Raw genomic sequence first — 60948 nt, 5'->3', positions numbered from 1 at the left:
CAGGTCTCAGACGTTTATTACTTATGGTGCCTTAGATGACTGGGCCACCTGTGTCCCCACTGTACATTAGAGGGGAAGGCTGCACACTGCTGTATCATGGTGGCTTGAAGATTCGGTCAGCCATGACCATGATCTCTGTGTGGAACATTTTTCTTCTTTTACCAGTCACTTTATAGTTGCAAATTCCTATTATTGAAACGCCTACTTTACTTCTGATGATTGTTTATTGCAGCAAATCAAACACTCGTTAGCTGTTGTGGTTAGTTTTATATTCAGTGGTATTACCCACAGCAGTTCATAAAGAAGAGTGACCTCCCTTAGTTGTTTCTAGTCCAAACTTTGTCCCAGCACCTGACACCTTCGTTACCCTCCTGCTCTGCTGTTTGCTAGAGTTCTGCTGTTTGTTTACAGTTACAGACACTGGGTTTCAACTACACAGTCTGATACATTTCTTTAAGGTTGGCTGTTCCTTTAGGAGAGTGAGACGAGGGCGATTTGAGGCCTCTTTCTTTGAGCCCACTTGCATCTCATCTACATACCGAGTGTGGACTGGACCTATGGGAAAACATCAACTTACTGCCTGCTTCCTGGGTTCAAGAATGGAGCATGCACCTCATTCAAGACATTCGTCTGTGACTTGTGACATATTCTGGACATTTGAGTGCACTGACTTGTGTAATAGGGTCTGTCATTTATTGCTGGTGCTACCGGTACTTATTTTGACTCATTCTATTGCCTGTCATGACTGCTGTGTTAACCATGGCCTCTCAACATGGGAATAAACACGTAACACTGAAGTACCAGTATTGCAAACACAGGAGACAACTTAGCCTGCGCAGAGATGGTATTTTAATAAATGAAATAAATACATTCAGAAAAAGTTGGCAATCCTCTTCTGTGGCCATCAGTGTTGATCAGGCAGGGTGTATTTCTACTGCGTCATGTCTTCCCAAGTTTGCTGTAGTGTAGACCAGTGTGCCCTTTTGCCCAAGGCTCAGCAGAGTGTAACAGCAGGATCACTACATGATGGGAACATGCCCAGACATGTCACTATACAAGGCTTACATGATATTTACAGTATATTACATCAGAGCACTACTAAACGACCAAACAGTGACGTTTTTAGATTTGTCTCTTAAAAATCACTGTTGCCATGACGAGTAAGAAGCTGTTTTATTCCACAGATAGTGTGTAGAGGTGAAAAAAGAGTCCAAGTATGATATTCAGTGACAACTAAATATCTTTTCCGTTTCCTCTTGTGTTTTCTGCTGGAGTACCCTTGTATCTGCAACCACCTCTTGTAGTCTCTCCTGAAGTGAAAAGTGAGGGAGTTAGAGTTCCACCAGTATTTTAGTTATATCACGGCATGTCAGCTTAAGTGGGAGGAAAGTGATGCAGGTCTTAGATTTTTACCAGTTTGGTGAAACCACCAAGTTTGACAAACCAGGTAAAACCAGGATTCAAACCCACTGCTATGGGACAACATTTCAGTGATGACTATTAAATAGTCATCACTGAAATGTTGTCCCATAGCAGTGGGTAGTATTAATTGCAGGAGCTGGGCTAGAGGTGACAGAGTAAATATATGTATGAAACCAAAATATATGGTGGCAATTTAGAAATTTGGTAGTAATGGATATGAACTAGATAACACAGAAGAAATGTGTTTGCTTCCTATAGCTGTTCAGTTTTCCATTGACTGGGGTATGTTGGGTTCAATGCCCCTTTAACAGTATTTCACTGTTGTGTCACTATCAGGGTTATGTGTTCAAGGTTCAAAGTGATGCAGACTGTGGACATTATTAGTGACAAAACCACTATCATAGATATGGTGCTTACAGCTAAGAAATGAAGGTTGAAGTGGAACAAGCAAAGTCTTACTGAAATAGCTGTTTTGTGGGCCACGACTTCCCGGATGACTGTGTCCAGGAACTCCACCGACCTCTGATCCTCATCCAACAAGTCAATCTTCCTCTGTTCAGCTCTGAGGAAAAGGAACAACGCATAAATGATAGTTTCATTCAGTTATAACAGGTTTTTCGTCAGACAAGGGTAATTTTTTACATGTTTAACAAGGATGTCTGACAACAGCACTGATCCACTGTTCTGTATATTCACTACAGACATGCCCAGACACTGATCCACTGATCAGTACATTCACTACAGACATGCCCTGACACTGGCCCACTGATCTGTACATTCACTACTGACATGCCCTGACACTGGCCCACTGATCAGTACATTCACTACAGACATGCCCAGACACTGATCCACTGATCAGTACATTCACTACAGACATGCCCTGACACTGGCCCACTGATCAGTACATTCACTACTGACATGCCCTGACACTGATCCACTGTTCTGTATATTCACTACAGACATGCCCTGACACTGGCCCACTGATCAGTACATTCACTACAGACATGCCCTGACACTGATCCACTGATCTGTACATTCAATACAGACATGCCCCGACACTGATCCACTGATCTGTACATTCACTACAGACATGCCCTGACACTGATCCACTGATCTGTACATTCACTACAGACATGCCCTGACACTGGCCCACTGATCTGTACATTCACTACTGACATGCCCCGACACTGGTCCACTGATCTGTACATTCACTACAGACATGCCCAGACACTGATCCACTGATCAGTACATTCACTACAGACATGCCCTGACACTGGCCCACTGATCTGTACATTCACTACTGACATGCCCTGACACTGGCCCACTGATCAGTACATTCACTACAGACATGCCCTGACACTGGCCCACTGATCAGTACATTCACTACTGACATGCCCCGACACTGGTCCACTGATCAGTACATTCACTACAGACATGCCCTGACACTGGCCCACTGATCTGTACATTCACTACTGACATGCCCTGACACTGGCCCACTGATCTGTACATTCACTACAGACATGCCCCGACACTGTTCCACTGATCAGTACATTCACTACTGACATGCCCTGACACTGGCCCACTGATCTGTACATTCACTACTGACATGCCCCGACACTGGCCCACTGATCTGTACATTCACTACTGACATGCCCTGACACTGGCCCACTGATCTGTACATTCACTACTGACATGCCCAGACACTGTTCCACTGATCTGTACATTCACTACTGACATGCCCAGACACTGGTCCACTGATCTGTACATTCACTACTGACATGCCCAGACACTGGCCCACTGATCTGTACATTCACTACTGACATGCCCAGACACTGGCCCACTGATCTGTACATTCACTACTGACATGCCCTGACACTGGCCCACTGATCTGTACATTCACTACTGACATGCCCAGACACTGGTCCACTGATCTGTACATTCACTACTGACATGCCCAGACACTGGTCCACTGATCTGTACATTCACTACAGACATGCCCTGACACTGGCCCACTGATCTGTACATTCACTACTGATATGCCCAGACACTGGCCCACTGATCTGTACATTCACTACTGACATGCCCTGACACTGGCCCACTGATCTGTACATTCACTACTGACATGCCCTGACACTGGCCCACTGATCTGTACATTCACTACAGACATGCCCCGACACTGATCCACTGATCTGTACATTCACTACTGACATGCCCTGACACTGGCCCACTGATCTGTACATTCACTACTGACATGCCCTGACACTGGTCCACTGATCTGTACATTCACTACAGACATGCCCAGACACTGGCCCACTGATCTGTACATTCACTACTGACATGCCCTGACACTGGCCCACTGATCTGTACATTCACTACTGACATGCCCTGACACTGGCCCACTGATCAGTACATTCACTACAGACATGCCCCGACACTGATCCACTGATCTGTACATTCACTACTGACATGCCCCGACACTGGCCCACTGATCAGTACATTCACTACTGACATGCCCTGACACTGATCCACTGATCTGTACATTCACTAATGACATGCCCCGACACTGGCCCACTGATCAGTACATTCACTACTGACATGCCCCGACACTGGCCCACTGATCTGTACATTCACTACTGACATGCCCTGACACTGGCCCACTGATCTGTACATTCACTACTGACATGCCCTGACACTGGCCCACTGATCTGTACATTCACTACTGACATGCCCAGACACTGGTCCACTGATCTGTACATTCACTACTGACATGCCCAGACACTGGCCCACTGATCTGTACATTCACTACTGACATGCCCTGACACTGGCCCACTGATCTGTACATTCACTACTGACATGCCCTGACACTGGCCCACTGATCTGTACATTCACAAATGACATGCCCTGACACTGGCCCACTGATCTGTACATTCACAACTGACATGCCCAGACACTGGCCCACTGTTCTGTACATTCACTACTGACATGCCCTGCCACTGGCCCACTGATCTGTACATTCACTACTGACATGCCCTGACACTGGCCCACTGATCTGTACATTCACTACAGACATGCCCCGACACTGGTCCACTGATCTGTACATTCACTACTGACATGCCCTGACACTGGCCCACTGATCTGTACATTCACTACTGACATGCCCCGACACTGGCCCACTGATCTGTACATTCACTACAGACATGCCCCGACACTGATCCACTGATCTGTACATTCACTACTGACATGCCCTGACACTGGCCCACTGATCTGTACATTCACTACTGACATGCCCCGACACTGGCCCACTGATCTGTACATTCACTACAGACATGCCCTGACACTGTTCCACTGATCTGTACATTCACTACTGACATGCCCTGACACTGGGTCACTGATCTGTACATTCACTACTGACATGCCCAGACACTGGCCCACTGATCTGTACATTCACTACTGACATGCCCTGACACTGGCCCACTGATCAGTACATTCACTACTGACATGCCCTGACACTGGCCCACTGATCTGTACATTCACTACTGACATGCCCTGACACTGGCCCACTGATCTGTACATTCACTACTGACATGCCCCGACACTGGCCCACTGATCTATATATTCACTACTGACATGCCCTGACACTGGCCCACTGATCTGTACATTCACTACAGACATGCCCTGACACTGGCCCACTGATCTGTACATTCACTACTGACATGCCCTGACACTGGCCCACTGATCTGTACATTCACTACTGACATGCCTGACACTGGCCCACTGATCTGTACATTCACTACTGACATGCCCTGACACTGGTTCACTGATCTGTACATTCACTACTGACATGCCCTGACACTGATCCACTGATCTGTATCCCCTTTTCAAATAAACATTTTGAATACCCTGACTTGAGACTTACAGTTTGACTGCATCCTTGAACTCCTTCTGTGTCTCCTGCCGACAGAGTTGCGAGGACTTCTTGCCATTGTCCCACATCTTCTGTTTGAGCTCGATATCCTCCAAGATGTTCTGAACCTCTTGCTGAAAGCTCTGTGAAACAGGAGGGTTAGTTAGTTCTGGACTAGGGACTTGATACCACCCAAAACATACAGCAGTTGACAAAAGGGTAATACTTCTCCTTTAGAAAAAATATGTCGCTGTAACAACAAAAATGTATGTTTACATACTACAAAAATTATATCTGGCCAAAATTAGAAAAGTATTGTCTATGAGAGAGTGAATGGTGATTTTTGCACTCACTGATCCCACCATCACCCATCTCACTCCATCTCAACCCCACTCACTGATCCCACCATCATGCATCTCATTCCATCTCAACCCTACTCACTGATCCCACCATCACGCATCTCATTCCATCTCAACCCTACTCACTGATCCCACCATCACGCATCTCATTCCATCTCAACCCCACTCACTGATCCCACCATCATCCATCTCACCCCTACTCACTGATCCCACCATCACGCATCTCATTCCATCTCAACCCTACTCACTGATCCCACCATCATCCATCTCACCCCTACTCACTGATCCCACCATCACGCATCTCATTCCATCTCAACCCCACTCACTGATCCCACCATCATCCATCTCACCCCTACTCACTGATCCCACCATCACGCATCTCATTCCATCTCACCCCTACTCACTGATCCCACCATCACGCATCTCATTCCATCTCAACCCCACTCACTGATCCCACCATCATCCATCTCACCCCTACTCACTGATCCCACCATCACGCATCTCATTCCATCTCAACCCTACTCACTGATCCCACCATCATCCATCTCACCCCTACTCACTGATCCCACCATCACGCATCTCATTCCATCTCAACCCCACTCACTGATCCCACCATCATCCATCTCACCCCTACTCACTGATCCCACCATCACGCATCTCATTCCATCTCACCCCTACTCACTGATCCCACCATCACGCATCTCATTCCATCTCAACCCCACTCACTGATCCCACCATCATCCATCTCACCCCTACTCACTGATCCCACCATCACGCATCTCATTCCATCTCAACCCTACTCACTGATCCCACCATCACGCATCTCATTCCATCTCAACCCCACTCACTGATCCCACCATCATCCATCTCACCCCTACTCACTGATCCCACCATCACGCATCTCATTCCATCTCAACCCCACTCACTGATCCCACCATCATCCATCTCAACCCTACTCACTGATCCCACCATCACGCATCTCATTCCATCTCCACCCCACTCACTGATCCCACCATCATCCATCTCACCCCTACTCACTGATCCCACCATCACGCATCTCATTCCATCTCAACCCTACTCACTGATCCCACCATCATCCATCTCACCCCTACTCACTGATCCCACCATCACGCATCTCATTCCATCTCAACCCTACTCACTGATCCCACCATCATCCATCTCACCCCTACTCACTGATCCCACCATCACGCATCTCATTCCATCTCAACCCCACTCACTGATCCCACCATCATCCATCTCACTGATCCCACCATCACGCATCTCATTCCATCTCAACCGCACTCACTGATCCCACCATCATCCATCTCACTCCATCTCAACCTCACTCACTGATCCCACCATCACCCATCTCAACCTCACTCACTGATCCCACCATCACCCATCTCACCCTCACTCACTGATCCCACCATCATCCATCTCTAGCTCCATCTCAACCTCACTCACTGATCCCACCATCTCCCATCTCATTCCATCTCAACCCCACTAACTGATCCCATCACCAGCCATCTCTATCTCCATCTCAACCTCACACAGTGATCCCATCACCACCCATCTCACTCCATCTCACCCCCACTCACTGATCCCACAACACCCATCTCACTGATCCCACAACACCCATCTCACTGATCCCACCACCACCCACCTCCATCTCACTGATCCCACAACCACCCACACCCATCTCACTGATCCCACCATCACCCACCTCCATCTCACTGATATCACCACCACCCACCTCCATCTCACTGATCCCACCACCACCCACCTCCATCTCACTGATCCCACCAACACCCACTTCCATCTCACTGATATCACCACCACCCACCTCCATCTCACTGATCCCACCACCACCCACACCCATCTCACTGATCCCACCACCACCCACCTCCATCTCACTGATCCCACCACCACCCACCTCACTGATCCCACCACCACCCACCTCCATCTCACTGATCCCACCACCACCCACCTCCATCTCACTGATCCCACCACCACCCACCTCCATCTCACTGATCCCGCCACCACCCACACCCATCTCACTGATCCCACAACACCCATCTCACTGATCCCACCACCATCTCACTGATCCCACAACACCCACCTCCATCTCACTGATCCCGCCACCACCCACACCCATCTCACTGATCCCACCACCACCCACCACCATCTCACTGATCCCACCACCACCCACACCCATCTCACTGATCCCACCACCACCCACCTCCATCTCACTGATCCCACCACCACCCACCTCCATCTCACTGATCCCACCACCACCCACACCCATCTCACTGTTCCCACCACCACCCACCTCCATCTCACTGATCCCACCACCACCCACCTCCATCTCACTGATCCCACCACCACCCACACCCATCTCACTGTTCCCACCACCACCCACACCCATCTCACTGATCCCACCAACACCCACCTCCATCTCACTGATATCACCACCACCCACCTCCATCTCACTGATCCCACCACCACCCACACCCATCTCACTGATCCCACAACACCCATCTCACTGATCCCACAACACCCATCTCACTGATCCCACCACCACCCACTTCCATCTCACTGATCCCACCACCACCCACCTCCATCTCACTGATCCCACCACCACCCACACCCATCTCACTGATCCCACCACCACCCACCTCCATCTCACTGATCCCACCACCACCCACCTCCATCTCACTGATCCCACCACCACCCACCTCCATCTCACTGATCCCACAACACCCATCTCACTGATCCCACCACACCCATCTCACCCTCACTCACTGATCCCACAACACCCATCTTACCCACACTCACTGATCCCACCATCAACCACTTTTATCTCACTGATCCCACCAACACCCACCTCCATCTCACTGATCCCACCACCACCCACACCCATCTCACTGATCCCACCACCATCTCACTGATCCCACCACCATCTCACTGATCCCACCACCATCTCACTGATCCCACCACCATCTCACTGATCCCACCACCATCTCACTGATCCCACCACCATCTCACTGATCCCACCTCCATCTCACTGATCCCACCACCATCTCACTGATCCCACCACCATCTCACTGATCCCACCACCATCTCACTGATCCCACCACCACCCACCTCCATCTCACTGATCCCACCACCACCCACACCCATCTCACTGATCCCACCACCATCTCACTGATCCCACCAACACCCATCTCACTGATCCCACCACCACCCACACCCATCTCACTGATCCCACCACCACCCACCTCCATCTCACTGATCCCACCACCATCTCACTGATCCCACCACCACCCACCTCCATCTCACTGATCCCACCACCACCCACCTCCATCTCACTGATCCCACCACCACCCACCTCCATCTCACTGATCCCACAACACCCATCTCACTGATCCCACAACACCCATCTCACTGATCCCACCACCACCCACTTCCATCTCACTGATCCCACCACCATCCACCTCCATCTCACTGATCCCACCACCACCCACCTCCATCTCACTGATCCCACCACCACCCACACCCATCTCACTGATCCCACAACACCCATCTCACTGATCCCACAACACCCATCTCACCCTCACTCACTGATACCACCACCATCTCACTGATCCCACCAACACCCACCTCCATCTCACTGATCCCACCACCACCCACCTCCATCTCACTGATCCCACCACCACCCACCTCCATCTCACTGATCCCACCAACACCCATCTCACTGATCCCACCACCATCTCACTGATCCCACCACCACCCACCTCCATCTCAGTGATCCCACCACCACCCACCTCCATCTCACTGATCCCACCACCACCCACCTCCATCTCACTGATCCCACCAACACCCACCTCCATCTCAGTGATCCCACCACCACCCACCTCCATCTCACTGATCCCACCACAACCCACCTCCATCTCACTGATCCCATCACCACCCACCTCCATCTCACTGATCCCACCACCATCTCACTGATCCCACCAACACCCACCTCCATCTCACTGATCCCACCAACACCCACCTCCATCTCACTGATCCCACCAACACCCACCTCCATCTCACTGATCCCACCAACACCCACCTCCATCTCACTGATCCCACCACCACCCACCTCCATCTCACTGATCCCACAACACCCATCTCACTGATCCCACAACACCCATCTCACTGATCCCACCACCACCCACTTCCATCTCACTGATCCCACCACCATCCACCTCCATCTCACTGATCCCACCACCACCCACCTCCATCTCACTGATCCCACCACCACCCACACCCATCTCACTGATCCCACAACACCCATCTCACTGATCCCACAACACCCATCTCACCCTCACTCACTGATACCACCACCATCTCACTGATCCCACCAACACCCACCTCCATCTCACTGATCCCACCACCACCCACCTCCATCTCACTGATCCCACCACCACCCACCTCCATCTCACTGATCCCACCAACACCCATCTCACTGATCCCACCACCATCTCACTGATCCCACCACCACCCACCTCCATCTCAGTGATCCCACCACCACCCACCTCCATCTCACTGATCCCACCACCACCCACCTCCATCTCACTGATCCCACCAACACCCACCTCCATCTCAGTGATCCCACCACCACCCACCTCCATCTCACTGATCCCACCACAACCCACCTCCATCTCACTGATCCCATCACCACCCACCTCCATCTCACTGATCCCACCACCATCTCACTGATCCCACCAACACCCACCTCCATCTCACTGATCCCACCAACACCCACCTCCATCTCACTGATCCCACCAACACCCACCTCCATCTCACTGATCCCACCAACACCCACCTCCATCTCACTGATCCCACCACCACCCACCTCCATCTCACTGATCCCACCACCATCTCACTGATCCCACCACCACCCACCTCCATCTCACTGATCCCACCACCATCTCACTGATCCCACCTCCATCTCACTGATCCCACCAACACCCACCTCCATCTCACTGATCCCACCAACACCCACCTCCATCTCACTGATCCCACCACCACCCACCTCCATCTCACTGTTCCCGCCACCACCCACACCCATCTCACTGATCCCACCAACACCCACCTCCATCTCACTGATATCACCACCACCCACCTCCATCTCACTGATCCCACCACCACTCACCTCCATCTCACTGATCCCACCACCACCCACCTCCATCTCACTGATCCCACCACCACCCACCTCCATCTCACTGATCCCACCACCACTCACCTCCATCTCACTGATCCCACCACCACTCACCTCCATCTCACTGATCCCACCACCACCCACCTCCATCTCACTGATCCCACCACCACCCACCTCCATCTCACTGATCCCACCAACACCCACCTCCATCTCAGTGATCCCACCACCACCCACCTCCATCTCACTGATCCCACCACAACCCACCTCCATCTCACTGATCCCATCACCACCCACCTCCATCTCACTGATCCCACCACCATCTCACTGATCCCACCAACACCCACCTCCATCTCACTGATCCCACCAACACCCACCTCCATCTCACTGATCCCACCAACACCCACCTCCATCTCACTGATCCCACCAACACCCACCTCCATCTCACTGATCCCACCACCACCCACCTCCATCTCACTGATCCCACCACCATCTCACTGATCCCACCACCACCCACCTCCATCTCACTGATCCCACCACCATCTCACTGATCCCACCTCCATCTCACTGATCCCACCAACACCCACCTCCATCTCACTGATCCCACCAACACCCACCTCCATCTCACTGATCCCACCACCACCCACCTCCATCTCACTGTTCCCGCCACCACCCACACCCATCTCACTGATCCCACCAACACCCACCTCCATCTCACTGATATCACCACCACCCACCTCCATCTCACTGATCCCACCACCACTCACCTCCATCTCACTGATCCCACCACCACCCACCTCCATCTCACTGATCCCACCACCACTCACCTCCATCTCACTGATCCCACCAACACCCACCTCCATCTCACTGATCCCACAACACCCATCTCACCCTCACTCACTGATCCCACCAACACCCACCTCCATCTCACTGATCCCACCAACACCCACCTCCATCTCACTGATCCCACAACACCCATCTCACTGATCCCACAACACCCATCTCACCCTCACTCACTGATCCCACAACACCCATCTTACCCACACTCACTGATCCCACCATCACCCACTTTTATCTCACTGATCCCACCAACACCCACTTCCATTTCACTGATCACACCACCATCACCCATCTCAATCTCAACCCTACTCACTGATCCCACACCCATACACTCCCCCACTCAACCCCACTCTGATCCTACCTCCACCCACCTCTTTTTCAGTCTTGTACTCCTCATCGGCTATGTTCAAATTCTTTTCCATCACCCTGACAGCATCCTGCTGCTCTGTTACGAGCTCAGATAGCTGCTCCAAGGAATCCTGCTGGATCAATAACTGTCGCGACTTCTCATTTAAGCTGACATTGCACTGTTTCTTCAGCTGCATCAGTGCAGGTTTGATCGTGCTGTCAAAGTCAACAGTCATTGTGTTCTGGTATGAAGTCTTCAGTTCATAGTCAATGCCACATGCATTCTCTGCTGACACTGGGACAAGCTTCAAACCGTGAGCCATTTTATTGTATTCACTGCTCTTCGTTTCCATCTGAAAACAGATACTACATATTTTCAACACAATAAAGATGTATCATATCAATCAAGTGATCAAAACCTGTCCAACGTTGTCCATAGACAACTCCACATGAAAAACTGTCTTGCATGACAAAGCCATGACAAACTCATGAAAACTGAAGGGCATACTAATTTTAAACGTAATATGTAAGTGAGTGAGTTTATAGCTGCTGTGAACAATATTTCTGTTATATCATGGTGTGTCCGCTTGATGTGGGAGTAAACCTCATGTGATGTAAGTCTGACGTTTAACACTTTGGTGAAACCCAGGAGGATGGGTATGGTGCTGACAAACATTATCAGGGCTAAACTTCACTTTAAACATGTTCAACATGCTTTTTAGAATGAACACTTTATTTATTAAAGTCCTTTCATCATCATGTCACATCATATTACTCTGATGATGTTGAACACAAGCCAAACAAAAAGTCCATCTCACCCGTTCTCTGGACTTAGCCATGTTCATCTCTTCCTTCCAGTTGTCAAGGTCGTCCTGCTCAATCTCCTTGTCCAGGGCGTCAATCTGCCGCTGTAGTTCCTGCCTGTTCAGCTTCAGGCGCTCCACATCTGCGGGGGTCAGGTTCTGTGTCTCGTAGATTGCCTGCATGTGCTTGTTCTTTTGTTCCACTGACCTGTATTCAGCCTCTGCAGCAGGAGGGAGAAGGTCAAACATGAACATCTTACTTATCACAAGCTTCATATTCTTAGTAAGATATTAAGACCTCCATTATCATCATCTTACCCAACCCCACGTCACTGACCTAGACATCCATTGTCATCCTCTCACCCAACCCCACATCACTGACCTAGACATCCATTGTCATCCTCTCACCCAACCCCACATCACTGACCTGTACCTCCTCCCTCACCCAACTTCACGTCACTGACCTAGACATCCATTGTCATCCTCTCACCCAACCCCACATCACTGACCTAGACATCCATTGTCATCCTCTCACCCAACCCCACATCACTGACCTAGACATCCATTGTCATCCTCTCACCCAACCCCACGTCTGACCTAGACATCCATTGTCATCCTCTCACCCAACCCCACATCACTGACCTAGACATCCATTGTCATCCTCTCACCCAACCCCACGTCACTGACCTGTACCTCCTCCCTCACCCAACTTCACGTCACTGACCTAGACATCCATTGTCATCCTCTCACCCAACCCCAAGTCACTGACCTAGACATCCATTGTCATCCTCTCACCCAACCCCAAGTCACTGACCTGTACCTCCTCCCTCACCCAACCCCATGTCACTGACCTAGGCATCCATTGTCATCCTCTCACCCAACCCCACATCACTGACCTAGACATCCATTGTCATCCTCTCACCCAACCCCACGTCACTGACCTGTACCTCCTCCCTCACCCAACTTCACGTCACTGACCTAGACATCCATTGTCATCCTCTCACCCAACCCCAAGTCACTGACCAAGACATCCATTGTCATCCTCTCACCCAACCCCACGTCACTGACCTGTACCTCCTCCCTCACCCAACCCCACATCACTGACCTAGGCATCCATTGTCATCCTCTCACCCAACCCCAAGTCACTGACCTAGACATCCATTGTCATCCTCTCACCCAACCCCACGTCACTGACCTAGACATCCATTGTCATCCTCTCACCCAACACGTCACTGACCTGTACCTCCTCCCTCACCCAACCCCATGTCACTGACCTAGGCATCCATTGTCATCCTCTCACCCAACCCCACGTCACTGACCTGTACCTCCTCCCTCACCCAACTTCACGTCACTGACCTAGACATCCATTGTCATCCTCTCACCCAACCCCAAGTCACTGACCTAGACATCCATTGTCATCCTCTCACCCAACCCCAAGTCACTGACCTGTACCTCCTCCCTCACCCAACTTCATGTCACTGACCAAGACATCCATTGTCATCCTCTCACCCAACCCCAAGTCACTGACCTAGACATCCATTGTCATCCTCTCACCCAACCCCACGTCACTGACCTGTACCTACTCCCTCACCCAACTTCACGTCACTGACGTAGACATCCATTGTCATCCTCTCACCCAACCCCACATCACTGACCTAGACATCCATTGTCATTCTCTTACCCAACCCCAAGTCACTGACCTGTACCTCCTCCCTCACCCAACCCCACATCACTGACCTCGGCATCCATTGTCATCCTCTCACCCAACCCCAAGTCACTGACCTGTACCTCCTCCCTCACCCAACCCCATGTCACTGACCTAGACCTCCATTGTCCTCCTCCCTCACCCAATCACAGGTCACTGACCTAGACTGCCATTGTCCTCCTCCCTCACCCAATCACAGGTCACTGACCTAGACCTCCTCCCTCACCCAATCACAGGTCACTGACCTAGACCTCCATTGTCCTCCTCCAGCTCCCTCTGCTGGACTTCCAGCTTGTGCCGGTAGGATGACATCTCCTCCAGGTACTGGTCAAACCTTGTCATGTCACTCCGCACAACCTCACGCTGCTCTTGTAGACCAACCAGTCGATCCTGATAAACATGGAGTCAGGAAGTAAGTCAATATTGCACTACCCGCTTATGCCTGTAAAGGACAAGTCCTGACCCAGTGGTTGATAGTATGAGCAACAATATACACCACTGTGCCAGGATGACACCAAATCGGCAATTACACATTCTCAAGTTTTATCTCATAATCAAGATATAAAATGTGTCTAGCTAAAATCTGTTGTGTATCAGATGATGGTTAGGTCCCAAACTGTCATAGTAAGCTCATGATGGTACGTTTGCTTCAACCAAGTTTACTGAATCCCTAAAATTGGGGAATAAGAAAATGATAAGAAAACCCAACAATTTCCCCTAAAACAGTACCTCAGTTCCCCCATAATATGCCATGTGTCTTACCCCATCCTGTTCAAGTAGTTCCAGCTCCTGCTTGAGACGTGCATTTTCTGCGATGAGGGCATCAATACCACCTCCTGTGCCCTGGTACTTGTCCTCTGGAATGGACAAGACATGAGCATTTAAAATCATTATTACATTGTTTTTTCCAAAACCTGTATTTACATAAGAATGTACCAACTATTCATTTAAGACGAGACAGCAGGACAATCCCCCCTTGTTTAAGCTCTACTGGCCTTGGATCCAGCTGAGCCCATAAGAGGCAAGTTACTTACTTAGCATCCTCGACAATTCCTCATCATAGGCATCATATTCATCCTCCTCAGACAAGAAGGCAGCATAGGTGTTTTCACAGTACTCAAACAGAAGCTGGAGGAGAGAAAGATACTCACAATTGTACCACAGTTAGAGATGACTTATCCACAAAGGACTGTATATTGTTGGATATGAAGGAAAAGTAAAAGAGAAAGAATTGTTCCTAAAGTATTGTTTTCCAGGAATGTGGAATTAGTCAGCAAAATCGTGAAGAACATCACATTGTGTTGTTTATAAGCTTAAGAACATGATGAATGTAAGTTTTAAGTTTTCTGATGTCCGGCCTTTGCCCTATGGCAAGGCTGCATAAACTTCACAATCAAAATCACAAATATGGAACTTTTCTATAAGTTATAACACAAATTAAATTTAAGGTAGTGAGTAGAAATATTCCAGCCATATCCCAGCTGGGGACATTGGAAATGGGCTTCACACATGGGAAATCGAACCCGGGCCTTTGACATGATGAGTCAACGCTTCAACCACAAGGCTACCACACTGCCCCTATTGAATGTTAATGTGAACAAGCGTATAGTTGACAAAGTCATCTATATCCCCCGCCCATTTTAACACGTTATGGTCCCAAACCAGGTAAATGACCAACATTTCTCTTAGCCCATGTCAAAATAGCTGCAATGGAAATTCTAAAATAAACATTTCTAAAACTCCTGAATATCAAATGGCACTAGTTCAGTATGCGCTTTATATACAGACATGCAATGTTTGGCAAGGAAATATTTAACAGTTTATTTGTTATACTCCTTAAAGGGCAAGTTCACACGGAAATGAACCTTTTTTTCTTGTACTTTTTCCACATTAAAAGTGTTAACATAGAAGTGTCATAGACAAAAATATAAAAACATCATATTTAATTAACATCTTTTTTGCACTAAAACGATTTATATTTTTCACATTTACCAAGTGTTCTATTTCCATAACAAAAACACCATGGCTTATGTCCCTTGCAATATGACGTCATTGGTGCCAATTGATAAACATTATGACGTCATCATGCTTTGTTAGAGCCGCTTCACGTGGTGTAGGTACAGTTTTGTGATTCTAGCATCTCAGATGCAAGCCAGAATTGTGTTATGCTGAGTCACCACTGCGCCGCAGTGTGTCGTAAACCATGTTGTTTTACCGCAAACTGGTCCTTGATATCTTTTGCGTTGAGAATAGACAGGCACCCAGTTGAATTGGCACCAATTACGTCATAATCTAAGGGGGATAACTCAGGCCTATTTCGCTCGTAAAACGAAGGCCTCATAACGGCATATCACTTTCACACTATTGTGAGCTTCCTACTTTCACTGTGAAAAAAAATGAGTGTATATTTTCAAACACAGATACTAACTAATTCTAAAATTGCGTTTTGTTTAGAAAAAGAAAGAAAGTGATTTTTGCGTGTACACTTCCCCTTTAAGTAAACCAATCCTATATTAAAACTTAAATCCAACTTGTTGTCATGGAAACATAAACAATAAAAATTTCTAAAATTCCTAAATAGCAAAAGGCAGCAGTTCAGTATGTGCCTAGTAGACATGCAAAGTTACGTAAGAAATTATTTAACGGTTTTTGAGTTACGCTCCGGAAATGAACAGCACCCTTATAGAACCTAAGTTCAACTTGTTGCCATGGAAAAGTAAAAAATAAAAATTCCTAAAATTCCTAAATAGCAAAAGGCACCAGTTGAGCATGAGTCTGATGACACGCAAATTTTCGTAGAGAAATATTTAACGGTTTCTGGGTCATGCTCCGGAAACGATTTCGTGACGCACGCACGCACGCACGCACGCACGCACGCACGCACTCACACACACACACACACACACACACACACACACACACACACACACACACACACACACACACACACACACACACACACACACACACACACACACACACACACACACACACACACACACACACACACACACACACACACACACACACACACACACACACAGAGACGGAACCCATTTCTATATCCCACGCAAACTTCGTTGGGGCGGGGGATAAAAATGTTACCTTATTCTCTGGACTGGAGTCAAAATCATCCTCCTCAAGTGGGAAGAGAATAGCTTCAATGCCTGCTTTATCGCTCATGAAGTGGCCCATCTGGAAGTAAACACAAGCAGACAATGAAGGACAGCCCTGAGCTTCCACGGCCATAAACTCATTTCCACGACATGTGAAAAAAGAAATAAGAGGATGTCAGCATGACGTAGGAATGCATCCCCTTCGCCTGACATATTTGCTCTAAATCCTTTTAGAGTTATCCCCCTTACAATGCCCATACATGTATGGGAACACAAGTTGCCACCCCTTGTACTACAATGCAAACGATTGAGGTGCATATTTTTTGGGTTCCACAGACCCAACCATATTTATGAGGTGAGGGTGAGGTGATACGGCCGGGTATTGAACCTCCTAGCGGACGCTCTACCACTAAACCACTGAGGCATCTGCATATTCATGATATCATGTTTATTAGTGAGCATGGTTAGTAAAGATTCCTAAAAGGAGTATGGTGGTGATGACAGTGGTAAGGAATGAGCATGACCTTGATGAGTTCCACCAGCCAGATGAGGGCTGCCAGGAGGTAGGGCCAGGTGTGGGGGCTGCCGATGGCAAACATGGAGCTCTTGGAGATGGAGAACGGGTAACCCAGCACTTTGAAAATCTTGGGAATCTCCTCCTCTGGCTTAGGACCAATCTTGTATTTGGGTTCAAGGTGACCATTTAAGAACTGGAATGCAAGACATGAGACCAAGACTCAGAAAAGGATTTATTTCAAATAACCTTACCATCGTCCTGATAATATTGCAGTCTGTGCCAAAACCTTTTGACATGTTTGAGGCTCCAAGCTCGAGTGAGTGAGTGAGTGAGTGAGAGAGAGAGAGAGTTTGGTTTAACGCTGCTTTTAACAGTATTCCAGTTATATCGCGGCGTGTCAAGTATGGTGCTGACAAACCTAGAAACATAATCGGGCGAACCGGGAATCGAACCCACAATCATAGGTTTGTGGTGAGCCTAAGGGATGCAACTCTGCACAATCTTTACAATACTATGGACTATATAAAGCTGATGTTACTAGACTTTTGCTGGACTCATGCTCTGGACTAGTGGCTCAAGACGCAGACTGATAATTATACATTATGTCAAGAATGTGAGTAATGCACAATAACAGGTGCAAACAGTTTCCCTTGAATATAACACATGACAAGCAGATATAAACTACTGGAAAAATGCTCTTACCTCAAATATTCTAAAGAATTCTTTACTTGGTGGTGAAACAAGGATCTTTTGTGAGATGGGATGTGAATAGCCCTTATCTGTCAGCCACTGAAATCAATATTTATTATCATTATAATCACAATCACAATCACAGAGGTCAATATTACCCCCTGATCAATGTTTACATGATTGCTGGCATTAGTCTCACTGATTAGTGTACCGGTATGTCAACTGTTTACTAACGTGTTATTATGGGTGACTATTGGCATGATTGCTTGTATTAGTCTCACTGATTAGTGTACCGGTATGTCAACTGTTTAATAACATGTTATTATGGGTGACTATTGGCATGATTGCTGGCATTAGTCTCACTGATTAGTGTACCGGTATGTCAACTGTTTTATTACATGTTACTATGGGTGACTATTGGCATGAGTGGGGGTATTTCAACCACTGAAATTTGCAATAGTATTGTTGCTAAAACCACTATTGCAATAGCTAAAAATGCTATTGCAATTATTGTAACTGCAATAGTATTGCACAGCATTCTCAGTATCTATATACCTTCTAACGATGTAATCATTTGATTTGAGATGATGTAATGCCTAACATGCTCACTATTTCGTAGATTCAAAATATAGCTCAGGAACTCAGGATTTTAGGTATCTTATCCATGCTAATGATAGTCTGTTATCATGCTTATGAACATCATAAATATATTTTCTCATATAAAGCACATGGAAAAGTATTAACCAGGTGGATATACACTTATGCTTTATTGTTTTACCATGTTTAGAACAATCAAAACCATGAACATGATCAATAGTAAAGCTTAGTATCAATGCAAACTAAAAATATTTAAACTTGTAACATTATGTAGTATGTAGTCAATAACGGCCCTTTGACAATTGCAGTGCATTATTAGTTTGCTTAATTGTCACACCACTACCTGTGTGGTCCTAATGATAACCAGTATAGACAGGACAAATACCTCCAGGAGCTGTCTTATCAGCTTGTGCTGGAAACTCTTGTCAGATATCGGTCTTGGATCTTTTGGTACATCAGTGCGGCCACGGATTCCTATGCCACTGGAATGTCTGAAAAAATATGGATTATTGGATGAACTGATATGATCATGAATAATATATGAACACATCTGATCAATCTGCTGCAAAACAAAGATCTGAGGACATCTCATTACGGGTCATGTACGAACGACCTTTCGCGAACTTTGACCAACCACTGAAATGACTAACATGAAGTCGACATCAGCTAATTAGAAAGCAGCTTTCTTGATCTTTACGGCACTTGTTTCAACCTGGCGACTTCCATCTCAGACTATGCTTGAAAAGTATGTTGACACAGTTCTCAATTAAAATTTGATAAACTGAGCAAACAAACATTCCGGAATGTCTAATATATGGTTGAGATTTACAGCAGTGCTTCCCACCTCCTAGTCCTACGTTCAAATGTTTATCTTACGGAAGTGAGATAGATGATAATTTTGATGGAACCAGTCGTACCGGCCGTAACTGTCATTCAGAATACCCTGTGTTAACGTTTTCGAGGTTGCATGATTAGAAAACAAATTCCAACTGTCACTTTCATGATCTGGTAAGCAACGCTTTGATTGGTCTGATGAAAGGTCGTTCTGATGTGACCCGTAATGGGATGTCAGATCTTTGTTTAGTGATAGCGAGAACTAAGATCTGATTTTAAAGAGAATGACATCTGATAACATTCAGAATCATCTATAAAGATTTTTCTCATTTCGTAAATCATGCACATCCCATGAGCCAAAAGAGCCCTTACCATACCTGTGGAATTGAGACAATGACCAGAGACAATGACCAGAGACAACTGGCAGTTGACAGACACAACAGAACATAACAGTTATCATGGTTATAGCATCAACCACTGGGCCACCAGTGAACAAGGTGAATATTTCAACAGACAGTGCTTACCTTCTCTTTTGACCTGCAGTGGTGGGATATGCACTGTATCGTGACACTGGCTTCTGAGCCCGTCCTATTGATGGTCTTCCCCCCAGTGATGGTCTGCTTCCTATTGACAGCCTGTTTCCCGACGACAGTCCACACCCTACTGACTGTCTGCTGCTTGACGGCTTTACGTTATCATCAGTCCTCACTCTTAATGGCCCTGCTAGAGATGGCCGGCCTCCCAAACTGGACTTCCGCATCATGTTTACATCCAAACTGTAGTAACCTGAAACCACCAAAGAGTTTTCAAATGACAATGTTTCTGGGTTTTTTTAAAATGAAATAATCATCAGCATAATCAAAGCAAAACAAAATAATTGCATTTTTTGGCAAATATCTTTTTTTTATTGATACATTTAGTAAATTTCCGAGAGTGAAAAGTTCATAATTTTAGTAGAAAGTATTTCAATGTCCAAGTGAAAGTGATGAAATCACATGCTCCGTAATCAGCTTCCAAAACAAACATATTTGGGGGCGTGATTCTCACCCGTTACACACATACTGTTTCTACTAATCCTACAAAAATATCAACATTGCATACATTGTTGAATGTGTGAAACGACCCTTGATCTTGACATTGTGAACAATTAAGATAACAATTATCAATCGGTAACTAGCATTTTATCAAGATGTTTTTAAAAAGATATTTATAACTGACATCCTGTGTGGGTAACATAACTGCAGCTGCCTTCGGTCAAAATTCAACACAATAAATGACTGTCAGGGATTAATACCCAGATTAAGTATGCCCTAAAGTATTAAAATCTGCAAAGTTGCTATGTTCAGTGATGTTGAGTTTACTTGTCCTTTCAACAAAGTTAAATATGCCTGTAAACATAATGTTTCATTTTGAAGATATACAACTCTGTTGTACAGTTTGTAAACAAGACCTGAACAATGTAGAAAATTAAAAATTAAAATCGATGCAAAATCAAGAATAATTTTGACCTTTAAACCAAAATAGTTGAAAAAATATCAAATAGTGATCATGTACTCAACAGGCTTAACTGAGCCCAATATTAGACAGCCATCTTGAGTTTGGTTTTGTGGTAAGACAGTCCAATCATCAGTACATTGGTGTAGGACAAGGAAACCATATCACACACACTAATGCAACAGAAGCTGCAACTTTAGTCACTAGTCCTAAGCTTAGGTCCAGTAAACCGTATTTCTGTCCAGTATAGCACAGCTTATAATCCTGATAATAATCATTGTCACCCATGGGGTACTATGTAACCACTAAACAGGTAACGTAACAAACTGTTATGAAACATTCATCATAACACTTGCATGTGATTTGATGTTGTTTACAAACAATCAAAGATGGACACCTTATAAATGTAGCCTTTTGATATTGCAGATTTCTTCAATACATAGCACAGTATGACAAATGTACAACATGCAGCGGTAGAAACTTAAAGTTTTAGTCCACTAGTCCTTATAATGATAACATATAGCAAAACCCTTAAAAATGGCAAATTTCTACTAGTCCTTATGATACCTATCATGGCTATTGGCCAGTTTGGCAAGGACTACTGGACTAGTGTCAATTTCTAACGCTGAGATGGTTACTTAATTGTTGATCCATCGTTCTACACTCTCTTATTCTCAGACTTAACTCACACTATGGGTTGTGTATACATAATGAATGTATCTGCAATTTACCCGGCAAAACAATTGATCAGCGATGACGTTCAACATGTTCAATATGGTTCAGGAAAAACCAATTCATTGAAACTAGATTCTATTTCGGTGCATCTCATGAAGTGAGCATTATAATTCTTTCACAGCGGTTGTATAATTGTCATGTCTTATGATGTTACAGACACTAAAATCTTGTATTCTACTGATTGTCCCTGGGATGTCCTTAGCCTGTCAACGTAATGAAAATAGGACTTTTTGTTTGTAAACATCAAGACATATGCGATTGCATATTCGTGTATAACTTATACTATAATCATTTTATTTAACAATATACTTGATATGGGGCACCAGATAAGTAAATCACAATTTTAATAAATACAACACGCAGAGTATTAAAATATTGAAAAGAAATAACCTTACAGAAAATCCACGAAAATTGAACCAGCCGCCTTTTCAAATACGCGCATGCGTAAAGAAACCGAAAGCGCTTCCGGTTTGTGTAAAAAATTCAAACTAACAAACGGAACGAAATATATTACAAGTCGACGGTAATCAATGACATATCTTTTCCTCGGTTGCGCAAAACATATCTCAATCGCAATAAAGCTTAACAAAATGATTTGAAGTATAGATATATAAAGAAAAGAATATTGTATCTTTGAATATTTAGAAGAATTAAGAAAATCTTACGCTAGATGACAAGCGCTTGATGGTCCTGAAAAAGGCTTTTCGGAAGTTATTTTTTGTAATCTGAACAAATTAATATATACTTTAAATAAAACCGTGATAAGAATTCAACTTATTGGGTTGCACGCGTGATTTCCCAGGCTAAAAAAGCTGAGGGATGTTTCATTCTAAGCACCATTTCCCGACATCGTTTATAACGAACAAGCTTATAACGAACTGACGGATATGACGAACTTATTTCTTTGTCCTGGCCACTGCTGTATTTATGCTGAACATATTCTTATGACGAACTACGGCTATAACGAACTAACATTAGTGGCCCTTTGAGTTCGCTATAACCGTAGTTTACTGTACCTGTTTCTGATGTCGCTAATAGATGTAGCGCAAATGTTCTTTAAATACGAACATTCTCTAAACGCGGTAATTAAGATTCTATGGTAAATTTTCAGCTGTAATCTGGTATCCACGACAATAAAAGTAGCCCTTTTATAGAAGCCAGTGTAAGGAATTGCAAGTATGCCTAAAGGCGGATTTAGAAATAATTCAAAAGCCCAAGAGAGAGCTGAAAATTTCTTTTGGAAGAAAATTTGCGTAATTAATGACTTATAACATTCCTCCCATGCGGAAATCGAAGAAAACTATGTCAACATTTTTATCGACCGACCTCTCCTGGAGATCAGATGACCAGAAATGATTTCAGGGTTTATTTTATTAAAAAAAACAACCCGGCAAATATAGTATATAGAATAATTTCATTGTAAAGTTACGGACAATTGGGGAATCGGTGTTGACGCGCATGTTTTCCAATTCAGCACGTCAAAATCTTGGTAATTTAACAGAAAAAAACTGTTTTTTTAATAACCTATGGCATCTACAATTTTGTGTTCCAAATGTAAAAAGTATTGAAGAAAAAAAAACCCGGCTCATTTTTTTTATGCCTGAGAGGAGGTCAGATTTATGGGTGCAATGACGGAATACCAAATCATTTGACATATGTATTTCTTTGAGCAGATACTTTGCGACCTTTGCTGCAGTCCAATTTATGTAACGAGTTTAGTAACAGGAATTGAAAGCGCAACTACTATATCGCCTACATGGCCAAAATGTAATAAAAGTTGGTTCTGAAATGAAACGGTGAACCGCAATATTATGTTTCTCTTCACTGATAGAACCCAGTATAGAGAATGATGTTTTCTGATTTTGTTTTATCAACAGTGGCGTTGGCTAAATTAATCTTGACATTGCACTGTCCTCCCAACTCTCTGCCAATACCCACTTCCCCCGAATTTCCTAGTAATTGTTCAATCTATTTGTCCGTACACCGTTATTATTTTTAAATGTTGAATCTGTTGTACCACATACGATTTTGCTTAATTTATGAAAACCTTCCAAAATAGACCCCGAATCACGCGTACCAATTGTGGGTTGGCAGCCTCATATCAGATCGATGGACAACGAGGCGAATAGTTGCTGATGCGGCGTACAACTTTCACGCACTCACTCTATGTTTATTTATTAGATTACATCATCGATTTAGCGTCACACATTAGCATAGTTTCACGAGAGATATATGCGATTTAGAAATTCGGCGTTTATCGCGACTACTTATATTCCCATATTGACATTTCTATTTAAAATATGTGCAAGATTAGAATTTAGCCACGGGTAAACTGATTTTACGTGTGTTTCATTCCGATATGGTTACCTCCCTTGTAATATGGCAGCCCCCACAAGCACGTTGAATTGTTCACCAGTCAGTTAAAAGTACAATGAATGTGAGGAATAAACAGTTGTTGACTTGGTGTGTACTGACAAGGATCAGACATACGCACCGGTATGTATATTCTGTTTTGTGACACGCAACAAGTCAACAGTACGGTCGGCATTCATAAGGCTAATTAATCATCAGCTGATGGTTAGATGAACGTCTGAGTGAGTGTGGTTTTACGCCGCGTTTGGCAATATTCCAGCCATATCACGACGGTAGACACCAGAAATGGGCTTCACACATTGTACCTATGTGGGGAATCGAACCCGGGGCTAACGGGATCGGGCGGTCGCGGATCGCTGACTTGGTTGATGCATGTCATCGATAACAATTGCGTGGATCGATGCTCATGATGTCAATCACTGGATTGTCTGGTCCAGACTCGATTACTTACAGACCGCCGTCATATAGCTGGAATACTGCTGAGTGAGGGGTTAAACAACAAACCAACCAACAACCGCCCCGCTCGTTAGATGAAACGATCGCCATGGCTCGAGAGAGTGGATCCATGTGTTACTGGGTTTGTATGTGCGGTTATTGTTGTAGAAGGGAATTATTGTATGTGAACACGTTTATGAAAGTAGAAAGGCACATGCAAAGATTGTATAAAGGTATTTCAAAGAGTAGGCCTGCTCAGGTCTCTGGCCTGCTCTATTAATAATGAGTTCACAAAACAAATATTCAACATGGCAGCTTTGGCAGACATCTTTGATATCATGTGCATATTACTCATGCATTAATGTTTTACCAACTATATCTATGTTTTGTGGTAGGGGATGCAGAAATGATTGTCTGAATTGAATCTTGAAACGTATAAAAAGTATATATACAATCGGGGTAGCCCATTAAGCGGCCTTAACATTATGCCCTCGTTAACATCACATGTGGTATTGCAGGAATATTAACCATATAAAACCATACTTACATAGTTATATACTCTTCTCTGACATTGCGATATTGCAGGAAAGTTTATAGAAGTTGGATTATAGGAAAGGAATGGTTTTCACATCGTGATATGGTTGGTTCATTCTATAGGAAATGTCATGGATGTATTTCTTGCAGTTTTCGACATGGTTATAGCAACCGCAAGGCTCTTGTGAACACCACCACAGAAGAAAATCAATATGAACGGTAGGTGTTTTTTCTAGACTTAAATAATTAACTCATATGCTAATATGCTCTAGATTTATGATGTAAACTATCTGCTTACAAGTTTTGTTTGTTTGTTTGTGGTTTAATGTCTCACTCAGCAATATTCCAGCTATATGACAGTGGTCTGTAAATAATCGAGTCTGGACCAGACAATCCAGTGATCTATGTAATTGGGATACGATGACATGCATGAACCAAGTCAGTGAGCCTGACCACCCGATCCCGTTTGTCTAGTCGCCTCTTACGACAAGCGTAGTTGCCTTTTACGGCAAGAATGGGTTGCTGAAGACCTATTCTAACCCGGAGCTTCACGGGTCCTACTTACAAGTATGTGTTCATTTAAGAATTGACATCATCTTTCATAAGCTGCCTGAAAAAAATAACTAATTTTAAAAGTAATCAGAAAGATTTGATTATAACTATGAATCTGCCAGGATGTACTTTTACATCGTTGACGGTAATAGCTGAACACAGTATTATTGAAGAATGATACTATTTTCCTTTTCAACAACAGTTTTACATTTCAAGAATCACAAATATTTTAATATTTTAATTTGTAGCACATATACGCTTATGTTTTTTAAAGGGTAAAAAATATTCATTTAGTCTACATATATGTAAATAATAACAACATCTTGTAAAAATGCTTTTTAATTTTTCAGGTTGGCATTTTGTGTTACACCATACTACAGGAAACCCTATGACACTCAAGTCAAGGTAATATATTTATTCTTTTGTTCTTTTTGTTCTTTTAAGTTAAAAAGATAAGACTTAGGTGTTTAGGAAGGAGTGTTTACAAAGTAGGATTCAGTAGGCGTGGGTGGCCCAGTCGCTAAGGTGCTCAATTTCCTGTGCAGAGTTGAGTCCCTTGGGGAGGCCAGAAACCTCTATTAGATGGTTCGAACCCCAATTCACCCCGATTAAGTTTCTAGGTTTGTCAGCACCATGCCAATGTTCATGTGTTTCACCGAAGTTCTAAATGTCTGAGACCTGCATTACTTGGGCTTTACTCCCACATCAAGTGACACGTTCTAATATAACTGAAATATTGCTTTTGACGAAAAGACAAACAATCTGTGATGGAGTGTCCTATATGATTAAAGCAAAATTGTTTGTTTCAGATAAAGGAATCAAATTTGAAAAAATCTCTACAGAAAGTTATCAATATTGTTCGTCATACTCGAAAAGGACAGTACTCCCCAGCAGTTAAAAAACTGGATGAAGAAAATGATGGACAAATGTGTGCTCTAGTTGGAGTTAAACCAGCGGTAGGTCACCCACTATTCTACTGACACTAGTGTAGGTCACCCACTATTCTACTGACACTAGCGTAGGTCACCCACTATTCTACTGACACTAGGGGTAGGTCACCCACTATTCTACTGACACCAGGGGTAGGTCACCCACTATTCTACTGACACTAGGGGTAGGTCACCCACTATTCGACTGACACTAGGGGTAGGTCACCCACTATTATACTGACACTAGGGGTAGGTCACCCACTATTCTACTGACCCTAGCGGTAGTTCACCCACTATTGTACTGACACCAGGGGTAGGTCACCCACTATTTTACTGACACTAGGGGTAGGTCACCCACTATTCTACTGACACTTTCGGTAGGTCACCCACTATTCTACTGACACTAGCGGTAGGTCACCCACTATTGTACTGACACCAGGGGTAGGTCACCCACTATTCTACTGACACTAGGGGTAGGTCACCCACTGTTCTACTTACTCTAGGGGTAGTTCACCCACTATTATACTGACACTAGGGGTAGTTCACCCACTATTATACTGACACTAGGGGTAGTTCACCCACTGTTTTACTGACACTAGGGGTAGTTCACCCACTATTATGGTGACACTAGGGGTAGGTCACCCACTATTTTACTGACACTAGGGGTAGGTCACCCACTATTATGCTGACACTAGGGGTAGGTCACCCACTATTTTACTGACACTAGGGGTAGGTCACCCACTATTTTACAGACACTAAGGGTAGGTCACCCACTGTTCTACTGACACTAGGGGTAGGTCACCCACTATTCTCCTGACACTAGGGGTAGTTCACCCACTATTCTACTGACACTAGGGGTAGGTCACCCACTATTCTACTGACACTAGGGGTAGGTCACCCACTATTCTACTGACACTTGGGGTAGGTCACCCACTATTATACTGACACTAGGGGTAGATCACCTACTATTCTACTGACACTTTCGGGTAGGTCACCCACTATTGTACTGACACTAGGGGTAGGTCACCCACTATTCTACTGACACTAGGGGTAGGTCAACCATTTATTCCCCTATTGTTGTACATATACATATTAAATATTCACATATAATTAGAGACCTCTTTTTGTCAGCCAGAAATCTATGGCTACCGAAACAAGGATGAGATGAGTATTGGGCCAGATGTGACCGGTGACAGGAGAGTTGTGGGCCTTTATGTAGGCAAGGGAAGCAGTGAGTGTACCATCCTCAGTTACCTAGGCTATAATACCTCCTCTCTTACTACGCTCATCTTTCCCGAGGCAAGGGAGGTGACTGACTGTATTAAAACTTATCAAAATCAGATGCCTGTTTTATGTAATTTGTGTAATAATACGTACTTTGCCCCAAGTATGAGGTGTCCCATGTTGTGTGTTTCAGGTGGGAAGGTGGTGTGTGTCAGTCCCCAGCATCTCGTCATCATGAAGAAAACACACGTTGATATCATCAATGTAAGTGGGATGAGTTGTAGTGTGGACTACCATAGCCAGATCCAGGGGGGTCCAGGGGTTGCGAAGACCCCCCTCCCCCACCTTTGAAAACCAAACGTAATATTGTGTAGGCAGTAAAAGTATCTGAGAAAGGATTTTGATATTTTGGACCCCTCCCTTTTTTAAAATGCTTAATCGCCCTTGTACAGTAATGGGGGTGATCGGGTAGCCTTGTGATTAAAGCTTTCGCTTGTCATGCCGAAGACCCGTGTTCGATTCCTGACATGGATACAATGTGTGAAGCCCATTTCTGGTGCCCCCCGCCGTGATATTGCTGGAATATTGCTAAAAGTGGCGTAAAACCATACTCAGTCAGTCAGTGGTACGGTAATGGCACCTCATTTGGACATAAGGCTATAGCAGATGTTGGGTAAAATATAAAAATTGGAATAAAAAGTTTCCAATTATGACGAGTTGTATTTTTGCAAAAGGGGCTTATTATAGTGATACATTATTATAGTGACACATAACATCATGCCTTTTGGTGAATAACGTTTCTATAGTAAGAAATAAATACACAAGCATTTGTAATGTCAACATTTATGCACCTATTTTGCATTTGCCTCAGTGCCCAGTGATTATGTGATTTACAGACTGTAGTACAGCCTGAATATGGTCGACTGTGGTCCATGACAACACTCACTGTGGTGTAAATGGGGATTGTTTTGTGTCCCAGGCGTACCAGGACTTCCTTGACCAGTCGGCCTATGTGAAGTACGGGAGGTCAGGCATGATAGGGTACTGGGACAGTGTGGTCATCCGGTCAAGTCAGCAGCAGGACACCATGGTGACCGTCATGTTCAGGGCAAGACAGAAGTCAGCGGTATGGCAATCTCATTAAAATCAGATCTTAGTGCTTGCTACTACTAAACAAAGATCTGAAGACATTCCATTACAGGTCATGTCAGAACGACCTTTCATGAACTTTGACCGACCAATGGAATGTCTGACAAGAAGTCGACATTAGCCATTCAGAAGGTAGCTTTCTCGTGTTTTGCGGAACTATTTTCAAACTCAAGTGTTTGAAAGGCATTTAGAAGTGATACACATTAGGAAGAGAATTTATGGATGTCAACTTTTTTATTATGAGGAACACAAGGTTTCGGAGTATGTGCTTACTCCTTCATCAGGTGAATGATCATATACTCCAAAATGTTGTGTTCCTCATAATAACAAAGTTTACATCCATAAATTCTCTTCCTTATTTTCAAACTGGCGACGACACACTAAACATTATTTGACAAATTCTCAATTCAAAATTTGAAAACTGAACAAAAGAACATTCAGGATTAGCTAACAGATGGCCTAGATTGTATGGATTCAGTCGTTAAGCCAGTAACCGTCCTTCAGAATGTTAAATTGTTCGAAGTTGCATGATTAGAAAACACATTCCGACTGTCACGTTCCTGATTTGGTAAGCGAAGCTCTGATTGGTCGGATGAATAGTGGTTCTGACCGTCACCCGTAATGGGATGTCCTCAGATTTTTTAAAATGATTTTAAAATGAGATAGGAGGTGTGGCAGATTAACCAATGAACTAGAATATGTTAGGGGGACCAGGTCATTACCTTCTTGAACACTCTTGCTGCTTGTTATGTGTATGTACTTGAAATACTATACAGAGCGGCATGATTCTCTGTTTCAGGATGAGTATCTGGAGGCAAGAGAGGAACTCCGCCACTTCTTCCAACAAGGTCAAGGTCGTCAGCTGGGGGTCACATCACTCTACTTCAGACCAAGGTATGTTTTATCCTGTTTAGATGGGCATCAATGTCAAGGATAAGGCAACCATTGTTCTATATTTATTTTATAAACTTGACAGGCCAGAGCCACAAAAATCCTGGATGGGATCGTAAGAACCACGGGAATGGCTACAGGGGTTAGTGTAGGTTTACTGAAATGCGATCCCTCGGGATATAGAGGATGTCTTCTAAATTCATGAGACGTTTTTAGTTATCTAAAAAAATGAATGTTTATAGAAAGTTAACATTAATTTTGATTGGCTCAATACCCAGTGCCTCTTAGCTCTGACTGGCAGGAAAAAATTCATTCAGGGTGTTAGATTTTGATTGAAAAATGTATCGACACAATCACAGCAAACAATGTGAGGATCAGGGGTGGAAAACGTAGTTCAATTTAGGCAGGCTGGCCGTAGAGGAGCTTCCTTCCCATTCCCCATGACATGGAGGGAATAGCTATGCTAAGTAGGTTGGGAACCGTGGCAAAAAAACAAACCCCAAATACATTCTCTAAGCTGACAACATGTCTCCACTGTGTGGCCTTGAGGAAGAGAATTATATTGCATCGATAGACACAGGATCAGGTTGTGTAGGTCGCTATGCACAAGGATTTATGTGTGTGACCCATTTGTATTGGGTAGTGACTGTGTTGATGCTTGGTGTGTTTGGATGAATTGTTTTTAGAACCTGGAAACTTTGTTCAAGCATGTTTCACAAAGGAAGAAGAAATGCATGTGTGAGGTGGAATAGTGTATAAATATACAATTTATTGGAATGTTTCCAATTTTAATCATATTGTCTCACTCATGAGCTTTAACTCTACATCCAATCGAAATGTCTCTCCTGAATGAGAATTTATCATAGGTCTCCATTGAAGTGGTGGTCTTGTACGAGTGAACCCTCGATAGATTAAAAGTAAAGAAGTTTAACAGCAATAGGAGACAGGTATGAGTACTCTTGTGCTGGACAAGATGATGTCCAGAGTATTAAGACAGATTGAGGTATGTCCTTATGCTTCCAGGCGTTCCCAGTTGTATTTGAAATGACATACAACAAATATCGTACGACTATTGAACGACTATTTCTAGTTTTGTGTCGGTCAAACCAGGCCATAAAAAGAGCTATGGTGGCGAATTGGTCTGGTGTATTCATCATAATAGATGCTGACTTTCCCTTGCTTTAGTTTCCATAGTTACTGGAGCTACAGCACAGCACATCACGTGATGGGGTCACCGCACATCTTTGAGGAGGTTCTTTCTCACAAGTTCCGCATCTCCCCCGACTCCTTCTTCCAGACGAATACGCCGGCCGCGGTGGTGCTGTACTCCACCGTAAGGGACTACGTGAAGCAATCAGGCGCTGCCACTGTCATCGATGTCTGCTGTGGGACAGGTGGGTCTTTTGTATGAAGTATCATCAATTCAATGGATTGTTTGTTTGTTTGTTTGTTTGTTGTCTATTATCTCCGCATTCAGCAATATTCCATCTAAATGACAACGGCCTGCAAATAATCGAGTCTGGACCATACAGTCCAGTGATTAATATTTTGAGCAAAGCCAATAGGGTATGATGACATGCCATCAACAAGGGTTACTGAGTTGACCATCTGATCCATGTAGTCATCTCTCACAACCAGCTTGGGCCCAATTTGAACCTGGAATCCCTACAGGGTCAGTTCAATTGGAATGGAGTCACATGTTCTTAACTTTGATAATTTTTATCTTGCGTTGGATTTTGTTGATGAATATGATTATGAAACTTTAGACTGATTTTAATGTTCATATGTTGGGGGTGCTGACGGCCCAGTTGTCTAATGTGCCGCAAATCAACATGCAGAGTTGCATCCCTTGGGCATGACAGGAACCTATGATCATTGGTTCGAATCCTAGATTCGTCCTGATTATGTTTCATGGTCAGCACCAATATTGTGCTGTGGGTTTCACCAAAGTGGTAAATGTGTGCAAGAAATACAATTTATGTACATGTATCTTTATTATAATAAGATAGAAAGTGTTGCATGTGTTTCCCCTGCTTAAGTTGATATTGTGTGTTACAGGAACTATTGGTATCCTCATGGCAGACCTTGTACAGGACATTGTGGGCGTTGAGATGGTGAAACAGGCCATTGAAGACGCAGTGTTTAATGCGGAAAATAATGGTACAAGAAGTTTAAAAATGATTTGTTTGTAAATTTTCTGCTGGTATAAAAAATTGTTGTAGGTAGGAGCAACAAAAACAGCAACAACAGCACAAACAGAAACACAAACAGCAACAGCGACAGCAGTAGCATTTGTAGTACAGTAGCAGTAGTGACACAAGCAGCATTCTGCATAAGTAGCCCAGTGGTTAGGGTGTTTGCTTGTGATGACCAACATAAGGCTTTGATGCCCCTTCTTGGTGTCCCTGTATCATACTGGGATATTTAGTTAAGCAGCTTAATGCCATATTAACTCACTGTCCATAAGTAGCCTAAGAGAGTTTTGGATACCATACACCTGGGTTTGATGCCCAATGTGAGTACATGTATACTTCCCAGGGAGCTGAGAAAGAAATTTAAATCCGCACTGATCCATTGACAATATTTTTATTACAATTTAAGTTTATCATTTTCAAAATGCTTGTTCATAATAAGAATATTTCTTTTAGTTTTCTTGAAACAATATTTTTAACAAGATTTAGTTTTGACCAAACATAAAATCAGAGAGCAAGTGGACTTTTACAAAGAGCAACATGGGCTCATCTTTAAAGTAAATGCAAAAATTGGTCTGTCCTAATTAGATATTTAAGGGTACTACTAGATGGCTTCATTGATTGTAGGCGTGATGAATGCTGAGTTTGTGTGCGGCAAGGCCCATCGCTTCCTCCGGGATGAGCTGCCACAGAGGAAGATGAACGGATCAGCAGTGGCTGTTGTCAACCCGGGGAGAAACGGCATCAGTGAGTTGACGATGTGAGAGGCAAAGTGTAACACTAACAACATAGTACAACCTTTATTATGCTCCATTCAGAACTGCCTGTTTATGTTTTTTTGGTAGCACAAATCAGTTTACTGGGATTAGGACACAGAAATCAGGTTATCGTGATTTGAAACCACTGATTGACCAATCAGAGTTGAAGATTGCTTTGTGAATGGTGTCCGTAGAGGATACTGACTCTGTGAACACCTGGGCCCACTTGCACAAAGCAATCTTAGCGCTACGACTATTGTAAGCCAGTGTTAAAGTATGGGAGTTACGATCATCTTAGCGCTAAGATCACTTTGAGCAAGTGGGCCCTGGTGTCCTTGTTATCAGTCCAGAAATTATTTTACATAGGATGTTGATTGACTCAGTAACACTGAATATGTTTGTTTTCAGACAAGAAAGTAGTGAATGCGATAAGACAGTGTAAGGAGATCCGCCACCTCATCTACGTCTCCTGTAAACCATCTGGGAATGTTCTGGTCAACTTTGCAGAGTGAGTGTCTTCACAGGTATAGTGTGTTAAGGTGTATCCATCACCAGTGGACATATCTAGAGTGTAATTTGCGTTTTTATCTGCTTTTAGCAATATTCAAATTCTTTCACAAAGGGGACTTTACAAACACTTTAGTCACTGGGGTACTACACTTGTGTGTCTTTAGGTATAGTATCCTCTAGTACAGGAGGGTGTGTCTCCGGTGTCTGGTACAGGACTGTGTGTCTCCGGTGTCTGGTACAGGATGGTGTGTCTCCGGTGTCTGGTACAGGAGGGTGTGTCTCCGGTGTCTGGTACAGGAGGGTGTGTCTCCGGTGTCTGGTACAGGACTGTGTGTCTCCAGTGTCTGGTACAGGAGGGTGTGTCTCCAGTGTCTGGTACAGGACTGTGTGTCTCCAGTGTCTGGTACAGGACTGTGTGTCTCTCCGGTGTCTGGTACAGGACTGTGTGTCTCCAGTGTCTGGTACAGGAGGGTGTGTCTCCAGTGTCTGGTACAGGACTGTGTGTCTCCAGTGTCTGGTACAGGACTGTGTGTCTCCAGTGTCTGGTACAGGATGGTGTGTCTCTCCGGTGTCTGGTACAGGACTGTGTGTCTCCAGTGTCTGGTACAGGAGGGTGTGTCTCCAGTGTCTGGTACAGGACTGTGTGTCTCCAGTGTTTTGTACAGGACTGTGTCTCTCCGGTGTCTGGTACAGGACTGTGTGTCTCCAGTGTCTGGTACAGGAGGGTGTGTCTCCAGTGTCTGGTACAGGACTGTGTCTCTCCGGTGTCTGGTACAGGACTGTGTGTCTCCAGTGTCTGGTACAGGACTGTGTGTCTCCAGTGTCTGGTACAGGATGGTGTGTCTCCAGTGTCTGGTACAGGACTGTGTGTCTCCAGTGTCTGGTACAGGACTGTGTGTCTCCAGTGTCTGGTACAGGACTGTGTGTCTCCAGTGTCTGGTACAGGACTGTGTGTCTCCAGTGTCTGGTACGGGACTGTGTGTCCAGTGTCTGGTACAGGACTGTGTGTCTCCGGTGTCTAGTACAGGACTGTGTGTCTCCAGTGTCTGGTACAGGATGGTGTGTCTCCGGTGTCTAGTACAGGATGGTGTGTCTCCAGTGTCTGGTACAGGACTGTGTGTCTCCAGTGTCTGGTACAGGACTGTGTGTCTCCAGTGTCTGGTACAGAACTGTGTGTCTCCAGTGTCCAGTACAGGACTGTGTGTTTACAGTGTCTGGTACAGGATGGTGTGTCTCCGGTGTCTAGTACAGATGGTGTGTCTCCGGTGTCTGGTACAGGACTGTGTGTCTCCAGTGTCTGGTACAGGATGGTGTGTCTCTCCGGTGTCTGGTACAGGATGGTGTGTCTCCGGTATCTGGTACAGGACTGTGTGTCTCCAGTGTCTGGTACAGGACTGTGTGTCTCCAGTGTCTGGTACAGGATGGTGTGTCTCTCCGGTGTCTGGTACAGGATGGTGTGTCTCCGGTATCTGGTACAGGACTGTGTGTCTCCAGTGTCTGGTACAGGACTGTGTGTCTCCAGTGTCTGGTACAGGACTGTGTGTCTCTGGCCTCAGTGTCTGGTACAATCCAGTGATTGAAATCATAAGAATCGATCTACGCAATTGAGATACGATGACATGCATCAACCAAGTCAGCAAGCCTATCCACCTGATCCTGTAAGTTGCCTCTTATGACAAGCATGGGTTGCTGAAGACCTATTCTCACCTGGATCTTCATGGGTATTTGACAGTGAAGATTATAATGGAGATTTACAAATCAAGGAATAATCAGTTAATACAATTGTGTCTTTTCAGCCTGATTGTGCCTAAGAGTGACAAGCTGGAAGGGGAGCCATTTGTTCCAGTAGAGGCGGTTGGTGTTGATATGTTCCCGCACACGACACACTGTGAACTGGTTGTCATGTTCAGCAGGTGACCTACCAAAGGGTTGTCAAATATTCAGCACATGTCTTGATGGGTGCCGGACCAGGGGCGTATGTCCCTCGAACAGCAGATATCCCCACAGGTACCCAGCAAAGGGTTATGTCCCTTTATCAGCTGATATATGGACTGGCACCCTGCAAGGATGTTCGTCCCCTATTCAGCAGTTCACCGAGGTCTTAATCCTTTAAACTGTGATATCTTTTTTTGCGTTTTTACATGTATGTTTTTTTAATATTTGGTGTAGAAAAAATAATTACGCTTACTGTATGAAAATCTTTTGAAATGTCCTACTTCACTCATGGTAACAAGGCAGAATATGCATGTACAGGGCCCAGTTACACAGAACAACCAAAGCAGATATGCAATGGGGGGTAGGTGGGACTAGTGATCAAACAACCCTGTGGAAACACAACTTGAAAGCTGTGAAACATCAAAGACTGAAAACCATTCATTGGTCTGAGTAAAAGTGTAGATGTGGCAAATGCTTCTGTTGTTATTTATTATATAAATACTATGTAAATGCCCATGAAGATCGGGGTTAGATGTGGTCTTCAGCAACCCATGCTTGTCATAAGAGGTGACTGTGCTTGTCATAAGAGGTTACTATGCTTGTCATAAGAGGCGACTATGCTTGTCACAAGAGGCAACTATGCTTGTCATAAGAGGCGACTATGCTTGTCATAAGAGGCGACTGTGCTTGTCTTAAGAAGCGACTCACGGATTAGGTAGTCAGGCTTGATGACTTGGTTGATTGATGTCATTGTATCCCAGCTACATAGATTGATGCTCATGATGTTGATCATTGGATTGTCTGGTCCAGACTTGATTATTTACAGACCGCTGTCCATTGAATGCACAACCATGTGACAAGATTTGGTTATTATCGAATAATAATCATTGACCTAACTACAAATACCAGTGTTATGTTTCCTATGTGAGTATTATGTGTAATATTTCGTGTTCGAATTAAACATTTCTTATTGTTCTCATTTAATTTTGTGACCGTTCAATGACCCTGTAGTGGGGGTAAGAACACGATTTATGTGTGTCAAGGGTGCTTGCTTGCATGCATGATATAATAAGTGAGTTGGGTTTAATGCAGCTTTTTCCAGTTATATCACAGCGTGTCAGCTTAATGTGGGAGAAAAGCCCAAATTAAAGATATGAGACGTTTACCACTTCGGTGAAACCCACCAGCACGCATGGTGCTGACAAACCTAGAAACATAATCGGGGCGAACTGGGATTCGAACCACAATCATAGGTTTCTGGCGTGCCCAAGGGACGCAACTCTGCACAGCGAATCGCGTGCCCCCTATGAAGTAAAGTATGAAGTAAAGTATGATTTTAACTGCCCTAGTACATGGAAATTAAATCTTATACCAGAATAGTAGATTGAAACACCTTCGGGACATTACATCAGAATCGCAGTTGTCGGAAAAAAATATCTGCGTCCAATGTTGGTGTCATCGTAGCATCTAAATAAAAAAAACGACATCGTGGAATGAAATCTCAATACCCGCTTGTCAAAACCGTCCAGATTTTCCTTCTTCTTTCCTCTGCGGTGATCTTTACAGGGGAGATAATTCGGAATAAAGTCCTTCCAGATATACTACTCAAAAGAAGTTAAGGATCACCTGATTCTTTCATATTACTATAGTTAATCCCTCGTCATGACAGATTAACTTTACCATTATGAAAGAATCGGGTGATCCTTAACTTCTTTTGAGTAGTATATATGCATGCATTGTTCTCTATATGAAACATTGATGAGATATAACAGAGGCGTAGGCTGGCCCAGGGTTATGCATGCAGCGTGCGTGCTTGGCACTCATAAGGCCATTGTTGTGAGACTTTAAATCCCCTACCCCCCTAAAAGAGATGCATCTCTGCACCCTACAGTAAACGTGTTATTCAAGTATACAATGATCACACTCAAATTGCATTTAACAAATCTTTATTTAAAGGCTGTTGTCATAGGCAGGTACATGAGGTTCTCATGAGGTAGGTGTGTTGAGGTTTGTAGATGTACCGGCGGCTAGGCGGGCACACAGCTCCAGCTTGCCCTGTCCACTTGGAAGGCATCAGATGGCATTCCGCCTCTGAAACATGGGAAGGGAGTGAGAGAAGGATGGTAAGAGGAGTGCGGAGTAATGTTTGCCGACAGCGATAAGGCAGCTCAAGAAAGTATTACCTAAAAAATGGATTTGACAACAATTACAAACGTTTTCAAAACGTTACTAGGCTGAAAACGGTCCTTGAAACAATGCACACTTAGGTCCAAAAAACACAACTATGATACCCGTGTCATATACATCACTATCACCATCGATTATCCATTTCTTGCTTGTTTCATTTTTATCCATCATCAAACATGGTTGTAGACATTCGTTTGCCCAGCAGTTAATCACGGCGGCCAATAGGATCGGGTAGGATGTGGGGCCCTTTTAGGTCCACATGGAATCACATCTTGTCTACATCTAAGAAAATCAGCTTCTGTCCAAATATTACAAAAACGCTTCTGGAGAACCTCCAGAATCGACAAATTGGAAACTGATAGGAAACAACTGTTCGACTGAGCTGAGGTTAACTTTTGTTGTGTCACGTGTTTTCGTTTAAATCGAAACAGCGTGCAGCTTTTTGTTTCGAGGTATCAAGGTGCAAGCGATTTATATGAGGTTTTATCCGCTCAGAAATATACCCCTACCACCCCCCACCCATCCACCCCGGCTGGAAGTTGTATTTCATCAACCAATCAGATGTCAACATTCTGACTTTGAGGTAAGATTAATCTCTTTTAAAACATCTGTAATATACCAGTAGCCCATGCTGGTATAAGAAGGTTAATGCGGATAAGGTGGCTACTATGTAATACTTGCCTATTTGTGTGCGCGTATCTTGACGGTGTGTATCGTGGTTCATGCAGTCAACCACCGGTTTGTTAGGGCCAGAACTCCTTGTCATAGACGGAATGATGACGAGTGTCGTAAAACTTCTTTCTTTCAGTGACATACATAAAGTACTGTATTGAGCGTTTGTGGTTTGAAACAAGCAGAGTGTTCTAATAGTTTGAAGGTGAAAAACTAAAGTCACGACAATACCCTTGACGACCGAGGATGATAATCAATGTTAGTTTTCCCGTACTTACCTACAGTCCCTGATGCAGGAGTTGTCGTAGATGTTCCCATTGGTGTCACAGACGGGCCACATTATCCTTGGGCAGGGGCAGCCACTTGGCAAGGAATTGGCTTAAACAAATAGCATCGGCTAAACGAGCATGACGTAGGTGAAATAGGGTTAACGTCGGGCTCAAGATTATTGTACTTGTGTGTGTGTGTGTGTGTGTGTGTGTGTGTGTGTCTGCTTGTACAAGTCTTACGTATGCAGGTGTTATAGTGCTAGCCCGCTGAGATTCCATGCCGCAGTTTAACATCAATACCCTACTCAGACACAGTATATTGATTCCGAGCCGATCGGTCCTTGCTTTTCCCCATAATGCCGAGCGCCAGACAGGGTAATAAGAAGTACCATCTTTTAACGTCTTTTGGTATGACGCGGCCAGGGATCGAACCCCAGACCTTCCGCTCTCAGGGCCACACGATCACGGAGGCTGTCAAATAACATGTAGCTTAGAAAATCTGGACACGTACCAAATGTGTTGTTTGTTCTGTAAAATGACAAACCTAAAATAATTGCTGTTGAATTTGATGAAATAATAAAATACATGATATTGTTTCATCTCCAAATGTGAAGTGTTTGAAATCTAATCTCAGCTTGTACACAAAAAAGGCACCAACTATTATACAAGGGCGCAAATACACTCCGGGGAAAAATGTAGTATACACGTGAAAGTTGGATTTGACCAAATATGTAATTGAAAACGTTATCAAAACGTTGCTAATCTGAAAACAGTCGCCGAAACATTCCAAACTTAAGGTCCAAAACAGAACTATGACATCGGTATAAAATACATCACCATTTCTTGTTTGTTTCGTTTTTAGCCAACATCAAACTTGTTTACTTTCTTTTTCCCCTGTATTTTATATTAAAACCACACAATAAAGACGTGAACAAGATAGAAGCATATTTAACCCGAGAGATGTACAATATAGTGAGATAAGTTTTTAAGTTTTCAGGCTCGCGACAGGCTGGGTCGTTTTTACGCGTACTTTTGTATTATAGATTAATCTAATCTAAACAACAGATATAATATTATGCAGAATATTTAGAAGAATTAGACTGACATTTTGTCACAGAAATAAAGTTGTCTTATTTAAACATATATCTACGAGACAAAATCCAAAACATCCTAATGGAGCCGAGACCAATCCTTAATTTCAGACTAGAGCTGTGGCAATCTAGGTTTGCCAAGTCATTCTCATTGGACTCCTTTTTAAAAGAATTATTCTCTCGGGTCTATTTACTGACGATCTTTTTCTCGACATTTAGTAGACACGCTGTGATATACATTAAATACTGTTCAAAGCGGCGTTAAACCCAACTCACTCACTCATTAATACAGATTCCTGTAAGCTACTCTGTTATCAATCCCTTAGAGTACATTTTGTTTATTCTAAAAACGTGATCCGACTGTAGATTTGTAGAATATTGGAACTACATGTTTATAACAACAAATTCACTGGCACTCTTTTTGGGGAGGAAGTCAGTGGATGTTATTATCACTATTACAAATAATGTAAATAATCGAGTCTGGACAAAACACAAAGTTATGCTTACCACACAGAGCTGTTGCCATCAACACGAGAACAACCATTGTCTTCATCTTGTTAGTCGGTGTCCGTTGTTTCTCACTTCAGGGGATGCCAGAGGATGAGTAGGGAGGAAACTCGCTTACTTGTCTTTTATACACACGCATGCAATAATTATAATATCATTCACCCGACAGTTGAGACACCCACGAGGATCATTATCGGAATTAAGCAATTGATATGACATTTGTCATCTGACATATGACTTATTATTGCCCACTCAGACTGGGAAATATTTAACGTAAGCATTTTTTATATTTTTATTTGATTTAAAGATATGTTTTTCAAAAACCAAGTATCTTTAAAGTATGACCCATGTGAAAAATTAAGTAAATGAAACAGTTCAGTGTTTCTTTGAAAGACAGTTCAGAGTGAATGTTGTTTAAAGCCGCAGTATTCCAGATACGTGACGACAGCGACTCGATTATTTATTCGAGTGTGGACGAGACAATCAAGTGGCTGATAACATGAGCAACGAACCACACCTCACGATGAGTGAGTGAGTGAGTGAGTTAGGTTAAACGCCGCTTTTAACAGTATTCCAGTTATATCGCGGCGTGTCAGCTTAATGTGGGAGGAAAGCCCGAAGTGATGCAGGTCTCAGACGTTTACCACTTCGGTGAAACCCAGGAGCACGGGTATGGTGCTGACAAACCTAGAAACATAATCGGGGCGAACCGGGATTCGAACCCACAATCATAGGTTTCTGGCATGCCCAAGGGACGCAACTCTGCACAGCGAATCGCGGCGCCTTAGACGACTGGGCCACCCGTGCCCCCCACCTCACGATGACATACGATCAGCCACTCATAAGGGTCCAAGTAGGCTTCTAAACGTTTTAATGTTAGACATGTAGAGGGTATTTCCAAACTTGACGCATCAGAATGACCCCTATTTTGACTTGTGCAATAATGTTCTGGTGAACACTTGACTTGCCTTTGCATGTATTTATAACGGGCAGGACAAGCTCACCTTTTCGCAAACACCTGGTGTCATCATTGTTTGATAATGATTCATATACAGATGTTTGTGACATAGTCGAATCGTCCAGTGGACTCCTTCGTATGATCAAGGAAATAAATTTTTCGATTATATTTTCTGACGATGTCAGACATTTAATATTTTGTATTCCATGCATATCTGAGTAATTTTGCGAAGGATCCGCAAAACTGTATAATGTTATTGCTCTTGTGAGGCGACATGTATAGTATGCGTTCGAATTGATATTATGTTTACCGCCTCGCGCGTGTGTGCGTGCGTGCGTATTTGTGTTGTTTATGTGTTGTGTGTTTGTGTGTTGTGAGCGTGTTATTTATTGTGTATGTGTGTGTTGTGTGCGTGTGTTGTGTATGTGTGTTGTGTGCGTGGGTATGTGTTGTGTGCGTGGGTATGTGTTGTGTTTATAGTGTGTGTGTTGTGTATTTGCGTTCTGTGTTGTGAGTGTTGTGTATGTCTTGTGTTGTGTGTGTTGCTTTTTGTGTATTTTTGTGTGTGTGTTGTGTGTGTATCTGTGGCTACAAGAGAGCATGTGTATATATATGATAGTACGGGATCACGTGCGATTGTATTGTATTGTCTGCATTTTCCTGTACTTTTTAGGTACTTACTGTATTTTTAACCTGTTTTTATTCGAGGAAGAATGTAATCTGCATGATATGTTTGTACAGAAAGTGAGACTTAAATTCACAAGGCCTCTCGGTTACACAAACCCACCTAGTTTCTATCCGTTCTCTCATACCTGGCATGCTATAGCAGTACATCCTGTGTTTATGTGTTCGGTACTTGCCTGTTTATGGCATGTGTTAATGACGATGTCTGTTTGCCTGTCTAGTATGTTATGATTGGTGTAGAGACACATTGACGAGAACCTGACCCATGGAGTGTCACATACTCACATAAAACACGCGTGTCAGCTCTTCACTGAACTGGGTATAATTGTTACGATGAACCTTAAACAGCACGACGACACTAACATCTGTGATTGCGGGCCAGGCTGTTTATATACTTGACATATGTTTAATGGCTAGTTTCTATCTGACTCTATATGGAGCATGGTTTTGTGAGTGATTTGAATGTTTACTTTCGCTACCTCAGTATATATATGTACACGTTGAAATAATACTAAGAACAAAAACAAGAACATGAACACCAACACCAACACCAACACCAACAATAATTTGTATGGAGCATTTCAAGGCTCAAAGCATATCTTTATTACTCCGGTCAATGGATCAGTGTACATTCGAATTCGATTCTCAGCTCCCTGGGGTGTATACTAAACAAGCTGCCTTACGAAGTGATGGGGACACGGGTGGCCCAGTCGTCTGAGGCGCCGCGATTCGCTGTGCAGAGTTGCGTCCCTTGGGCACGCCAGAAACCTATGATTGTGGGTTCGAATCCCGGTTCGCCCCAATTATGTTTCTAGGTTTGTCAGCACCATACCCGTGCTCATGGGTTTCACCGAAGTGGTAATCGTCTTAGACCTGCATCACTTCGGGCTTTCCTCCCACATTAAGCTGACACGCCGTGATATAACTGTAATAATGTTAAAAGCGGCGTTAAACCCAACTCACTCACTATGAAGTGCTGGCAGGATTTACACGACCATGTGCTTAAGTGGGGAAGACCCGAAGCCCCAGAAACCCTCAGGGGTCGAGCTGCCCGACACGGCCACCCATCCACCTTCTTTCCTTACTTACTTACTTACTTTGGAGATTTAACGTGCGCTTTCCGACTGATGCGTATTTTGCACACGGTCCTTCTTTCCGCGACCAACGTTGCTTTATAAGGTCGCCTGATTTGTAACGAACACATGACCACGTTCCAACACAAGCTTAAGTTATAACGAATTATCCGTCAGAGTATTCTCTGAAACAATAAGGACTTGCGAGTGAATGAGTTGGGTTTAACGCCGCTTTTAACAGTATTAACAGCATGTTAGTCTGATGTGGGAGGAAAGCCCGAAGTGATGCAGGTCTCAGACGGTTTACAACTTTGGTGAAACCCACGAGCACGGGTATGGTGCTGACAAACCTAGAAACATAATCGGTGCGAACCTGGATTCGAACCCACAATCATAGGTTTCTGGCAGGCCCGAATCGCATTTCCTCTGTAATGGGTTGTTAAAGCGAACAGTTTCATATAAACAACAGTGTCAAGCACACAGGCGTGTCACGTATTGGTTGTACGTGTCCACCCAACCAGGACTACTATGTTTATGTCAGCCATGCGGAAGGTATGGTTACATGTGCACCCAACCGTGGTCTATATTTTTATGTCAGCCGTGCTGAAGGTGGGGTTACGTGTGCACCCAACCGTGGTCTATATGTTCATGTCAGCCATGCTGAAGGTTGGGTTACGAGGCCACTCAACCGTGGTCGATATATTTATGTCAGCCATGCTGAAGGTGGGGTTACGTGTGCACCAAACCGTGGTCTATATATTAATGTCGGCCATGCTGAAGGTGGGGTTACATGTGCACCCAACCGTGGTCTATATATTTATATCAGCCATGCTGAAGGTGGGGGTTACGTGTGCACCCAACCGTGGACTATATATTTATATCAGCCATGCTGAAGGTGGGGTTACGTGTGCACCAAACCGTGGTCTATATATTTATATCAGCCATGCTGAAGGTGGGGGTTACGTGTGCACCCAACCGTGGTCTATATATTTATATCAGCCATGCTGAAGGTGGGGTTACGTGTGCACCCAACCGTGGTCTATATGTTTATGTCAGCCATGCTGAAGGTTGGGTTACGAGGCCACTCAACCGTGGTCTATATATTTATGTCGGCCATGTGGAAGGCATGGTTACGTGTGCCCCCAACCGTGGTCTATATCTTTATGTCGGCCATGCGGAAGGTGGGGTTACGTGTGCACCCAACCGTGGCCAATGCAATGCGTGCAGCAATATTATCACACAGCTGAGAATACCGCCATATGTACCAGTCACTATTCGTCATGAGTTTGGGATGATAATTGTCTACGGTTATGCAAACATAAATATTGTTCACAGATTACTGCCTCGTGTGGACACATTCTCCGGGGGATTGTCTTAAGAGCCAACTGAGGTGGAGGGTCGTTAGGTCAGGCTTGATGACTTTCGTTGCGTGTCGTCGGGCCTTGATGAGTCATTGTTGGTTTGCCTTGTCCAAACATTATCAGGTATATACTCGGGGAAAAACGTAACTGTGCTTCATATAAAGTGGTGAAAATGCTTTGTTATTGAGTCTAACAACATAATAGTCATTCGTCTGATCAATGTTTTATCATAACAAATTCATTGACAAAACCCATTCCTGGTAACAGGGGACAGAGCGACACGCCCTAACAGATGGGTGGTGTTACAACTCAATTAACATAGCCAAACAGTTATTGTGTGCTGTTCACATTCAAAAACCACGCGTGTGAGTATCGTGCTCCCAACAAACACTAAAACATCCAAATTATGTGCTGTGCAGGAGCATGCACGTGCAAATTGTGAATACGACCTCAAAGTCAAGGAGATGTCTTCATGAATAAGTTCTGAAAGATGCATTATTTAATTTCTGAATACATTTATTTTTATTGAACTTAATATGAAGCAGAGTTACTTTTTCTCTTTAGTAAGGCGTTTAACAACGTTCCTTCATGTACTCATTAATATGAGTGAGTGTAATGGGTTTAACTCTTTTAACAGTATTTCAGTTATAGCACGGCGTGTCGGCTTAATATGGGAGGAAAGCCCGAAGTGAGGCAGGTCTCAGACGTTTACCACTTCGGTGAAACCAATGAGCACGGGTATGGTGCTGAGAAACCTAGAAACATAATCGGGGCGAACCGGGATTCGAACCCACAATCATAGGTTTCTGGCGTGCCCAAGGGACGCAACTCTGCACAGCAAATCGGGGCGCCTCAGATGACTAGGCCACCCGCGCCCCCCATTAATATGACAAGTTAAAATATAAAGTCTCACAGACAATTTTGCACCCACTTAGTGTTTGTTTGTCTTTATAGCCGCACTCATCAATATTCCAGCTATATGACGGCGGTCTGAAAATAATCGAGTCTGGACACACATTACAGTGATTGAAATCATGAGCATCGATGACATGCTTCAGCCAAGTCAGCGAGCCTAACCACCCGATCCCGTTAGTCGCCGCTAACATGGGTTGCTGAAGACCTATTCTACCCCGGATCTTCAGGGGTCGCACCCATTTAGTGACCACTCTGGTGACCTTCAGTATTGGTACTGACAGACCAAGGATCGTAATCAAGGAGCATCTGGGATTCAAACACTTGATCAGCGGATCCTGACTCCGTGGACCAATGGGCCACCCATGGCTCCGTTGGCTCTGACGTCAAGTTTGATGCACTGGGAACCTGTTTACCCGTTATCACAACGTGTATTGAAAGAAGTTCCTGTGGTCTAAAAAAATAAATCACTTAAATAGTCACGTTTTGTGTTTATGGGTGGTATGTCAAGGCCAAGGTGTGGTATTTTTGTACACGCTCCAATAAACAAACAAATTGGTAGGTTAGCGGTACAAATTCTGAGTGAGTGAGTGAGTATAGCTTTACGCCGCTTTTAGCAATATTCCAGCAATATCACGGCGGGGGACACAAGAAATGGGCTTCACACATTGTACCCACGTGGGCAATCGAACCCGGGTCTTCGGGCGACGAGCGAACGCTTTAACCACTAGGCTACCCGACCGCCCCACCAATTCTGAGCACGTATTTTGGCTCGGAATCGAAAACTCAATCTATTTTGAGCTTCTGAGGAGGCTAGCTAAACAAGGGTTCAATTTTCTTCTTCTATGTCTCATTGTGTAGGTAAATGTATTTGCTTGAAATGAGTGTATAGTTTTATAGGGGTATTTAAAGTAGGCGTTGCTGAATTCGTCCTCGAACGAACTTGACCTCGTTGGCTTCGTTGCATCCCCTTCCTTTAATATAGTGTACTGACAGGTGTGATCATATATCTTGTAGCTGCTTTTTTTGTGTTACAAGCCTCTGTGGTTAGCCCTAAAATACAGTCTAACATAGCCATGTTGACATTTGCACTTTCAAACACACGTGTTGATTTGTTATCACGTTATATTGCAGGGAAATATTGAAACTGTAATCTACTTAATGTTTCTAAAAATATGAACAGCAATATGCACGCTTGATAGTCCTATTGTACCAGACAGAGTAATAAGTGTTATGTCTTGAGAATGGCAAATCCTATATCGAATAAAACACAATTTTTACAAATGAATTAATTGAAATAAAATACCATGGAAATATTTAGAGTGCTCGTTTTCACAAAGTGAAGTCCGCCCAAAGACTTCAGTGTGTGCTCACGTTAAAATATGGGAACCACCGATTGTCGGAGTTCTTTGGTCGTTTTGTGTTTGACGGCATTCAACCATTATCATGTGACAATCACTCGAGCGGAGAACGGACGGCACGTGCAGTCCGTGATTCACGATTGCACGCTTTGAGACATGTAGTGAACAGTCCATGTCTTGGGAAGGGTGGTTAAAAAAATGTCTCGGGAGTTACCATATTGAACACATGGATTTAATTCAAAGTAAATGTGTTGTGGTTTATTAAACAAACATACCAAAAGAACAAAAAGCAGATTTTAGATTTCCCTGTCATACTTGACAGATATATTGAAACACTTAGGGCTGCTATGTGGCCTACCCAACTCCCCTCTAACCCATAGGTCGCGCTTGGGTTTAGTGTGCATCTCATAAGGGTATAAAAACTGCAGGGACCAAGCGTTTGTTACACCAGTCTCTGTCAAGGTTACTCAACGTTCAGTTCCAACCATGAAGACCGCAATTGTTGTCCTAGCTGTAATGGCTCTTTTTTTCTTCGGTGAGTATTTTGAAATATTCTGCATCAATTTTAAAGGTCAGGAACTACTTGAAATATTGTGTATTTATCGTCTATAGTTTCGATGTGGCATCAACCATATTTAAACGCCTTGACATGTTTGCTCATATCCCAGGGTATTAATTCGGCTTCTAACACGGCTTCTAACACAATGCTGAGTAAGTGCGTTAATTTTCAAAATGGCAGGAATGTATCGGGTTCAGCCGGTGCCCGCATGTCTCCAACGCCTCGCCATACACAAAGATGGCTCCCGTGAAGATCCCGGACAGAATTGGTCTTCAGCAACCTGTGCTTGTTGTAAGAGGCGACTAATGGGATCGGGTGGTCAGGCTCCTGACTAGGTTGATCCATGTCGTCGGATCCCAATATCGTAGATCGGTGCGCATGGTGAGAAACTGGATTGTCTGGTCCATTATTTATAGAACGCCGTCACATAGCTGGAACATTGCCGAGTGCGACGTTAAAGAACAAACGGTAAGTAAGACCGTCACTTTTCTAAAGCAGTGCTGTATAGTCATAATCGAAGTATTAACGGGTGGTCGCGTAGCCTAGTGGTTAAAGCGTTCGCTCGTCACGCCGAAGACCAGGGTTCGATTCCCGACACGGGTACAATGTGTGAAGCCAATTTCTGGTGTCCCCTGCCATCGTATTGCTGGAATATTGCTAAAAGTGGCATAAAACAATACTCGCTCGGAAGTATTGACATTGTAGCTATCAAGTTATCGTGATATATCTATCTTTATCGCTCTCGTCACGAAACAAGTCTAGCTTATTAAACTTGACATAGCTTTTGTGAGCTTAAGGAAGTTTATGAAGGCTCAAAACTATCCATACCCAATGTGAGTTTATTTAAGTAAATTACTCGATGGCTAAAATATTCTAGAGCCCTGATGTTGACCATCGGCATGGTGTGCATCTTCATGAGGCAAGGCAGTAAACCGACTATGAAAATAGTTCCACGAGACTGGAATTTCGTGAACAACATGGCGACTGTCGCAAAATTCCGTCCATTTCAGGATTTTGCAAAGCACGCTTACAGTCAACTGGGTGTCGACATATTTCCCAAATCTTGTTAAGTCGCGCTCATGTGTTGTGCTATAATCCATTACCACAATGTCTGTGACGCAGGGAATGTGAAACTTTCTTGGATGAACTTGGGATGAGGTCGTTTTGACTGGGCGCTGCTATTTGTAGCTGATGCAAGTATGAGAAATGAAATCTGCTCAATAGGAGGTACGTGTTAGGGCCGACTCATAATGGCCATTTGGGGCGCTACGATCTCGGCCACGAAGTTCCAGGCCAGATGGAGGTCGAAACTAGACTTTATAGTCGGTGATCTCCCTTGCCTTGGGACGAGTCCTGTAATTAGCACTTACAATTTTGACTTGTACTTTGTCTAAGCGATTATTTTTTCCAGAGCACTCTGGCGTTCAAAGTTTCTCACATGGCCCCTATATGCCATCTTCCCGAAGCTAGGGAGTTAACTGACGGTAAAAGTCCAATTTCCACTGCCAAACAAGGCTGGAATTGCTGGGCTCGATCGTAGCCCCACTAGTGGCTATTACGAGTTATAACCCTTCTGTTGCTCCTATTGATAGATTCCAACTCTATATCGCTTACATTTGCTCCAAACAAAATGACGCTCTGAACGACAATCAAGATTTATATTGTAATAAAAATCGGGTCTTACTTTGCGATGTGCGTCACATGAGCAGTGTCCTTAAAAACGTGAAAGATATATCTGACGGCATGACCGTGCACATGTTTTGCAAATCCTGCAATCGACAAATCTGCACGGCAGTTTACGAACCGGATGTCAATTTTGTTACGCGATTTTGATTGGACATGGAATTGGTGAGTTACCTCCCTTGCCTTGGGAAGATGTTGTTTGCACACTGACGCTGGTTTATGCATGCTATGATGTATTTTCAGGTAACGGCTCTGCCGACTGTACATGTGATCTTGACAACGTGGTGGTGTGTGACACGGAAGGGGATAGCTACCCCAATGCCTGTGAACTTCGTTGCGAGTAAGTACAAATTAACATTCGCAAATTTCTATTATCGACCTCCGTGTCGAATGAGATTTTAAATGAAATGCAACACTCCTCGAAGGGAATACATTTCTCGGAAATCTTTTATACCCCGCCACGTGCAAATCGGGCTGCACGTGGATGTCGGAGACATGTAATAGATCCTTATACCCAGCTTCAAAGCAAAAGTGTTGTATTCAAACATGTCGGTAAGATAAATTCATTGTAGCGGGATCACTCGGGGTTCATGGGGTTTTGAGCGTCCCTCGGTTTTATACCACGAGCCTCCGGCTTGTTGGGCTAGCACTATAAAATAGTAGTTTGTACGGACTAGTACAAGCAGACACGCACACGTCGCTAAGTGCAATAATCTTGGACCAACCTTCAACCCCCGTTTCACGGGGCTGCGCAGAATAGGTCCATGACCAGTGCTTGTAAGAAGCGACAAATTCGAACGGCTGTCAGACTAATTGCATGTCATCCTCCCATGGCGTGACGGGGTAGAATAGGTCTTCAGCAACAAATCTTACTTGTCGTAAGAGGCGACTAACGGGATCGGGTGGTCAGGCTCGCTGACTTGGTTGATGCATGTTGCAGATTCCAATTGTGTGGCTCGATTGTCTGTTCCAGACCCGATTATTTACAGCCTAAAGCTGTAATATTGCTGAGTGAGGCGTTAAGCAACATTTAGCAGCAGGTACCTGAACACCTGTTGCATATTTTCAAATTGAGAGCATTGTTTTCTGACAATGTTTGTCCTGTTTGTAGAGGCAAAACACTCGATAAAAGCAAGACCTTCAATAGCAAGACTGGGGCCTGTGAGTAAAGAGCGTGAACGTGCCGTCCTTCACCCTGGCCCACACGAGGATGCCACCGCCATCATGGTGTTATGTGACCACGCCGTTGTGTAATAAATGATCTGGTTGAACTGTTTCATCTTGTGTCTGGGCGAACCAAAACGGGCGATAAACCTGTTAATGGTTCAACCCTGGAATGTTTCGAATACGTGTAGCTGCAGCTGGGTTCAGAATTCTGGTATTAATTTTTTTTGTGATAACTTGGATCATAACGGTGTATTGGTACAAAGGGGCTACAAACAGAAATCGAGATGTCGGAGATAGTTGAGGACACATTATGCACATTTCTAAAGACAAGCGCGTGAAGATCCGGGTTAGAATGGGTCTTCAGTAACCCATGCTTGTCATAAGAGGCGTCTGGAGTAGTAAGTCTTGCTGACTTGGTTGATACGTCTTCAGTTGCATAGATCAATGCTCATACCGTCAATCATTGGATTGTCTTGTCACGACTCTATTTACAGAGCACCGTTATAAAGCAGGCAGATTGCCGAGTGCAGCGTCAAAACAAAGCAAAAGCATTACGGATTATCCGACTTCGTTTAAAAACAGTCTTTGAATAAAGGACTATCATTTTTGTCGACACTCCCAACCCCTTTTATCTAACATTTGTTCATGCCCAAACCCCCCCCCCCCCCCCCCCCCCCACCCCACCCCACCGGACGATCACCCTATGAGGTCCCTTACTACCGATCGCCCCGCCATCCCAAATTGCCAACAGTTGCATGGGATAAAACCACAGCAGTAAAATGCTGTACCAATTTTATTTTGTTTAAAAGATGCCCCATTTCAACCCCCTTCCACAGCCTGCAACCTGCATTGGTCTGACGATAAATTATGATAAACCTGTTTTTGTTTTTTTTAAGCGCTTGGTTACAAATTAAAATAAGTATCTTCTCTACACGGGACTACTTCAAATTTTTTCAAAACAGTTGGTTTATCAATTCTACCGTGACAACGCTTTGAAAACGGTATTGGCGCAATCTTGGAACATTCCGAAAAGTCGTCACGGGTGTTTATATACTCACACGCAAAACAAACGCAAGTCGAGTATGCAGTATACATGTTTTAATTTTCAACAGTAAAGACAAGAAATAGTAATAGGGCAAGATTGACAAATTTGACTGACAGTTTAATGGATTAAAAGGCAGATGACATAATTGTTAGTGTGACCACCATTAGCATTGATCACTGCCACACATCCTGCACATTGAGTGGATCAGACGATTGGTGAAGGCCCTAGGGATCCCCCTGCACACATCCAGAGCAGCTGTGCGTAGTTCATAGGCAGTTGTAGGCGCACATTGTGCAGACGCCTTTGAACCTAATCCTACAAGTGTTCGATGGGGGTTCAGATCAGGACTGAGGGCTGGCCACAGTAGAACACGGATGTTCAGTTGTTGCGGAAAGGCCATGGTAGCTCTGGCAACATGGGGACGAGCGTTGTGCTGCTGGAAAGTCTTGATGTTGTGCAAAAAAAAAAGAATGTGGGGTCTGATGACTTAGTCGATATACCGCTGAGCAGTGACGCCCCCCCCCCCCCCCGATCCCTTTCCACAACGTTTTCTGTCAGCGAAACGATCCCCTCGACGCCGCCAAATTCTCACTCTTCCGTCTGCATGGGAGACACAAAAGCGACTTTCATCAGATCACACGCCTCCACTCACGATGACGCCAATTGCGATGACCCTGTGCCCACTGAAGTTGTGCTTGTCGATGCTGTGGTGGGCGAACAGGACGACGTGCTGGTCGGCGACATCTGAGGTTGTTGGAACGGAGACGTCGGATCACAGTATCCCGGCTTATGTGTCGATTTGTGTTCCTATGGTCTGTCGAGCACTCTCACTTGCAGTTAAGAACGGATGTCGCTGGTGTTAACAGGTAATCTGCCGATCTTGTCAAGGTGTGGTGACCCTAGGACGACCGCTCCGAGGAAGGTCATCTGTGGTCTGTAGCATTGTATCGATGCAGGAGACGGTTAATTGTGGTTGTGGTTTCTCAATTTGAGTTAGGCGTGGCATTGTTGACCAAGAAGTGGTAGGTCCAAGAATTGGCCAGTTTTATACCCACTACAGTTCGTGACAATTCGTGCATTTTCGATTTCGCGAGAAATGGGTGCATGATACCCACATATTTATTGAAATGGTGCGTTTTGGCGATTCGTTTTTTATGTTGCGTTTTTACTCGGGGCTTCCAAAATGCTACCAAAACTATTGATAACGCCTTCAGGCTTCACTACATGCTAAAACTGTATCAATTTTTGGTTCCGTGTTTGTTACCTATTTGCTAAAAAACACTTGCGTTTCTTTTGCGTTTGAGTATATATGTAACGCATATTGGAGGTTCAACTTGAAGGTACCCATTATCTTCAGTAGTTCAAAGATAGTCCGTTTGACTCCAAATGAGAACGATGAATTGCAAAATAACTCGAAATCCAAACGGCGTAAAACCATATTCACTCACTAACCCAGTGCAGGTTTTTCCACCAGATGTTGCAGGTCATGAAATTGGGTCATATTGATCGTGGTTTTAATATAAGTCCGATCCATCCAGACTATAACACTTTGCTTACAGTCCGTTTGACTCCAAATGAGAACGATGAATTGCAAAATAACTCGAAATCCAGAAAAGTATGAAACATCAATACGGTACTTAACCATGAATACCCTGTACCCAAAAAAATCTGAATTTTGTTTAATTTGAGACCCATGACGGATGAAGTTCTTTAAGAAACTAAAATGTAATTTTGTATAGAAATGTGTACATGACACGTAGGGGGCCAAACCGTGGAAGGAACAGCGCAAGCACGGTCTGCACGTGCTACAGTGACCGTGTTCATTCAATGACAAGATGCCCTACTCAGCAGATGTTAAACGGTTGATGTTGAATGTGTATGATTTCTTTAGAAGTGAAGCAGAAAGAGCAAAGCCTTTTTTATGCAATTAATAAATTCTTGAAACGAGCTTCGAAGGCTCTTGGTATGTCCCCTCAGAAACTTAAAAATGTTGTTAGTCGACGAGATACAAATAGTCAGGCCAAGGAGGTAGGGAACATGTCAAAACCACGCAAGGTTGATAAATTAGACAGTTTTCAGATCGATCAAGTCAGACGTGAAATTGTTAAACTGTACTCAGAAAATAAGTACCTGTCCCTAAGAATTTTGAAGAAACACCTTGAAACTGACCATAATTTACGTGTTACAAAGTACAAACTATGGCAGCTGTTGCATACATTTGGTTACAAATACAAAAAGATAACTGGAGAAAATAGGGCTGTGTTGTGTGAACGGTCTGACATTGTTCGTCTCCGAAATCATTACCTTCGTACCATCAAGCAGAAACGTAGGAAGGATATTAGCCCGTCTTCTTAGATGAGACATGGGTAAATGCATCACACACATCCAGCAGTCGGTGGGTACCCAGTGGTGACTGTAAGGAGTCTGGTAGAAAGTTACCAATGGGAAAGGGGTGAAAGACTCGTAGTTCTCCATGCTGGTTCTGCTAGTCAGGGTTTTCTACCAGACTGTGACCTCGTCTTCAGAGCCAAGGCCAAAGACAACAGCGACTACCACACAGAAATGAACGGCAATGTATTTCTGGAGTGGGTGAAAGATAATTAGTCCCTGCTTTGCCTACCAAGTCTCTCATTGTCATGGACACTGCACCGTATCATAGTGTGCAGGATCCAGAAAGCAAGACTCCAACCTCTAATAACCGTAAAGGAGACATGGATACTTGGCTGCAAAGGAGGAACATTACCTTTCCTTCTCGAGCGACGAAACCACACCTCTATGAAATCATCAAAACTATGAAACCTGACCCCGTGTATAAAATTGACAGTTACATCAATGGTCAGGGTCACGCTGTCTTACGACTGCCACCTTATCACTGCGACCTGAATCCAATCGAGTTGGTATGGGGCATCGTCAAGGGTGACGTTGGACGATCGAACACAACGTTCAAATTACGAGACGTTGAACAACTCGTAAATGAATCCCTTGGTCGGGTAACAGTAGACACATGGAGGCGTTGTGTGGCCACAGTCGTTGACGAGATAGAGCCACGTTATTGGTCACGAGATGGACTACGGCCAGCAACAGTGGCAGTCGGTTCAGGCACCAGCAGTGACGAGATCTATGGCATTGCGACTGAAATTATCATGAGACGGCCCCTCTAACGCTCTGTCATATCTCCTACCACAGAACGTGCAGTCCATGCGTGCTTGCGCTGTGCCTTCCACGGTTTGTCCCCCCTACTTGTCATGTACAGATTTCTATACTAAATTACATGATAGTTTCTTAAAGAACCTCATCCGTCATGGGTCTTAAAATGAACAAAATTCAGATTTTTTTGGGTACAGGGTATTCATGGTCAAGTACCGTATTGATGTTTGATACACTTTTCTGGATTTTGCAATTCATCGTTCTAATTTGCAGTCAAACGGACTATAAGTTTTAATTTCATTGCAACCTGCTGTGCACTGTTTTGGACCCGCCAAGTCTTGGAAATCGAATGTGCCATTTCCCATTTGTAGGGATAACGGTTTGTAGAAAGTTTTAAAATGCTTAACGAATATATTTCTGTACTAATTTTACACAAGTCTCGTTAGTTATTAACCCCAGTAAATAATTACAAAAAATAATTCGTCTACAACACGAACTTGGATGTGGCAGAACTTGACCTACATTTTGCTTACTCAAACCTCGAGACTGTCAATGGCTGACAATGATGTTTGTTGACATTACCTAGGACAAGACTTTATTACAAAAATAGATGACAACCCCCGATCTGTGTGCTTCATTATTAACCTGCAGATTCACTGTGAATGAGCCTGCTGGTACAACGTGATTACAAATGGAACTGGAGTGCGAGTAAAAGCCACTTGTCCGGCTGCAGACGAGCCGGATATTTCTGCATGATTTATTTTGACCCTGTCAATTTAAAGATTTCACGGATTCAAAGCCAGCGTGTGAAAGCATGGAGACAGTTGTTGCCCAGAAATAGTGGTTCTAAAAAGAATTTCATCAAATTTGATACGCTGTGACTTCAGTGATGTCGGGACATTGTTTTCGTGGCCTGCTGAAGGGAGGAGTGTTTTCTGGACTTTCAAATCCTGACCGTTGACGTGGTAGCAAATTGGCCGTATGTTGTGCTCCATGTACCGGTTGTGTACAATTCTGCCCCTTATCGGTCTCGGCCAAGGAATTGTCCGAGTTGTTATCAATTCCACAGATGCACCAACTAAATATGGTTGTCTTGTTGACATGACGTCACACGTGGACGACCGACCCGTGACAAGTCAAGAGCGTTTCCCTGCTGTAGATGTCAGGCTCCCGAATATTTTGTTTGTTGTTTAACGCCGCACTCGCCAATATTCCCGCAAAATGACGACGGTCTGGAACAGACAACCCAGTCATTGATATCATGAGCATCGATCCACGCCAATGGGATATGATGACATTCATCAACCAAGCTAGTGAGCTTGACCACCCGATCCCGTTAGTTGCCTCTTAGACAAGCATAGTCGCCTTTTACGGCAAGCATGGGTTGCTGAAGACCTATTCTAACACGGATCCTCTCTGGTCTTGTGGTAGAGCGTCCGCTCGGAGAGCGGAAGGTCCGGCGTTAGATCCCCGGCCGCGTCCTACCAAAAGACGTTAAACTATGGTACTTGTTATCCTGGCTGGCGTTCGGCATTACGGGGCTAAAACGGCTCGTAGTCAGTATTCTGTGTCTGAGTGGGGTGTTCATGTTAAACTGCGGCAAGGTATCTCAGTTGGCTAGCACTATAAATCGGCATAGGTCCGGACTAGCACGCACGCACGCACGCACACACACACACACACGTCGCTATATAAGTGCAATAATCTTGCACGCGACGTTAAACAACCCCACTTCACCCCAATACCTATGGTTTGTCCGGTCCAGATTCAGCTATTACAGGCTGTCATATAACTTGAATTTTGTTAAGAGCCGCTACAAACAAGCAAACATGCTTTACAGAGTCCACGTTGCTTGTGGAAATGTTGTGCTATTTTCTTCCGGTAAACTGTTCCTTGTGATCCATATAAAGTACAGCTAAAACCCTCGAATGGCACACCAGTGTATACAAACACTTGCAACTGTCCACTCAAGGTGGATGAGCACAGTACCCAGGCTTCTGTGATAATCTGGACGTACGTGCAGGTCGAGTGGCACTGTTTAAAGTGTATTGGTTTGAGTGGTTTAGCTATAGCGGAGTAGCTTTACTATACGTGACCGACAGGACAAAGCACCTGTTGGACCAGGGTGAGTTAGGTTCAACGCCGCTTTGAACAGTATTTCAGTTACATCACCGGAAGTGATGCAGGCCTCAGACGTTTACCACTATGGTGAAAGCCGCGAGAACAGGTATGGTGCTGACAAAACTAGAAACATAATCTTGGCGATCCTGGAATCGAACCAACGATCATGGGTTTTTGAAAAAATGACAGTTCTATTTTTGAAAAATATTTTTTATGATTTAAACATTATTTAGGGACTGAACGTCAACGGATATTGATAAATATACCTGAGAAATAAACATAACCAGAAGCATTGCTTATATATTTTATTGCACAACCAATATGTGCTTCCGTTGTCTGGGACGCTCCATGTGGTCAAAGGTGACGGTGAAGGTCATCTACTTCCTGGCAGCAACACAGGAGTTGCCACTGACGGTGTAGGCGCCTTCTGCGGCCTGGACGGCACCCCTACAATGTGAAGGTCCATCGTGAGGCAAGAATGAGGAATTATATTGCTCGTACACTCCCTTCAATTTAGTTGTATTCAATCAATCAATAAATACTTTATTCTGTATCAAGGCCATAGACCCATATATACTGAATAACAAAACTTCCTGTGACATTGAATAAGATTTAATGCAAAGTTATGTTTTTTACCAAATCTGAAACAATTTCGGTTTGCAACGGATAAAATACTCCCGTAATTGTTCAAATGGTTTAATTTGCCATACTGACTTCAGAAAATGCCTTATGGCTTAAAAAACATGAACATGTCAAAATGTCAATTTACAAATCAATAGCGTGTGTGTCCACCTCAGGTTGCGATGCAAGCAACACATCTTCGTCTCATGGAATGTACCAGGCGTCGCACAAAGTCCTGTGGGATATCTGTCAATATCTGCTCGAGCATGTTTCGAAGTTCCTGGAGTGTCTGTGGAACACGTAGTTGACGTCGAAGGTGCCGATCCATCTCATCCCACATGTGCTCGATTGGTAATAGATCAGGGGAGCGAGCCGGCCTGGGGATGACATTCACGTTGTCGAGCAATATGAGGCCGGGCCTTGTCATGTTGAAAGGTAATGTCGATGATCTCGTCGCGGTAGCGCTCTCCATTGGGAGTTCCCTCTACCACTATCAAACGGGTCCTCTGTCTTGCTGTTATCCCACCCCATACCATAACGCTGCCGCCCCCGAACCGATCTTCTTCCATAACACAGTGATTGACGTAACGTTCACTTCGACGTCGTTACTCTCGAATCCGTTAATCGCTGTGGCTGAGGTGAAAACGAGACTCGTCAGTGAATAGAACTTGTCCCCACTGCATGGCCGTCCAGCGAAGACGCTGTCTGCACCACTGTAGACGTGCTTGGCGGTGGTTTCCTGTCAAAATGGGACGTCTGGCGGGTCTTCTTGCGACAATTCCTGCACATCTGAGACGACGACGTATGGTTCAAGATATTCCAGGGATGCATCTTGCAGTCACTGTTGCTGGCTGGAATCGATTTCGTAGGTGTGTTGTTCGAATCCAGTTGTCTTGTCGATTATTGGTTACGCGTGGCCGCATTCGTCGTCTGTTGCCAACGTTGCCAGCATTTCGTAATGTTGAATAATTGTGTAACTTTGTTGTTTTTCTGAGTGGTTGTTGTCAGCACGATGCTAAACAATGCATATGGAATCCCGTTTATACCCATTCTTGGGTAGTGAAATGCATGGGGCTGGCATAAAAGTCATCTTTTGCATGGAATGCATGCTTTTCTGTAGCAGTTGCGTTTTTGTGACTTGATTCCATACATGTACTACATATTGAAAACCAAGCTTTACTTGTTTGAAAAATACACTAAAATATTTGTGTCACACGAACTTTTGTTATTGAGTTTATAGATAATTAAAATTTCGTTGTGTTTATTGAAATTCCTGCATTCTGATTCGTTGAGCTTGTCACGTGTTATTGCATTCATTTCCCAATGAATGTAAAAAATTAAGCCACGCCCACCGAGGCGCACTACTTTTATTACTGTGGAATGTCGGGGGATCCCAATATTACAGTCGAGGGAATTCCCTTTCTGCTTACGTGTATTGTCATACTCAGGACATTTTGCGACATTTATGCATATTCATTGTCCAAACTACCCTTTGAAACCGAAGTCCGAGAAGGATTGAAACAGCAAACGTGCAGGCTCGCTCGTTTGTTTTTTCCCCGCTCGCCTCGGTTCCACAACTTTCATATCTTCAGGTTTCATTTCTAACTAGCAGTTTTCAAACTGTGTTTTCCCGTGTTAAGGGAACTAATGTTTGAATCTGGCGGTAACTGACCATGCCTTCTCCCGGACATATTTCTTTCGGTTCGTTTCAGTCTGACTGTTGCAGTTCTTCTCGCCTCTTGCCTAAATTGACAGGTCATATGAATATTGTTTTGATCCTCCTCTCTGTTGATTGGCTACTGACTGTGTAGGCGTGTGAAGTTATGTGCATAAATTAAACGTCACGCCACAGTATATATTCATACACCTTGAATGTTTATCACTCTCGTCATTTTTGTCTGTTTTGGTTAAACTATTGTAGATTAAATATGTTCTACGTTGTAGAAATTAATTTTAAGCATTGACTGTATATTTTTTTTGGTTCATTGAGGTATGAATCGAAAAACCGATGTGCAAACTTTTGTAAGAATCCGATACGCGGATTCGTACACTCTGCACATCGGTTTTTCGATTCATGCCTCAATGAACCGAAAAAATAAAGTCTATCCTTAAATAATGTATTAGTATGGTTGTGAAAACATAAATAATTTCAACTTTTAACAAAACCTTTGACCTTTCAAACGCATGCTAAATAAACAGGCACAGTGATTTGATTTGTTCTCTATCGCTTGTCAAAAATATATGCATGTTCACATTAGTGATATATGTATTTGGTAGATATGTAATTCTAATAGCATCTTAAGTAACACATACAAGTAAAACATGATATTCATCCTTTATACCTTGATTACATAAGACCGCCACCGTGGTCTTGTGGTAGAGCGTCCGCCCTGAGAGCGGAAGGTTCGGGGTTCGATCCCCGGCTGCGTCATACCAAAAGACGTTAAAAGATGGTACTTGTTGTTACCCTGTCTGGTGCTTGGCATTAAGGGGCTAAAACCAGGACTGGTCGGCTCGGAGTCAGTATACTGTGTCTGAGTGGGGTATTTATGTTAAACTGCGGCATGGTATCTCAGTGAGCTAGCACTATAAATCGGCATCAGTCCGGACTAGTACAAGCAGCCGCACACACACTCGCACACACACATCGCTATATAAGCGCAATAATCTTGGACGCGACGTTAAACCCAATTTCACCTCACCTCACCTTGATTACATAAAGGGCAGTTTCTCATGCATATGTCGAGTTTTTTTTTACATCTACCCTCATGATTTCTCAACCGTAATAGTCTGCCTCTAAACTTCGCAAACATATTTCGAAGCTTTAATTAGCTATGGCATAAAGGTACTTTTCTCGTTCTAACAAACGTTAAAAGTTTTCACAAAGGTTATATCTTGAACTGTTATTTATAGCAGATATCCAATTTTGATGAAACATAGTAATAGCACAATCCTTCAACATACTTATTAAACATTTTTTTAAAAATCTCCAACTGTTTGTGACGGCCAAACAATACCAAAACGACGAGGAAATAGTAGATATGTAAGATATATGTAAGCCCAATTTTTATACCCTATATTATCTAAATAACATGACATGTACGCTTTTGGGGGGAGGCGGTATTCATGCATTGATACTATTTAACACCAGTATCCAACAATGCGAACGAGTGAGTTGACATGCATTTGATATCGGTCACATTCACCATAAACTATAGCATTAGGTGTTTCTGGTCCTATTTGTAAGAGGTTTTTACAAGCCAGGAAGTGTATTTTCTCTATACTCTCAAATCTAGTGCTCCCCCAAATTAAAGATGAGTACAAAAGTATCGGACTATTCTGACGATCAGACATATTAAAGAACACTTTGGGGGCAGTAATATATATTTTTCTAGTTGTAGTAGGTAACTCAAATAAGCCTTTTGGCACGTCAGCACATTTACTTAAACTAAACTTACAGTGAAGACTAACCCCAATAATC

General features: G+C 44.0%; 2 protein-coding genes across 3 annotated transcripts; one reads left to right on the top strand and one right to left on the bottom strand.

The window, feature by feature from the left end:
* Window positions 1-816: 816 nt before the first annotated feature.
* Window positions 817-23024, bottom strand: LOC139474302 (kinetochore protein NDC80 homolog). Its single transcript, XM_071257257.1, has 14 exons — window positions 22963-23024; window positions 20863-21124; window positions 19890-19995; window positions 18920-19006; window positions 18225-18410; window positions 17690-17779; window positions 15619-15712; window positions 15347-15441; window positions 14830-14974; window positions 12895-13100; window positions 12100-12429; window positions 5339-5469; window positions 1882-1984; window positions 817-1310 (listed from the first exon to the last, which is right to left on the bottom strand). The coding sequence occupies exons 2-14, from the start codon at window positions 21099-21101 to the stop codon at window positions 1224-1226; spliced, it is 1899 nt and encodes a 632-aa protein (XP_071113358.1). The 5' UTR covers window positions 21102-21124; window positions 22963-23024; the 3' UTR covers window positions 817-1223.
* A 1927-nt stretch (window positions 23025-24951) lies between these two features.
* LOC139474578 (tRNA (uracil-5-)-methyltransferase homolog B-like) lies at window positions 24952-36301 on the top strand. Of its 2 annotated transcripts, none has more exons than XR_011653989.1 (13): window positions 24952-25063; window positions 26060-26128; window positions 26812-26866; window positions 27271-27417; window positions 28522-28621; window positions 28808-28878; window positions 29594-29740; window positions 30563-30657; window positions 31840-32048; window positions 32713-32814; window positions 33474-33606; window positions 34013-34112; window positions 35911-35998. XR_011653989.1 is itself a non-coding variant. In XM_071257645.1 (13 exons), the coding sequence occupies exons 1-13, from the start codon at window positions 24999-25001 to the stop codon at window positions 36029-36031; spliced, it is 1401 nt and encodes a 466-aa protein (XP_071113746.1). In that variant the 5' UTR covers window positions 24952-24998; the 3' UTR covers window positions 36032-36301. The 2 variants fall into 2 exon arrangements, 1 of the variants encoding a protein (XP_071113746.1); XM_071257645.1 differs by having other exon boundaries at window positions 33474-33593; window positions 35911-36301.
* The last annotated feature ends 24647 nt before the right edge of the window (window positions 36302-60948 follow it).

Source organism: Haliotis cracherodii, unplaced genomic scaffold (genome assembly GCF_022045235.1).
Source record: "Haliotis cracherodii isolate W230 unplaced genomic scaffold, xgHalCrac1.p SCAF_3, whole genome shotgun sequence".
NCBI lineage: Eukaryota > Metazoa > Mollusca > Gastropoda > Lepetellida > Haliotidae > Haliotis > Haliotis cracherodii.
This window is presented reverse-complemented; position numbering and strand designations above follow the sequence as displayed.

What these genes read in the sequence shown, in the direction of transcription:
- LOC139474302 (XM_071257257.1), bottom strand. Translation starts at nt 21,101, where the DNA reads ATGATGCGGAAGTCCAGTTTGGGAGGCCGGCCATCTCTAGCAGGGCCA. An exon ending in ACTGCAGGTCAAAAGAGAAG is followed by an intron (nt 19,996 to 20,862) that starts GTAAGCACTGTC and finishes ATATTTTTTCAG; the next exon opens with ACATTCCAGTGGCATAGGAA. An exon ending in CCCACAAAACAGCTATTTCA is followed by an intron (nt 1,311 to 1,881) that starts GTAAGACTTTGC and finishes TTTTCACTTCAG; the next exon opens with GAGAGACTACAAGAGGTGGT.
- LOC139474578 (XM_071257645.1), top strand. Translation starts at nt 24,999, where the DNA reads ATGAATGTGAGGAATAAACAGTTGTTGACTTGGTGTGTACTGACAAGG. An exon ending in CGATGTCTGCTGTGGGACAG is followed by an intron (nt 32,049 to 32,712) that starts GTGGGTCTTTTG and finishes TGTGTGTTACAG; the next exon opens with GAACTATTGGTATCCTCATG. An exon ending in GTTTAATGCGGAAAATAATG is followed by an intron (nt 32,815 to 33,473) that starts GTACAAGAAGTT and finishes CATTGATTGTAG; the next exon opens with GCGTGATGAATGCTGAGTTT.